The 72,089-nt window shown below is 46.4% G+C and overlaps 2 protein-coding genes across 2 annotated transcripts; one reads left to right on the top strand and one right to left on the bottom strand.

Moving 5' to 3' along the window:
- Positions 1-40,284: 40,284 nt before the first annotated feature.
- Positions 40,285-44,279, top strand: LOC124668460 (glutathione hydrolase 3-like). Its single transcript, XM_047205593.1, has 4 exons — positions 40,285-40,842; positions 41,933-42,451; positions 43,193-43,428; positions 43,510-44,279. The coding sequence occupies exons 1-4, from the start codon at positions 40,366-40,368 to the stop codon at positions 44,165-44,167; spliced, it is 1,890 nt and encodes a 629-aa protein (XP_047061549.1). The 5' UTR covers positions 40,285-40,365; the 3' UTR covers positions 44,168-44,279.
- Positions 44,280-47,107: 2,828 nt separating this feature from the next.
- LOC124664598 lies at positions 47,108-61,501 on the bottom strand. The gene is made up of 2 exons (XM_047202079.1): positions 60,682-61,501; positions 47,108-47,478 (listed from the first exon to the last, which is right to left on the bottom strand). The coding sequence occupies exons 1-2, from the start codon at positions 61,307-61,309 to the stop codon at positions 47,108-47,110; spliced, it is 999 nt and encodes a 332-aa protein (XP_047058035.1). The 5' UTR covers positions 61,310-61,501.
- Positions 61,502-72,089: the final 10,588 nt, after the last annotated feature.

The following is a 72,089-nucleotide window of genomic DNA, read 5'->3' as shown; positions in this document are numbered from 1 at the left end:
ACGTGTCGTGGAACTGGGCTGACTTGCTGTCCGTGGCAGGGCAGCGGGAGATCTTCTTCGTGGAGTTCTTCTGCGACCAGTTAAGCCCAGATGGAGGCACGACGCATGTCGATCGCACTCCATGCGGCGCCACGGCGGCCACGACGCCAGGGCCGGCGCAGACGCCAACGCACGCTGGTGCTCCTCCATGGCCAACGACACCAGCAGGGCCATCTACGCCGGCAACGCCTCCACCACCGTCCACCAACCGCTTCGTCTCTCCTCCGACGAACGGCTTGCAGCCCTCCCCGGGGGAGGAGGCTCCGCGACGCTATCGTCTTCTGCAGGACCTGTTCGACACGATGGACACCATCGAACCGGAGTACGGCCTCATGTGCCTGCACCTCCACGACGAGCCAAGCAGCTTCCACAAGGCAGAGAAGGAGAATGAGTGGCACACCCCCATGAATGAGGAGATGGAGAGCATCGAAGCGAACTAGACATGTGAGCTTAGCGAGCTACCTCCAGGAAAACGCGCCATCGGTCTCAAATGGGTGTACAAACTCAAGCGAGACGCGAACGGCGAAGTGGTGAAGCACAAGGCACAGCTCGTAGCATAGGGGTACATGCATCGGCAGGGGATCAACTTCGAGGAGGTCTTTGCCCCTATCGCAAGGATGGATACGGTGCACGCCCTGATCGCTCTCGCTGCACACCACGGGTGGCTGATCCAACAGATGGACGTCAATACTGCATTCTTGAACGGGGATCTGCTCGAGGAGGTGTACGTCGAGCAGCCTCCCGGATTTATCGTCGACAACGAGGAGGGCAAGGTCCTCCATCTGAACCCTATACGGACTACGCCAAGCTCTGAGGGCGTGGTATGCAAAGCTGGATGCCAGCCTGCGCACCCTCAGCTTCATGCGATGCGAGCAGAAGCACGCCGTCTACCGTCGATGTGGCGGGGACTCGCGGTTACTCGTCGGGGTCTACGTCGACGACCTAATCATCACGGGCTCATCTGTTGCAGAGATAATGAAATTCAAGCGGGAGATAACCAAGCTGTTCAGGATGAGCGATCTTGGCGAGCTCAATTATTACCTGGGCCTTGAAGTGCAACAACAGGGTGGCCGGATCACGCTCAATCAGGCCACTTACGCAAGAAGGGATGGAGGACTGCAACCCTGCGCCACCCCCCTGGAGACCCGCTTGAAGCTGCACAAAACTGGCGGCGAGAGCGAGCTGGTGGACGCAACTCTCTTCTGCAGCATCGTGGGGAGCCTCAGGTACCTCGTTCATATGAGGCCCGACATTACCTTCGCAGTTGGGTATGTCAGCCGGCAATTTCTGCGGTACATTGCGGGGACGGTGAACTTTGGCGTTCAGTTCGAGAGAGGACATGGGGAGCCGAAGCTTCTTGGCTTCAGCGACGCTGATCACGCCGGCGACATCAACGACCGGAAGAGCACAACGGTGATGATCTTCTTCCTCGGACAAAGCCTAATCAGCTGGCAGTCACTGAAGCAACGGGTGGTGGCCGCGTCTTCGTGCGAGGTAGAATATATCGTGGCTGCCACCACCAGATGCCAAGGAATTTGGCTTGGCAGGCTCCTCGGAGAGCTGCTGGGCAAGAACGCGCGTGTGCTGATGATCTTGGTGGACAATAAATCGGCAATATCGCTCTGCAAGAACCCTGTCTTCCACGAGCGCTCCAAGCACATCAACACCAAGTATCACCTCATCCGAGACTATGTTGAGAAGGGTGAACTGGATGTTGAATACATCCGCACGGAGGAGCAGCTTGCTGACATTTTGACAAAGGCTCTCAGGCACATCTGTTTCCAGGAGCTGAAGAGCAAAATCGGGATGTCGAAGAAGAAGTGACTTCAAGATTGGGGAGGTGATTTGTTATGTTTCTAATCTTGCCTGTCAGTAGTTAGCAGTTTAAGTTAGCTGAAATAAGGATCAGTTCAGTGTGCCTGTACACTGGCGATCCAGTCTATTTCCTTTCATTCATGCCGTAGAAGTAGGCAGCCCCGATCACAGCGTGGGATGGCACGTCGTGCATAATCGCGAGCTGCGCGTAGTGAAGGTTGAGGTCGAGCGGCTATGGGACGGTGCAGCCAGTACGACTCGGTCGTCGGTCGACGCTCCAAGTTTTTAGCGAGGTTCTGTTGTAACCGATCAGTGAATAAGGGTGTGTTTGGTAGCCCGACCGAACCAAATATTCTCCTCTCATCCTAGCCCAACCAAGAAAATGTTGTTTGTTAGACTGGGTCGGTTCACCTCAGCACCGCCGAACTCATAGGAAAACAGCCTCTCAGCCAGGTCGGGTTGCGAAGCTCAAATCGAGCTTCACAACTCAACCAGGCTATGCACATGCCGTAGAACACTGTAGCGTGCCCCGGCGGACCCCAGACCCCCACCCCCACCTCTCTCTCTCTCCCTCATTTCCCCCCAACTCCTCTCCCGCCCCGGCCACCTTCCTCACGCGCCCAAGGTTTCTCCTCTCCTGTCAACCTTCCAGGAGCAGGGAACCACGCTGCCGCCTCCCTCCCGTCCTCTTCTCCCGTCGGTCGAGCAGGAGCAGGACGAAGGGCCACCAGGACGCCGCCTTGACGCGCCACCAACCGCCTCGAACCGCCGCCCGGACCCTACCTCGACGCGCCAGTCAAGACGCGCCGGTCAGAACGCGTCGCCCGGACCCTGCCTTGACGCGCCTCCGGTGCGCCGCTAGCACGCCGCCAGCACGCCGCCTCGATGTGCCGCCAGGTCGCCGCATCGGGCCAGGACGCGCCGCCAGGTCAGCCCGCATCAGGCCAGGACGCTCCGCCATCGCCCTTGAAGAAGAAAGGACCCAATTGCTTTTTGTTTTTCTAGCGAAGGACCTTTGCGTAAATTTTCTCGCCCAGCACGTCGCAACACATAAAAGCTATGCCAAATAACATCTGAACTCATCATCTCTCAACTGATACAGACTACCAAATCTCAGTTGGGCATGTATGAGATCACCTTGTGTGAGGGGAGATAGTTATTCTGAGGTGGCACAGACTACCAAACACACCCTAAAAGGAGCGAAAGCCCTGAAAAGCCGTAACGATTACACGGCACAAAATCCTGTCTTCGTCTCTCTGAGTGATTAAGGTTTTCAGGCCCAAAACTAACAGTGGGTTGGGTTACGAATTGTGCTTTTTTTTAATGTACAGAGCAGACGCATACTCAATGTACGTGCGCCTTACGAAAACAGTTCAGGCGTAGTAGTACGTTCAAGCTATCCGATCAATCAATCCTGGTTGCATCGGAGCGATCCGCTCCGTGTATACCTCCAACTCCTTCATAAGGAAAGCTCTCCCCTACATATATACGATCGATCCTGGTTCGCGACGCAAGGAGGCCGGAGCTTCTACAAGCAAGATCCATGGCGATGTCGACGACTATGCTCCCTGAAAAACTAGAGCGCGAGATCCTCCTGCGCCTCGACGACGTGCCCACCCTCTTCCGGTGCGCCACCGCCTGCAAGCGATGGCGCCGCCTCGTCGCGGCGCCGTCCTTCCTCCAGCAGCGCCGGTGGCCACGCTCCCTCCTGGTGGGCTACTTCACCCAGCGATGCCGGGTAGCCAAGTTTCCAGGGACCAGCCCCACCGCGGGCTGCAACAGCCAGCTCGACTTCGTCCCGTTGCCCGGGCCTTCCCTGCTCGGGTGCACTTCTCGCCGTCCGCTCAGCTCCTTCGTCGTCCCTGCTGACGGCGACGCTGCTGCCGCGGACGTCGTCCACCGTTCTGTGCCGCTCGCCACGCGCGGCGGGCTGCTTCTGGTGCGCCTCTACCCAAGCGACGACGACCTGCAGCCCGACGTCGTCCGCCTCGCCGTCTGCAACCCGCTCGCCGGCACGTGGGAGGTGCTGCCGGAGCTAGACTGCGACAGCAGATTCGGCCCTTCCGACGGTTACGGCAGGGACATCATACCGCGCATCGCCAGCGACGACGACGGTCCGGCCTACAGAGTGCTGCTGATCGGCGCCGACAAGCACAAGTCGCAGTACAACCTCCACGCCTTCACCGCCGGCGACGCGAGCTGGCGCGCGCCCGTGATGTGCTTCAACATGATGGACCGCCAGATCTGGTCCATGGAGGAGTCGCACGCCGTCGTGTGTGGAGGCCAAGCGCACTGGCTGTTCGTCAGCAGGTCGAACCACTTCCACGTCCTCAACGTCGACATAAACACAAACCACGTCTCCTTAACCAGGCTCCTCGTACCAATGCAACAGGAATTCCTCCCAAAAGATCTGGTCGACTCCGTCAAGCGTGGCGGCGGCGCAAGTTTACGGGAGGTTATTATGCGTGCGATACGTGACCTTGCATGTTTCGACCTTCTCGCCACCACGGCAGACGGCGCGCGCCTGTCGCTCCTCGTGTACCGCGGCGGCCGGCTAGAGGTCTGGACAGAGCAACAACAAATCGACGGCGATGGCCACCGCAAATTTGGCGGCGAGACGGAGTGGCTTTACACTAGGGAGATCGACCACAAGCTGACCGAGCTGCTCCAGCAGCTTGATCGGCCGTCGTGCTTTTGGTCGGGAGAGAAGGGCGACACGGCGCTCGTTCACTGCGAGGAGCGCATCTACGTTGCTCATCTCGACACCGCGGCATTACAAGATGTGACGAAGCACTTTCATGACCTTCCTCGCGGCATGATTCTTCCCATGGAGATAGACTGGCCGACCTTCTTCATGTTACGCCTTGGTAGCCTTTCAGTAGGGTAGCTAGCATAGAGAGTTTATCAATTATATTATTGTTATAAATACAATTTATATACATGCCTTTTGTTTAGATGAATGCATTTGGTTAGCACGCTTTATTTGATACAGATTAACTGGATTAGTACATGGGTTATTAAGTGCTGAATTTTGGCTTGTGCTATCTAGTATATTTCTTATAAAGCAAAATCCCACTAACTGCAATTAATGTTAGTCTATCTCTACATGCAAACCATTCACATCATCTATTCTATTAGCCAATCAAATGTTCATGTCATCGCCACTAACATTCATTATTGACGTATCCTTGTATGCAAGTTATCTATGTCGCTATTTTCTGATTAAAATATCCACATAGCTAATTTATAGCCATCAAATATAAAAAATAATGTGAATTAAATTTAGCATCTCAACTATTTTGACCAATTAAATATTGCATACTTCTATAGACAATTTATATTACATATGTATTATACCATTTTATTTAGACTATAATTTTTTAGAAGATTTCCGCTGCAACGCGCGGGGTATCCTTCTAGTTCCCAAGCATAGCATGGATAATTGGTGCACTACTGCACTGAACACTCATTTAATTAGTCACGGATAGTTTTACAACATGAAGCTGAACAGCTACAAACATGGCGGAGTACTACTAGTTTAGGCCCAACGATCTTTGATTTTCTTATTACAGAGATTTTTCTGAAGCAATCCATGTCTTCCAGCTATAGTGGCAATCAATCCACAAAAGGAAAAAATGCAGTAGCATCAGTATTACCAGCAGACCTACCTGCAGGCCTGGTAGGTAGCATCTGTGGAATGTTGCTCTGCATAATTCTTCTCTACTGAGCTGAAATTGAGATGTCAAAAGTTCATGCTCTGCTTGCGGATAAGATTTCTGTCTTAATCGTTCCATATGTGCACTGTTTTTTCTTCTTAGTTGGTGCCATTTTTTTTTATGAAACGCTAGTGCCAAATTATTTTACCTAATTTCAAGGAAATTTATCCAAAGAATTATCTTTAAAGGTTGTTGAGGGTAGATTAGCTTCTAGAAACTTGCTGGAAGTGTATTGGTTCATTTTGCTTGACAGACAAAGTGTCTTTCTAGGAAAGAAAAGATGCTTAACTGGAGATACAGCCAAAGCAGAATTCTGCAAAACACTATGTTGTCGGTTGGTGTGCGTTTCTGATTCGGTATCTATTATCTGGATACTCCACCAAAACAAAAACCAGCAAGCATGCAGCGTCCACAGCAGTCTGAAGCAATATCACATTTATTTTCCTTTTATTTCATGGATTTTTTTTCCAAAGAATCGCAGTAATGTGGAGTCAGATTAACTGCTCCAAACTTTCATCAAGGATAACTTTGGTTTGACTGACTAATTGTTGATACAAAATAATTCTTGCATGAAGTACTTTCAGAGCAAACAGTACTACTGCAGAACACTGCTACTCCATTCCCACTCATGTCTACCACTTACTACTAATCAGTATGAAAAACTTTTGCATCAAGGAAATGTTGATGACCAAGCTGAAAAGTCAAGCTTATGGGCCAGGAGACAGAACTGCAGCTGTGTCATCTAGGAACGGATGCATCATGGGAAGAAATATTGAATCATGAAACACAACATTCAACCAACGAAATGTATGTTTAGTACCCCAAATTGTCTTTTCGGACGCATACAGTAATGTGAACCATGATCTTGCCTGTTGAGATACATATCCTTGTATATCCGGATGTGTATTATCTGTAGTTATGTATAGCGGATACATATCTTTGTATTTATTATTGGGCGTGCCTCCTTCCTTGTATAGTCGAGGACGTGGCCTATATATGTAACGACATATGCACCCAATCAATACATTGTGAGTTGCATCCCTCTCTACATGGTATCAGACACCTACCGTTCCTAACCTAGCCGCCGCGCCCCCCTCTCCCCGCGCGTGCCGCCCCACCCTCCAACCCTAGCGCCGCCGCCCTTGTGCCGCCGCCGCGTGTGCTCCTCCTCACGCTGTGCCGCCGCCGCACCTGCAGCCGCCACCACGCCTCCCTCCCCAACCCCGCGCCGTCGCCATCCCCCGCGCGCGCGTCGTCATGTCGTCGGTCTCCAACGGCAGCAACCCCTTCGCCTACAACCCATGGACGGGGGTCATCCACGCCTACAACATGCCGGTGCCGCGCCCGCCGATTCACCAGGCGCACTTCACCGCCACGCCGCCGTCCTACGCCCCGGCCTACCACGCCGCGCCCGCACCTGGCTCTTACGCCGGTGGCGGCAACTGGTTTATGGACACGGGCACCTCGTCTCACATGGCCGCTCACCCGGGTAACCTTTCCCATTCCTTTCCCACTTCCACCGAGTCTCGCATCATTGTCGGTAACGGCGCCGGTCTTCCTATTTCTCACATTGGTTCTGGTAATTTTCCTTCTACTTCTAAACCACTGTCTCTTAATAATATCCTTGTGTCTCCCCAGCTTATTCAGAATTTAGTCTCTGTTAAAAATCTTTCTCGTGACAACTCTGTGACTATTGAATTTGACGCTTTTGGTTTTTTCTGTTAAGGATGCCCGCACCCGGATGGTCCTCCATCGATGTGAGAGCCCCGGCGATTTGTATCCGGTGATGTCGCCTTCCACCCCCGGCGCGGCACCTCGTGCTCTGTCCGCAGGCGTTGATCTTTGGCATGCTCGTCTTGGACATCCCAGTGCCAACACGCTTCGCCAAATAATGAGGGTTTTGTCGTTTTCCTCTACTAAACAGTCTTCCCATAGTTGTGAAGCGTGTCGTCTTGGTAAACACGTTCGTCTTCCCTTTAGCCAGTCTTCCACCGTTGCGTCTTTTTCTTTTGAGTTAATTCATAGTGATGTATGGACCTCTCCAATCCCGAGTAATTCTAGTCTTCTTTATTACCTAGTTATTCTTGATGATTTTTCTCATTTTGTGTGGACGTTTCCCCTCCGTAAAAAGTCCGATGTCGCCACCACTCACACAACCTTCTACGCCTATGTTTCCACCCAGTTCGGTCGCCCCATCCACGCCCTACAAACTGACAATGGAAAAGAGTTTGACAATGTCGCTGTCCGCACCCTACTCTCCTCTCACGGCACTATTTTCCGTCTAACCTGTCCATACACGTCCCAACAAAACGGCCGCGCCGAGCGTATCCTCCGCACCCTCAACGACTGCGTCCGCACACTCCTATTCCACAGCCATGTTCCCCCCACCCCCACCTTTTGGCCTGACGCCCTAGCCACCGCCACCCTCCTTGTCAACCTTCGTCCGTGTCGTCCCCGCTGGAACTATGCACCTCATCACCTCCTTTACGATTCCCCTCCATCCTACGACGGCCTTCGGATTTTCGGTTGTCGTTGTTATCCTAGTATCGCCGCCACCACTCCTCATAAACTCGCCCCTCGTTCCGTTCCGTGTGTTTTCCTCGGTTACCCGGTTAACACCAAAGGCTACCGCTGCTATGATCCGGTTTCTCACCGCGTCATCACCTCCCGACACGTGTACTTTGATGAGCATTGCTTTCCTTTTGCACAGAGACAGGTGGTCGCCACTCCACCTTCGACTACTGATGGTCCTCGGCGTCGACCCCCTACAGGTCCGCCGGCTGCAGTGCCCTCAAGCTCGGACTCGGGCACTGCCTCGTCGTTCTCCTCCGCGCCCTTGAGCTCTGGCTCGGGCGCTGCCTCGCCACCCTCTGGGTCACCCCCGAGCCATGTCTCGGGTGACCCCACGCCGACACCCGCGCCGACATCTGCACCGACGCCCGCCTTGACGCCGCCTGCGTCGCCCTTGAGCCTCAGCTCGGGCGCCGCGCCGTCTTCGTCGGGCGACGCCCCTTCGCTGGGTTCATCCGCCTCGACGCCGCTTGCGTCGCCCTCGAGCCTCAGCTCGGGCGCCGTGCCGTCTTCACCGGGCGACGCCTCGCCTCCGGCTCCGCCTCCTCCGCCGCCGGCCACGGGGCCCCTCACGCGCGCCCGTGCAGGGATTCGTGTCCCGAGCACGCGGTACCCCTCGGACGAGTATGTATGCACCGCATCGGCTTCCGCGCCTTCACCATCCACGCCATCACCCCTACCCGCCTCTGCCCGGGCTGCTCTCCGCGACCCGCAGTGGCTTGCGGCCATGCAGGATGAGTTTGACACCCTGCAGCGGAACCAGACATGGACGCTTGTTCCCCGACCCCCTCACGCCAACATCATCACCGGGAAGTGGGTCTTCAAGCACAAGTTCCATCCGGACGGTACTCTCGACCATCACAAGGCGCGGTGGGTGGTTCGTGGTTTTCGCCAGCGTGCCGGCGTCGACTTCACCGACACCTTCGCCCCGGTTGTCAAGCCCGGGACGATCCGCACCGTCCTTCAGCTCGCGGTCTCTCGTGCGTGGCCCGTGCACCAGATGGACGTCTCCAACGCCTTCCTTCACGGCCATCTCGAGGAGCAGGTCTTCTGCCAGCAGCCCACGGGTTTCATCGACAGCGCCCACTGACATAGGCATCCCAAATGGGCCTGCCGAATATAGTACCCGGGGTTTATTGAAGGCCCATTACCCGAAGAATAAGAAGATTCGGGAGCCCAAGATGTATTTAAGGAAAAGATAGAGTTGTAATAGGAAGTGTTATTCGGGAGCCCAGGAGCGAAGTTCACCTACCGCCACCTCCCGCGATTACAGAGGACAATCGACACCAGCTCAGAATAGCGGCAGCACCTGCACCACCACCCTATGTTGATCCTAACTCCAACGGAGCAGTGTCGATGATTCAGAAGGGAAGGCCGTCCAATAGAGCTCAAAAAGTAATCTCACGACAGGTGTTCATGGCAGAGAAAATGCCTCCACCAACAGTTGAGTACCTCAATTGGTCAGGGCAAGACATCGGCTTCACCATAGCGGACCACCCGCAGCAAGTTCCTCGACCAGGGCAGTCAGCACTTATTCTGCCGGCAGTTATCGCGAGGATTTGACGTTTCTCGAGTATTCATAGATGGTGGCAGCAGCTTAAACCTTATGTATGCGAGATACATTGAGGAAGATGAACATATCCTTAGCAAACCTGAAGCCAACGGACACAAGGTTCCACGGCATCACACCAGAGAAACCAAGTTACCCATTGGGGAAGATCAACCTTGACGTTCAGTTTGGAACCCGAGAAAATTATAGAATCGAGAAACTGGAGTTTGAAGTCGTGGATTTTCCATCGCAGTACCACGCTTTGTTGGGACGACCAGCATACGCTAGATTTATGGCAGTACCACACTATACATACCTGTTATGGAGATTGCCTGGACCCAAGGGACCAATCACGGTCAAAGGGAGTTTTGCCTTAGCTGATAAGTGCGACAAGGATTTCCATCGGTTATCAGAAACCTTCGGGATGCAAGCTGAATACTTGGCGTCGAAAAGCATGACTCGATTACGACGTCTCGCCGGACGTTGGAAGGCCAAACAAAGAATCAACTTTCAACACGAGAGAAAAATTCTAAGGAGGTGCGGATTCACCCGACAGATCCAAAAAAGACGACATCCATTGCAAACAACATGGATATCGCATAGGAAAGCGCGCTCGTCGAGTTCCTCCGTGAGAACTGGAAAATCTTCGCATGGTGTCCAGCCGACATGCCAGGAGTACCCGAGGAACTTGCCGAGCACCACCTAAATTTGGATCCAACAGCGAAACCAATCAGACAACCTTTGCGGCGTTTTTCGGAACCAAACCGCAAAGCCATGCTTTCAGAAATAAATCGACTAGAGGAAGCTGGTTTTATCAGAGAGATATCTACAGAAGCCACATGGGTAGCTAACCCAGTGATGGTGCCGAAGAAAAACACGACAGTCCTTCGCATGTGCGTCGACTTTACGTGTCTCAACAAACATTGCCCTAAGGATCACTTTCCCCTCCCAAGGATCGATCAAATCATCGATTCCACGGCAGGTTGTGAACGTCTTTCCTTTTTGGATGCATACTCCGGTTATAACCAGATCAGATTAAAAGAAGACGATGAAGCCAAAACAGCGTTTATTACACCTTACGGCGTGTTTTGCTACAAGACAATGCCCTTCGGTCTAAAAAATGCGGGAGCAACATATCAGAGGATGATGCAGAAGTGTTTAGCAACACAGATCGGGAAAAACGTGCAAGTATACATCGATGATGTCGTCATAACGTCAAAAAAGGGGGCAACGCTGATCGAGGATCTCAAAGAAACTTTTGACAACCTCGACAAATTCCGCCTCAAGCTGAACCCGACGAAGTGTTCTTTTGGCGTCCCAGCGAGGAGAACTTCGGGATTTCTAGTTTCAGCAAGAGGGATTGAAGCAAATCCCAACAAAATACAAGCCATAGTAACAATGAGGAAGCCAACGAAGTTGAAAGAAATACGACAGACTAACTCGGACGAGTCGCAGCTTTGAGCAGATTCGTCGCCGGGTTAGGAGAAAAGCGTTACCATTTTATGCACCGATAAAACAAGGAGATAAATTCCAGTGGAACGAAGAGGCCGATAGAGCTTTCGAGGATCTGAAGCGAAAAATCTCGACACCACCAATCCCGGTGGCTCCAAAGGAAAAGGAACCTCTCCCGTTGTATATTGCAGCCACACCCCAAGTGGTTAGCACGGTGTTAGTCGTCGAAAGAGAAGAAGAAGGGAAAATCCATGGAGTGCAGCGGCCGGTATACTTCGTGAGCGAAGTCTTGTCGCCCTCAAAACAAAGGTACCCTCGTACCAAAAGCTAGCATATGGAGTGTTCACGACAAGCACGAAAATTACGCCACTATTTTTCGGCACACCCGATCACGATGGTCAACGAAGCTCCCTTGTCAAATATACTGAACAACCCGGAAGCTACGGGTCGTGTCTCCCTTTGGGGAATAGAACTTTCCCTCGGGACATCACGTACGAAAAAGAAAAGCAATAAAGTCGCAAATACTGCCGGACTTCATCGCGAGTGGATGGAGTTGCAAAATACAGGACCTCCGGATGTATCGAGAACCCGGACTATGAACTTTGATGGGTCCAAGAGACTAGAAGGGGCTGGCGCAGAGTAGTACTCATATCACCTGAAGGCGACAAGTTGAAGTACATCCTTCGGATGACGTTCCCTAACGCATCTAACAATGAAGCGGAATATGAGGCTCTCATACACGGGATGAAGATGGCGAAAGCCTGCGGAGCAACTCGATTAAAAATCTTTGGCGATTCACAGTTGGTAGCTCAGCAAGTTATGAACCAATGTGACGCGATCAATGATAGCATGATGGCATACAAGGAGGTGTACAATGAGCTCGAGAAGTTATTCGATGGATGCGAAGTAAATCATATTAGTAGATTGAGCAACGACGAAGCCGACGTTCTTGCAAACATCGGGTCGCAATGCCTTGCAGTCCCACCAGGTGTATTTTGGGAAGAAATAACAGAGAGATCCACTGAGTCGACAAAATCAAAAAAGAAGGAGAAGAAACCCTCGGGGGCTACCAAGGAGAAGCAAGAGGAAGAAGAAGAAGAGCAAGACATGGTCATGGTAATACAGATACCGTGGATGCAGCCATACATATCATACATCCTCAGGAAAGAAATACTCGACGATCCAGTCGAGGCAAGGCGAGTAATTCGACGCTCCAAAGCTTTCACAGTGGTTAAGGGAGAATTATATAAGCGAAGTATTTCAGTCGTCTTGCAAAGGTGCGTCACACCTGAAGAAGGAAGAATAATTCGAAGGATGTGCACGAAGGAATATGTGGCCACCACGCAAGTAGTCGAGCTATCGCAGCCAAGGTTTTTCGGGCAGGATTCTACCGGTTAACAGCAATTGAGGACGCTAAGGACATAGTACGAACTTGCGACGCGTGTCAAAGGTTTGCCGCAAAACCTCACTCTCCAGCAGCAGAGCTAGCACCAATACCTTTGTCGTGGCCCTTTGCACAATGGGGACTCGATATGGTGGGCAAGTTACACAAATCATGGCCAGGAGGAAAAGAGTATATGCTAGTAGCTGTCGACAAATTTACAAAGTGGATAGAAGCGAAGCCGATAAATTCACCAGACGGAGCATCTGCAGTAAAATTCATAAAAGGCCTCGTCTTCAGATTTGGAGTGCCCCACAGCATCGTCACAGACAACGGCAGCAACTTCACATCCAATGAATTCAAAGACTATTGCGAAGAGGTGGGTATCAAGCTGAACTTTGCGTCAGTTGCACATCCTCAAACCAATGGGCAAGTCGAGAAAGCCAATGGCATCATCTGCAATGGCATCAAGAAGCGCTTGTTAGGACCACTAGAAAAACCTCGACATACCAGGCCTGAAGAACTACCAAGTGTGTTGTGGAGCATCCGAACAACACCAAATACAGCGACACAGGAAACTCCGTTTTTTCTGGTTCATGGAGCAGAAGCAGTATTGCCAATAGAGATAGAGCACAACTCCCCACGCATCGCGGAGTATGACGAAGAGACGTCGAGACAAGCACTAGAAGATGGTGTCGACGCACTTGATGAAGCTCGAGATGAAGTACTATCTCGGGTAACAAAATATCAACAGGACTTGAAGAATTACCACAGTCGACGTTTGCGGCCAAGATCTTTTCAGGTGGGCGACCTAGTTCTTCGGCTCACGCAAAAAAGTCATGAAAAACTCGAGTCACCATGGCTTGGCCCTTACATCGTCACAGAAGTAATCGGAGGAGGAGCATACAGGATAAAGGACAAGAAGACAGGGGTGGAGGAGCCAAACCCCTGGAACGTGGCGCAACTTAGGCGGTTCTACGACTAGAGTCGAAATATAGTCCTTGTAAAACTTCAATGTACTGAAACGCCCGCGAGTTTTCAGACGCACTCTTTTCCTTTTTCGGGGCACCGAGTGGGGCCGGAAAAGATTTTTAATGAGGCGGGCTCGCGGTGCTGCAATATAATAAAGATAGTGGCTATATCACCTTTCTTCTTTATCAACATGACCAAAGTCATTGCTCCGACGAATTCCAATATAGTTCATCGACAAAAGAAAAACCTTACCTTGGTATTCAAATACCTCGTGAGTCAATAAAAATACAAAATAGTACTCAATAAAAGCTCGGGGGCTCATATTTGCCTCAAATATATAAATGCCTTGGTTCACAACCTCGCAAATGTACAAATATAGTAAAGAGTCACCGAAACACTCGGGGGCTAGACAGACATAGAAATATAATGGTTGCTTTACAATATAGTCATGGATTACAAAGAAGAAATATCTACAAGAAGAAAATAACTAGTCTTGATTCAGTATGTCATCAAGAGTAACTCGTTCTCCTCGGGAACAGCACCAAGAAAATCGGCATAATGGCCATCGGCAAAAAGTCGGCATCCATCCGAAGCAGGTCCTCAATCATTTCTTCGGCTACAAGCGTAACCTTCGTGTTAATCCTGTCAACACCAACTCTCCGACGTTTTACCTTTTGGTGAACCTTCTCGACAACCTGGGTAAGGTCAAGCTTCGAGTGGCAGATCTGGAGCATGATAAGAGCAAATCTGGCACCAGCTACCAGTTGTGCTTTGACAAAGTCGTGGATACTGCGAGCATCCTTGAACCTTTCCATCAATTCAGGAAGAGTTTTTGGTTGGACATTCCGAGGAAACATGGAATTGTAAACCATGGATAAGGTTTTGGTACAGAAGTGAAGGAAATCACGGGTTTGAGAGGTGCGATCTTGAAATCTGGTAATTTGGCGGGTCCTCTCTGGAGTAGCCCAAAACAAAGAACCATGGTCCAAGGAAAGATTAACAAGGAGGTTTGTCCTAGCGTTTACCCTCTCTTCCTCGGCAGCAGCATCAATAAAGGCACCTATCAAAACAACGAAGGGAAAACCTTTAAGAGACAATAGCATGAAGATGAAAGATATCACAGGATGAGACAAACATACCCGACATATCTGCACTGGCTTCATTCATTAATTCGAGCATGAAATTTTCTCGAGTGACCGCCTTTTCAGCCTCGGAAGCAGCAATCTCTTTAGCAGCCACAGCCTCGCGAGCTTGCTGAAGGGCAACTTTTTCGGCTTCAGATGACTTACGAGATTGCTCCATCATCACAAGTGTTTGCTTCTTCGCATACTCGAAGTTGTTGTCGAAGCTCACCCAATTCTTGCGACAAGGTATCATCGACAGGTGCGTATCGATACAGTTCTCTTCGCGCGGGAAGAAGGCGAAACATTGGAAGGAGTGGAAGTTGGAGTATAGTTATCAAATATCAACTGAAATTTAAACAGGACAACATCAAATAACAGGCAAAGATAGAGTTCTTCATTAATCTCTTGGGAATAATTACAAGGGCATTACAGTGGAGCTAAGGAAATACGTGTCGCCAAATGACTACTTTGGCGACAAGAGCAAAAGAAGCAAAAAGAAAAACAAAGGCATGCAACTAGACCTCCGGCCTTGACGAACTAGGAGTCGACGCTGGTTTAATACCAAGATAGGCCAAGATCTTCTTCGTGTTGGGCTTGGCTGCCTTCATCAGCGATCGCCATCTTGATTGCTCAATCTGCTCGGTGTCGCCAACTTTCATCCGAGTCAATAGCCCGTCCACTGTCAGCAACCAACGCGACAGTGTTTTCAACAGCAACCTTCATATTTTCTTGGCGCACCTTCAGTCCAAGGTCCTCCGATGTATTGAACATCTTGGCGAGGTTGAGGAAAGTCGCAGGCTCCTCTTTCTTCGGGAAGAAGTATGGGAACAACGCCGACAAGCATTGCGCTCGCATTCGACACACCTTCACGAATCTCGGACCCATGAAGTTCCAGATAGGAAAGTGCATCAAGGACAGGGTCATTGGCAGGATTCGTCAGATCAAAACCCTGGTTCGTTTGGGCTGACAAGAAAACAAAACATAAGTGAAAAGACAAGAAACAACGATTCTGATAAAAATAGAAAGGATCAGCAAAATTACTGAAAGTGCGGCGGCTTTGGGTTTTCAGACGCTTGAGAATTCCTTCTTCACGAGCAGCTTGTGCAGCTTTTTGCTCGTCTAAAGCAGATTCAGCATCTTTAAGCCTTTTTTGCAGTTCCTCGACACCAGCAGCCTTCGCCTTGGCTTCATCAGCCTCGGTCTTGGCTTCGCTAGCAGCAAGTTCGGCTTTCTTGCGAGCCGCCTCACTTTGCTCAAGTTTTTGAGCAAGTGCGTTGGCACGTTCGTTGGCCTCTGTAAGTTTCTCTGTCGAGATATGGAGAAAAGATAGAAGAAAGATCAAAAAATAGCGACAAGCAACGGGAATAAAAAGTCAAGGAAAAATAGCAAGTACAAAAGTCGTTACCTTCGGCTCTGGCGGCATATTCACGGTACCCAATAAATTGGGACCCGATGCGAAGAAGCTCTTTGATCATTGGCTGTTCAAACATCAAAAGAGCAGAGTTGAAACATCGGCATGAAAAAGAGAGTGAAGATGCGAAAAGATAAAAATAAAGAAAATATAGATGTCGACAAGCTTACATCATCAAAGAGCAAAGTCGACGAACTGCCTAATTGAGGGGCAGGTTCAACAATCTTTTCAACCCTTGCCCTTTTTGGGGAAGGAGCAAGGGGGCTTGATGGTGGAGTAGTGGTGACGATGTTTTGTTGAGGAGGCGACGTTTCATCTCCTTCAACTAGCGTGTCTGAAACAAGTACAGTACGTGACGTGCTTGTCCGAGGAGCCACGTCAGTAACTGGTACTTCTTCTTCCTCATCACTATTCAACAAAAAATCGACGAGTATAAAAAGCAAGACAAGATAAATATTTCGAGTACAAAAAAAAGGGGGAGAGATAAAAGTCGACTTACGAGCCGATGAGGGATTCAACATAAGGATCATAAGCTGCCTTCGGATGAGAAGGAACAACTTCTTCAGCCTTAGAAGTGCCAGAATCCTCGGCATTTTTCCTTTTCCTATTGTTCTTTGGAGAAAAAGCAGGAGGAAGGGATTGCGTCGACTCACTGGCTTCAGACTCAGCTTCTTTTTCATGAGAAGCCGCAGATTTGTGAGAACCCGCGACTTCACTTTCAGGAACAGAAGAGCCTTGAGTGTCTTCGGCAACGATGGCCATTTCTTCGACTTCTCCACCCTCAGGAAGAGGAGGAAGGGAAGTCATAGTAGGATGGTTCCGTAAAAAATAATAATGACAAAAGGAAAAATGAAGAGTTGACAATACAATGAGATGAAGAGAAAGTGCGGAACAGGATAAAAAACTCGGGAAGACAAAGTACCTTGGGGAGTGGATTGGTGGAGCCGTAAGGTTCCACGCGACTTGAGGAAGGAATTGGGTCTTTGCCCAGGCGAGAAAGTCTTCGAAGCAACTTCTCGAAGTCCTTGGTGGAAAGATCACCGGAGATTCTGTTGGCGTCATTTTCACCAGAGTACGTCCAAAGGGGATTTTTGCGAGCCTGAAGAGGCTGCACTCTAATCTTAAGGAAGTAGGCAGTGATTTGAACACCGCACAGCTCCTTGCCTCGAGTGTTTTGAAGCTGACGAATACGAGACATGAGTGCCTCTGTCGCCTTTTTCTCTTCTTCAGAAGCTTCGGCATCCCAAGAACGGCGACGTTGAATTTTGGCATTTCCGTCGAAAGGAATTATGTTGTGCTCAACGGAGTTGGCGCTTTCCTCGTGAATGTAGAGCCACTTTTTGCGCCATCCTTGGACAGAATCAGGAAACTTGACATCGAAATAGTCGACATCGGTACGAACACAGATAACAACGCCACCGATGTTATAAGTGACGTTGTGGGAGCCATTGCGGCGAAGGCAGAAAATGCGCTTCCAAAGAGCCCAATTGGGAGCGACTCCAAGGAAGCATTCGCAAAGGGTGATAAAAATAGAAATATGAAGGATGGAATTGGGGGTCAGTTGGTGCAGCTGAATCCCATAAACGAAAAGAAGGCCGCGGAGGAAATCGTGGATTGGAGGCGAAAGGCCGCGGATTAGATGGTCAACAAAACTAACCCGGTACTCCATTGGAGGATTGGGGTAGCTTTCTTCGCTAGGAAAGCGGATGGCATCCTCCTTCTTCATAAGGCCGAGCCTCTTCGACATGTTGGTATCTTGGTTGGAGATTTTCGATCTCTCCCACTCAAGATCCTCGGCGGCCATCTTGGATTCCGGAGTGCTCGTGGCGAGTCAGCGCGCGCGCGGTGGCATCAACGGCAATGGGCAGAGCAATGTATGCGAGTGCGGAAACTCAGAGAGAGTTGGGCGCAGGGAAAGTTTTGCGAAGAGGAACAGGTGAGCGGCGCAAGCGAGGGGATGAACGGAGGTTGAAGAAAGGTTTATATAAGAATTGGGTGAAGCAGTGTGCCGTTGGATGAGGAAATCGTGTGGTGAGAATAGATCTTCTAGATACAAGGGCAAAAAAGTATTTTTACTGGGATAGGCGTTACCGTACGTGCGCCAGAAAAAGCGGAGGACGTGTGTCCCCCACTTGCACGACGTGTCAACATGGTGGGAACGATGGACCCACAAAGCAGAAAAATCTCGACCATTAATAGAGTTGAAGAAAATTTGGCAAGGGAAAATATGTCGACAAGAAAAATAAAAGGAGAATGGCGACAGGATAAGTTATTTGCATATTTCGGGAGCCTTGGGTCAGAAACAAGTTTTTGCCCAAATGCTCGGGGGCTACTTCGACAAAAAGTAAAATTTCGAGTATGACAATATAGAAAATGTTGAGCCTACAGTCAAGCACAAGTTCTTGGCTGTAGCCTCGGGGGCTACTCCCATCGGGAGCGCTGTTCGCGCACCCGAGAGATAAAAAAAGAGAAAGAAGAAGAGAAAAGAGTTCATATTGAGAAGTAATGTCAATATAGTGACAAGGTGGACTAAAATGTTGAGCCTACAACCAAGCACAAGTTCTTGGCTGTAGCCTCGGGGGCTACTCCCATCGGGAACGCTGTTCGCGTGCCCGATGAAATTAACAAAGGAAAAATAGAACATCAAGAGAGTATATTTCGAGTTATAATTAACTCTACATATACTCCCATCGGGAGAGCAATATAAGTCATATTTGACTCGATAAAATGTGCCATTCCAACAGCCGGAAAAGCACTCGACAATATATTCTCAGAACGCCAAAGTTGCGATCAATTTCCGAATGCCGCAAATTTGCGAAGGTAAGACCCCGGATCCATTCTCGCTGGGCGTGGCATCGCCAAAGACTGCGCTCGCTACTTTTATCCGTATCAACGGATACGAAGAAAAATCCTAACGGACGCGTTAGGTACCCGATAAATTTGACTCGGGACTCGACGGAATGGTAAGACCTTAAGCGGCACCTATCGAAGTTTACACCGGTATCCCGAGATCATGTCCGGGGACGTGATTTTGAAGTAGGTTTTTGCGGATTGCCACTAGAGCAGTTAACTAGTACCTGATCCGTCAGATGAACTAGCCCCAACTACCAATATCCCTGTACAATATAGAATTTTATGAGAAGAAGTATAAAAAGTTAGAGCTTTCGAGTAAAAATAAACAGTGGAGATTTTCCACGACTCTATGATTCAAGCAAAATCTGGGGGCTACTGACATAGGCATCCCAAATGGGCCTGCCGAATATAGTACCCGGGGTTTATTGAAGGCCCATTACCCGAAGAATAAGAAGATTCGGGAGCCCAAGATGTATTTAAGGAAAAGATAGAGTTGTAATAGGAAGTGTTATTTGTAATCTGGCGGGATGAGTTAGAAACCGTCCCGGACTCTGTAATCTTGTATAGCACGAATCCCTCGGCTTCACCTCCTATATAAAGAGGGAGTCGAGGGACGAGGAGATCATCGAATCATTGTCTACAAACCCTAGTTTTCATATTCGTCGAGTACTTTTCGGCTGAAACCTTCGAGATCTACTTGCCCTCTACTTCTAACTAAACCCTAGCCTATAATCCATAGGCATTGATAAGTTAATCCCTTGTCACCCACCCCGACCATGTGTGCCTGCTCTTGCGCTCGTTATACGGGCTCAAGCAGGCCCCACGCGCCTGGTACCAGCGCATCGCAGCGTTTCTTCAACAACTCGGCTTCCGCTCCACCCGCTCCAATGCCTCGTTGTTTGTGTACAACAATGGCGCCACCACCGCGTACCTGCTGCTTTACGTCGACGACATCATCTTGACGGCCAGCTCGACGGACCTCCTGCGACAGATCACCGAGCGTCTTCGCGCTGAGTTTGCCCTCAAGGACTTGGGGCCCCTGCACTACTTCCTCGGCATCGAGGTCGTACGTCGCACCGACGGCTTCTTCCTTCATCAGCGCAAGTACGCCCACGAGCTCCTGGATCGCGCTGGTATGCTTAATTGCAAACCCGCGGCCACGCCTGTCGACACGAAGTCCAAGCTCTCCGCCACGGATGGTTCGTTGGCCACGGACGCGTCATTTTATCGCTCCATCGTCGGTGCCCTGCAGTACCTCACCTTGACCCGCCCCGAGCTGCAGTATGCTGTCCAGCAGGTGTGCCTTCACATGCATGCTCCGCGGGATCCTCATTGGGCTGCGGTCAAGCGGATCCTCCGCTACATTCGTGGCACCATGGATTTCGGCCTCTCCCTCCACGCCTCCACCGCCACGGACATCGTCGCCTACTCGGACGCCGATTGGGCAGGCTGCCCCGACACGCGTCGCTCCATGTCTGGCTACTGCGTCTACTTCAGACCTTCGCTCATCTCCTGGTCGTCTAAGCGACAACCCACGGTCTCTCGCTCCAGCGCTGAAGCGGAGTACCGGGCTGTTGCTAACGCGGTTGCCGAGGTCTCTTGGCTGCGGCAACTCCTCGTTGAGCTCTCATGTCCTGTTGCCAAAGCCACCGTGGTCTATTGCGACAACGTCTCCGCCGTCTATCTCTCCGCCAACCCGGTCCACCATCGCCGCACCAAGCATATTGAGCTGGACATCCACTTTGTTCGGGAACAGGTGGCCCTTGGACACATTCGAGTACTTCATGTGCCCACCTCCCAACAATTTGCGGATATCATGACCAAGGGTCTCCCTAGGGCATCATTTGAGGAGTTCCGATCCAGTCTATGCGTTCGACCAGGCGACGCTTCGACTGCGGGGGTGTTGAGATACATATCCTTGTATATCCGGATGTGTATCATCTGTAGTTATGTATAGCGATACATATCTTTGTATTTATTATTGGGACTGCCTCCTTCCTTGTATAGTCGAGGACGTGGCCTATATATGTAACGCTATATGCACCCAATCAATACATTGTGAGTTGCATCCCTCTCTACATTGCCAACCTTAAAATAAGATTACATATGCAAGAACCTCGATAAGCATCATGATGACATTATATATGGTTGCACTATCTTTTCCTTGAGATAGATGGTGTACGAGCCTCAGATGAATCTTCGGTTGAAGTAACCATGACAACATGACATGTATATAACAATGTTTATTGTTATGGAATTAGGTTTCAGAAAAAAAAGATATCGTTGATGATTTCGTCGGCTGATCAGACAAACAAGATGATCACGCTAGGAGCTGCCCAGCCCGGAAATTTTGGGTCATGCTGGGCCGTTCAGACCAGGCTACCCATGGCCAGATATGTGAGGTACATAAACTTTGTCTTCTTGTTTCTTAAGGTGGGTCTCAAGATCGATCGCGCAGTGTTGCACACTATGCACCATGTGTATTTTCGTCCCCCTATTATATTTTAATCAGGAGCAAGTTTAACCTGCCTACTCTTCTTTTACCAGGACAGGTTCAAGACTCAAACAAGATTAGTCAAGTACCCCAGGTCCCTCAAGTACCCCAGCTGCATGTTGGTCCACAAGATGTAGCCGATCCATATGCATATGACGCACCTAGACAGTTTTGCTACTCCTGGTGCATGGGTCAGTGCCAGTGTGTCATGAAACGGTCTCTAAAGACGACGCATATAACGGCATATACTAGAGACCAGAGAGGTTGTTTAGTTACCTTGAAACGTAACCCCGAGGGGCGGAGAGAAACAGTGACGAACTGAAGTGAAGCGTGCAAGCTAATACTACTACGGCTGCAACCAGTAGTGTGCTAGTAGAAACCATCTGGTTGTGCCCTCTCGTTTCCATCCGTGACCACGACGAACAACGACATTTTGCACAACGTACTTATTGGTTGGAGCAGTGTTAAGCTCACACAATAAGATTCTTAATTATCTCTTTTTTGTGTGCAAAAGATTCTTAATTTTCTCTCGTCTCCAGGTGTACACACATACATGTATATAATGTCTTTTCTTTCGCATAAAGGTATAGAGACATACTACTCAATCCCGTTACATATTAATTGAAGTTTAGCACTAAGGTAACTAATAAATTATTTCCTCGGTTCTAATTTTGTCTACATCTCAGATTAAAATTTTGTTCCATATCAATCTAAATTTTAGTTTTGTAATCAACGGTAACACAGGAAACACTGGAATCCTCCTCTCTCTATTTGATGTTATTTTTTCGATAAAGAGAATATATTAATATCGAGAGATACCAATTACACCCAGCCTCTGCAATAACGCAATACCCTAGTGGCGGTATGAATGCACACAATCAGAAAGAGAAAAGGAAACTAAGAGAATAAAAACAACGCCACGGTATTCCAGTCCTAACATCAATAGTATATCCATCACCAAGACTACACCTGAACTCCAGGCTCTCCAAAAGCGACACCACCAAGAAGCGAACGGTACACAAACACCATCATCGACGATCAAGGATCTTAGATTTACACTCTGAAGATAGTCTCTACTCTGAAAACAATGCCTCCAACAAGGTCATTGCCAGACACAACCAATTAAGATCAGACATTGAATTTTCACCCTGAAAGGTAAGACTCTGAACTTCACATGTGTTGCCGCTCCCACTCAGTGGCGGAGCCAGAAGGGTGGAAGGGTGGGGCAGGGACCACTCTAAGATTTGGTCTAGCACATATATTATCTATAGAAAAAATAGGAAAATGAGAAAAGCCCAACCTAAATTAGGCCCGCCCCACCCTAACAAAATGGGCTGGATCCACTGCCCCCACTACTGCTGTGAAACCCAGAACACCAAGCAAGTACCTCAACGTGCAGAGACTTGAACCTCCATTGCTAGTCCTCCAATCTGTCCCTCATGGTATTCTATGCCTCTAACTTCGTCATGGAGCAAATGTCTCCATATGGCAAGAAAGAACAGAGCTTTGCGCATCTCCCTCTTGAACCAAATGGCCGAAATAAAAGCATGGGTGCACACGACCGAATGCCACCAATCAAACAAACTCCAGGCATAAAGTGCGTTGTTACATTCACCGGCGGAGCCTTTCAGAACTCAACACTCTGGCCATATCAAGAGGGACCGTCCTCCGGAAGATCTCCATCTTCGCACAAGAAGGACCCTAGGACCGCCACCTTTGTTCTCCGATGCATATGAGTAAGTGTAATGTCCCAGGTTTAGAGACGATCGAGGGGTAGATTTTAGAAAGGGATGTGCATTGCATTGTAATTTACGGGGAAATTTCGCGCTTTTAAACAAAAACTGCATCGAAGGGGGACAAGTTTCTCTCTCGACACCTGACAGGGTTAGGGTTTCGAGAGTGCGACAAACTTGCAACTCACTACACTAGTTTAGGGTTTTGAGAAGAGAGGGGAGAGTTTGCATGATTGAATTCTAAATAAAGTGACATGGTTGAATTCAAACCAATGATGAATTTGAATTCCAAATTCAAATATTAAATAATTACCCCAAATATGGAATTGTGAGGAAATTCATTAAGTAAAATATAAATTATAAACAATATAAGCAATTAAAGTAAAGTAAAGCTCATTAGAGAAAACTTTGAGCTTTATTGATTAACACACAAGATACATTGTCTTTACAATATTCATAATGGAATTAAATGAATTTTACAACACATTACAAGAATTGGAGAAATTGTAAAATAAAAGAAAATAAAAAGAAAAAAATACAAGGAAGGATTCTATCCTAAATACTACAAGATCATCTTCACTTGATCTTGGATTTGATGATCTCCATATCCATTTTGATCATCATCTTGATTCCCTGCACATAAAAAGCAAAGCAACAATTATGCCAAGTGGCATTGCCACTTGGCGGGTTAGAAAGAAAATGGCAACGAGAGAGGATATGCTCACAGCTCTGCCGAGCTGATCCTCTCCAAACCAAGTGCAAAGCATCGGGAACACACACACACACAGGGCAGCTCACACTGCATGTGTGCATGCTCACCAGCACACTCACACGAGGAGAGTCACCAACACTTGCCAGGCGGTCTTGTCGACCGGAGATGCAATGGCTGGCCATATAAATACTTTTCACAGCCAAAACCCTAGTCACTTGTTCAGCCATCGACAAGCAGCAGTGGTAAGTTCACCAAGAACACCAAGAACACTTAGAACAGGAAGAACAACAAGCCACCAGAAACCATCCAGGGACAGTTTCACCAAGAACTGTCAGCTGTGAGCAAGTACCAGATGGAGTAAAGCATCACAAGTCACAAGGAGGAGCAGGGCAAGCCAAGCAAACCACCAGAAGCAAAACCTCTACACCAACACCCATTTCTAGGAGCTGGAGTGAGGTATAAACAGATCAACCTGAGCAAAACCCTGGTTTGCTCATAAATAAGCATTTGCATATGTCACAGAAGCCAAAATGGGTAGAATACCCAGATTGTATCATCATCTGGCTACCAAGTCAGTTGGTGCAAGCAAAAATGGGTGAAGCCAATAGGAAATCACCAAGGGAACACTTGCTAGACCAAAACAGTGGCATAACCAAGGCAATCCAGCAAGGAAATGATCCTATCTATTCAACCAAAGTCACCTAGCACCTAAAACCTAGCACACCATCAGATAGATAGACAATATGTGTCTATTCTTGTTTGTCAACATCAAAGAACACTGGAGATCCAACAAGGAATTACCCAGTGATGCATTCACTAAGCCATCACAAGCCAACAAGGGTGGGAGCTACCTAAACAGCAATGAATTGCTGTCAAGGTCACCTCAACCATCGAACCAGCCCAAACTAATAAGCCATGCACAGTTATAATCACCCAGATGGGTTCAAAAGGAGGGCTAGGGTACCCAACCAAATGGTGGCATCCATCAAGCCCTGTCACAATTAATTGGATGATCACAACTGCAAGGCAGCTCACATCACTTATCCACTTCAGTATAATTCAGGCAAATACAGATAAGTGAACTAAACAAACAAATCAAAGCACCGGGGCTTTGCGGTGATCCAATGGATCACCTGCAAGCAACGACAGATTGCTTAAGCCAACCACGAGTACACACCGAGTTAAGCCTCGTATGAAGCACAAACAGCGACTGGTGACCACCGGTGAGTCACGAGAGAGGAGCACACACTTGCTCACAAGCAAGTAATGATCAACCGATCAACAAAGCATCACTTACTTTTGCTACGGATCACTATAGCCAAGCATAGTATCATCACAAGGCCCGGATAATTAAATTAACCATATAATTGAACAATTGCATCACGGATAAGTGAATAGAGCTTTATAATTGTATCCGGAAGCACTCCATCAAGTGATGGAGTTGTTAATGCAATGAGTTAGGCTCAATTGAGCATGTCCGGGAATTAGAGCACATATAATAGCACATCCGGAGCACCGGCACTTGCCAAAGGCAAGGATCATCACAGAATGATCAAGCCAAGAGCAATCCATGGCATATACGGGAAAGGAATATTATACGAGAGAATCGGCGGGAGTCACTAAAATTACACGAGCACCACGGCATGCTCATAAGCAATAGTTCATGAGTTGCAACGAGTAAGCAATCGAGCAAGAACAGACACAGACATGACAAACTAGAATCATGGCGGATGCACAGCGACGGCACGGTCACACAACATAGCGAGCAGGCGCACAAGCTAGCAAGCCGCAGCGAGCGCATCGGCACGGCCAACATCTCCACATGGGGAATGAGGCCAGTAGTCAAGCCAGACGCAAGGGAGAAGAGAACAGGAGAGGAGGATGAACTAGCAGTAGAGAAGGAAGAAGGAGAAGGATGGCGGCGCACATACCTGGAGCGGAGCACTACGGCGTCACCGTGGCGGTACGGCGGCACAGCCTGGCCACGGCAGAGCCAAGCCATGGCCAAGCCAGGCGGTCGCCGAAGCACGGAGGCTCCAGCGCAGGCACGGCGAGGCACACGGCCTCGGCACCAGGAGCATCGGCGGCGACGAACTCGCAGCAGACGACACCACGGCGGGCGAGCGAGAGGCGATGGGGACGCGTCGAGGAAGCGGCGAGACACGGATCGGCGCGGTGGATCCGAAGCGCCGTCGAACGGCGGATCAGATGCACCGCATCTCGCCGGCGGCGATGGCCGGAGTCGGCCGGAACAATTCGGCAAAGGGGGCGGCGACGCGCGTGTCGCCAGAGCGAGTAGGGGATTAGGGTTCAAGAGTGAGGGAGGACGACGAAGCGACTGGGTCGGTTGGACCGAGCCCACTGGGCTGGTCCAACCTAACCAGCTCGGCCGCCTGACAGGTGGGTCCGAGGGGTATTTTGGACATTTCCAAAATACCCATTTAAATGAGAATTTCCAAGAATTTTAGAAAATAAAATACAGCTCTAAAAAAATAAGTAAAAATATGGAAATTAATCAGCATAAAATCCTCTATTTAAATAAAATATCAAAGAGAATTTTTGAAGACAAAGAAGAATAAGTCTTAAATTGATGATTTAAAAAATGATTTAAATCACACATACTATTTTCAATAATGAAAATAAGTCCATTAATGCATTTGGACTTTAAAAACACCTTGACAACACTTCAAGGTTGTATTTTACTTTAAATCAAGTATTCCCAAATTATTCTTAGTATTAACCTCTTACATGAAATAATAACGACATCGGAAGGGGAAACAAACCCTAAAAATGGAATCATGCATAATTGCTTCTTTAACCATTGCCCTTATCGGACAATGATGCTATTTTTCAGAGACAGAGGACAAGGGTCAGTCCACACCTTCCAACTGCAAAACTTTGCAGTGTTCGAGCAAGTTCATCACTTGCTCATGTCATTCGAGTATTTCTATCAAATTACTTGTAAAGTATTATGGTTATCACTATTGCATACAAACCAAAACCACTACTTTCATAATTATGAATATGACTATGTGGTGGGCAATGGAACCATGGATTGTGTTGATATGGTGGAGGTTCCATTGCAAGGGTTAATATCCATCTAGGATTAAACAACAAATGTCGCCGAGTGATTCTTGTGTCGTAATACCCGTGTTAACCATAAGATCCGGAGTGGGACGGAGTAGTCAAAAGTGTTTCCACCTCTCGTTCATCAACGGATGCGCTTACCGTAGCGGTTGTGTCTTGCGGAGCAACTTGAGGGTGGGGAGCCCCTTCTAATTCCCCACGGTATAGTTGTTTCTTACCGTAGCGGTTGCTTGCTTGCGGAACAACTTGAGGGTGGGGATCCCCTTCTAATTCCCCACGGTAATGTGGTCTATGATGGGTTGCAGCTACCGGCGAAGGAGTTTGGTTAACGAGTCCCAAACTGTTGTCGTGGTCGGGGTCCATCCTTAATTTGTGTAAGAGGACCGACGAGGACCCAGGGTCGGGGTATGCAACAAAGGGTGGGTGTTCGAGGTAGCGGAGGAACATGATTGGCTAGACCTTATACCGGGCCTCACACCGAAGGAAGTGTGGACGGGAAAGCTGCCCGGTTGGCACCAAGGTTAAGATCTCTTATGGGTAAAGCAACACACCTCTGCAGAGTGTAAAGAACCGTGACTGTCACTCCTCGTTCCGGGATAAGGAACTGCGAACGCGGCCGGAAAGGAGCTCCATGAAGTTCTAGTAAACCGGTGAAGGCTGACGGACATAGCTCTTTGAAATAAAAGCAATCTCTTGAAGAAATGTTTACCAAAACCTGCATTGGTATTAGACTTTCTGGTCTAATATCGTAGCTAGTGCATTAAACACCTCTTATCTATAATGAACTTGTTGAGTACGATCGTACTCATACCACTCTTAAATCCCATGCTTAGATTGTCTGGATCGTCTGGAGGAGGACTACGACAACAATGAAGGAGCCGAGATCATCGGCTATGATGAACCTGACCTCTCAGGAGGTGTTGAAGGCGTAGACTATCTCATAGTCTACGGATCCGGGGAGGCTTCCGGAGGAGAACAAGCCTAGAGATATCCGATAGTAGTAGTAACCGAGTAGCCCGAACTCTAGTATTTAGCTGCTCGATGAAATAAATGTTTAGTTTAATGAGACTCTTGTATTGTAAATTAAGTTGGGTTCGCCTCGAACCCGGAGTATTCCTCTTAGGACCCAAGAGGAGCTCCAAGATGACATGTGTATGATAGTTGTAATAATAAATGAATGAGTTATGGACCCCGCTATGTTCTGTTGTACTACTCGAGGGGTGTAATATTTGCGGAATGGTACTTCGTGAATGTTATATCAACGACTGGCATACTACAACATGCAGTGGTATGCAGGGTCATCACAGTTGGTATCAGAGCAAAAGCTTTGACCTTAGGTTGGAACCTAGTAAATGGGACCAAACGTTAGGAGTCAAATAGGATTAGTAAAGAATTCTCTAAAAATATGGTGTATATTCAATTGAGAATACAACAACCATATTTTTTAGTGCGATAATTCTTTATTATCTCTATTATGATGCATTATTACCAATCTCATAATCTTTCTATTTCTACAGCCAACATGGCAAGTTCACGACCGGGAAGAAACGTGAAAGTTATGGATTCCACACTGAACGAGTACCAAGGAGGACTTGCAGATATCTTACGAGCGATGTTACTGGAATTTGGGTGCGATCCCCAGATTCCAGTAAAGAAATACATGTTCTATGATGGTCCGGTATTGGCCAAGTGCAGGGTAGGACTGCGACTTCCCGAATCTTTGGGAATGAGCGTAGTCATGCCACTGGGGAAGCAAGGACAACCAACACAGCTTACCATATAGGCTGTTATGAGAGCCATAACCGATATTCGGGAGCATAAGACGAAAGAGCTTATGGGTTCCGAATTTACACACATTCCTCATATGGAGGAGGACAATGATCCCATGCTGAACCATTTCAAATATGCCAAAAGCAAACCAGCCGAAGCAGCCAAATACATGGACAATAGCCGTAACTTCATATCATTACTCTTTCAGGTTGAATCATCATCCGATAGGAGCAATTGATACGATGCTTGAGGAATTCATCGAACCCAAGGAGGAGAGTAGGGGGAAAGAACCTATGGAGAATGTGGTTCACACACCAGTTTATTCAGCTGGTGACTACATCGATATTGATCCACTTGCACGTGAACCTACACCTGTTACACCTGGGAACTATCTGGGTAGTTCCTATGGGGGATACGAAGGCGGAGAGGAATCCGGAAACAACCAGCGTTCCGAGACTCCTATCGAGAATTCCAGGGGTTGGCGTTGGGGGTCTGATACTGGAACTCATAGTACCACAGCGTATTATGATGGGGAGATGAATGAAGATGCCACGTCCCAGCACCAGAGTTATCCATGGAATGAGGAGGAAGTTGGAGGGTATCCGACACAGGTTGAGTCGGATACAAATATAGAAAATACCTATGGTGTAGGTACAGGGGAGTACACCCGTTGGGTGGATTACGATGCACTGAATGATCAGTTTGTGAACACTGATTTCGCCCTAGGTTCATCATCGGATTCCGACTATCAGTCAACGGGGAGACCTTATGTTCCAGGTTTTGTCAGGAGAACGACACGTTCGACCGGATGGAAGCCTGGAATGTATCGGGAGTGAAGGTCGACTAGAGACTACCAAGAGAAGCAAAGTTACAATACACAAGTACCACGTGTATTGTAGAGTGTAATATTTTGTAGAAATTTGTATATATACTTTAATAAGTGAGTTTGCATACTCACATCGACTTGAGTATTGTAATAAGACCACTTAAGTATGTAAATATATGGTATATGTTTTGTATGATTTGGATTTGCTTCTTGATTTCCATTGCGTGACTAGTTACGTGCACAATGTTGAGCTCAGAAAACTTGCGCATGGAGTAACTATGAGTATCATCTTGTGTTGCAGAACTAGGGGGTTATGTCGGGAGCGTTAGGAGAGGAGACCGAAGCACAGCGCATGGAGCACGAAGCAAAACAAAAGGAAGAGGCTGACGAAGCAGCCAGGAATCAGTTTCCACCACCACCACACCCATGACGCAGCAAAATTTTATCCAGTACATGCAGCTGGTAGAGGAGCGACAGCGTGTAACACTGGAGCAGCAGAACAAATTCTTTCAGGATTTGTTACAGCAAAACAGGGTGGAGAGACCTGAGAATCAGGGAGTCACCTTAGCAGACTTCCAGAACACCAAGCCCATATCTTTTGCATACGCGCCCGAGCCGATGGACGCGGAAGATTGGCTTATGGATACTGAGCGAAAGCTTAATACCGTTGGATGTAATGACCAGGAGAAGGTCCGTTATGCTACACATCTGTTGTGTGGACCCGCCGCATCATGGTGGGATAATATTGTAGCCGTTTATCCGGCGGGAAAGGTATTCACCTGGGAGGAGTTCGCTAGGAAGTTCAGGGAATCCAATGTTCCTGAAAGTATTGTGGAGCTAAAGCGTCGAGAATTTGAAAATCTCGAGCAGAAGGACAAGGCAATCCTGACTTATGTCAGGGAGTTCTCAAAGCTGTCCCGGTACGCTGTTGAAGAAGTCAACACCGAGGACAAGAAAAAGAAGAGGTTTCTGAAGGGGTTAAGTCCCCCAGTTCAAGGTACAGCTCCGAATGATGAGAGCAACTGAGTTCCAAGAGTTGGTGGATGCAGCCATCACTCTTGAGGATGACTTCAAACAACTGCAAGAAGAGAAGAGGAAGAAGGCCAAGTTTGAGCCTAAGAGGTTTGTTAGTAACAAGCCCAATACCAGCTTGAGTTTCAAGCCAAGATACAACAACAACAACAGCAACTACTACGGTAGTAGGAGGAACCAAGCGTTTCAGACTGCAAACCAGATTGTCTGTCGCATTTGTGGATTCCGAGGTCATACCTCGAAGGATTGCAAGAAACCAAAGATTATATGCTTTGGTTGTCGCCGGGAGGGGCACATGCTTTGAAGGACTGCCCCAAGAGAAACACCGGAGGAGGTCAATGCGGAGGAGGAGGAAATCGAGGAAACACCGGAGGGAGCTGGAAGAATAAGAAGCCCTTCGGCAAGCTGAACTGCACTAGTCCGGAGGAGGTGGTCAACTCCGATCAGGGCGGTGATAGGTACGCTCCGGATACTCACTCATCCTGGCAAAGTACTTTTTGATACTGGTGCAACTACATCATTCATTTCTCAACAATTCATCATCAAACATGGGATTAGTTGCACTAAGTTAGATACACCCATAACCATACTTTACGCGGGGGAACGATAGTAGTAACCCATACCAAACAAAAACAAGTCATTATGATCAATAAGTGCGCGTTTGATGCGGACCTGTTCATTTTACCGATGAAGGACATTGATGTCATTCTTGGTATGAACTAGTTGGAAGCTAATGGAGCATTGATCGACTGTGTGAGCAAGACGGTGTCTTTGAAAAGCCCCGATGGAAGTAGAATGATCTACCAAGGAGACAAACATACCCGGATCGAAGTTGAGCTACGAGTCGAACAGACATGAAAGAGGTGAAGTTAGAGGATATACACTGTAGTAAATGAATTCCAGGATGTATTTCCTGCGGAATTACCTGGTATGCCACCAGATAGGGAGATAGAATTCACTATCGACCTAATCCCAGGAACAACTCCAATTGCTAAGGCACCATATAAGATGGGGCCCAAGGAGTTGAAAGAGCTTAAGGAGCAACTGGATGACTTAGAACAAAAGGGATTCATTCAAGAGAGTGTTTCACCATGGGGATCACCTGTGATCTTCGTAGATAAAAGGGATGGAGGAAGAAGGATGTGCGGAGACTACAGGAATCTGAACAACGTCACAATCAAGAACAAGTATCCACTTCCAAGAATACAGGATCTATTTGATCAAGTTAGAGGAGCGGGAGTCTTTTCCAAGATTGATCTAAGATCCGGTTATCACCAGATAAAGATCAAGAAGGAAGACGTTCCGAAAACTGCCTTTGTTTCAAGATATGGACATCATGAATATCTTGTAGTGCCATTTGGATTAACCAATGCCCCGAGCAATATTCATGAATCTCATGAATAAGATCTTCATGCCATATCTAGACAAGTTTGTCATCGTATTTATCGATGATATTCGATATATTCCAAGAACAAGGCGGAACATGCCGAACATTTGAGGTTAGTGTTGCAAACACTAAGGGAACATCAACTTTATGCCAAACTTAGTAAGTGTGAATTTTGGCTAGATCAAGTGGAATTTCTTGGTCATGTCATTAGTAAAGATGGAATAGCTGTTAACCCGAGCAAGGTAGCAGCGAGTTCTAGAATGGGAAGCACCCAAGGCTCGTCAAAGAGATCCGAGGATTCCTCGGAATGGCAGGATATTACCGGAGGTTCATTGAAGGATTCTCCAAGATAGCGGGACCAATGACGAAGTTGTTAAGGAAGAATACACCATTCGTGTGGTCGGATGAGTGTGAGAAGAGTTTTCGGACTCTAAAAGAGAAACTCACCACGAGCACCGGTGTTAGCGAGTTCTCGAAGTTGGCAAGGATTACACCGTGTACTGTGACGCATCCAAACATGGATTGGGTTGTGTACTCATGCAAGATCGGAAAGTGATATCTTATGGATCGAGGCAACTCAGACCTCATGAAGTGAACTATCCAACACATGACTTGGAATTAGCAGCGAGTTGTATTTGCACTCAAAACTTGGAGACATTTTCTCTATGGAGCCAAGTGTGAGCTCTATACGAGATCATAAAAGCCTCAAATATTTCTTCACTCAGAAGGAACTCAACATGAGACAGAAAAGATGGCTAGAATTGATTAAGGATTATGACCTGACAATCAATTACACTCCAGGGAAGGCTAATGTTGTAGCAGATGCCCTGAGTAGGAAGAGCACCGGAGGAGTAGAACAAGAAATATCACCGGAGTTGAGGAAGGAAATCAGCCAAGCCCAAATACAACTTTGGGAGAAGGAAGCCCATGAAGGATTATCGGCGTTGCAAGTAGCCGATGAGTTGAATGTCAATCTGAAGAATGAGATAATGATGGGTCAAATGGACGATCCATTCATCGTGGAGGAGATGAGAAGAATAGATGAGGGAAGACCATCAGAATTTCATCGCGGAGAATCTGGATCATTATGGTTCCAGAAAAGGATTTGCGTTCCGGATATTGCTGAAATTAAGGAAGTAATACTCCGGGAAGCTCATCAAACACCCTATTCCATACATCCGGGAAGTACAAAGATGTACATGGACTTAAAGGAACTATTCTGGTGGAATAACATGAAGAGGGAGATAGCACAATATGTGGCGGAATGCCATACTCGCAGAGAGTGAAGGCTGAACACCGGAGTCCGGCGGGGAAGTTACAACCTTTACCTATTCCAGAGTGGAAATGGGAGGAGATAGGAATGGATTTCATCACCGGACTACCCATGACTAATAAAAAGAAGGACATGATATGGGTAATCGTGGACCGGTTGACGAAAAGTGCACACTTCTTAGCGGTAAACCAGCAGGATAAAGGAGAGAAACTTATCGATCTTTACATCAAAGAGATCGTGAGTAAGCATGGAGTGCCTAAGAAGATAGTATCGGATCGAGGATCCGTGTTCACATCAGCATTCTGGAAGCAACTACACGAAGCTTTAGGATCCAAGTTAGACTATAGTACCGCTTATCATCCCCAGACAGGTGGACAAACCGAGAGAACCAACCAGATCTTAGAGGATATGCTTAGGGCTTGTGCCCTAGACTTCGGAGGATCATGGGAGGAGCACTTACCACTAGCAGAGTTTTCATACAATAATAGCTATCAAAGCAGCATCAAGATGGCACCATTTGCAGCTCTCTATGGAAGAAAGTGTAGATCACCGATATGTTGGTATGAAGCTGGAGCAAGCAAGGAGTTTAACCCTGATTATGTCAAGGAAAAACAACAAATCATTGACATTATAAGAGATAGACTGAAGATAGCCCAGAGCCGGCAAAAGAGTTACGCAGATCAGAAGAGAAGAACATGGGAGCCACAAGTTGGAGACATGGTATACCTTAAGGTGAGCCCGATGAAAGGACTCCAGAGGTTTGGAGTAAAAGGAAAACTCAGTCCTAGATACATCGGACCTTTCAAGATACTGAGTCAGAATCGAGGTTTAGCCTTTGAATTGGATCTACCGGGAAGGCTAGCACAAGTTCACAATGTATTCCATGTGTCGCAACTCAGAAAGTGTTTGAAGACCCCAGATGAACCAATATCACATGATGAGCTCGAGTTACAACCAGACTTGACATATATCGAGAAGCCAGCCAAGATTCTCGAGGAAAGCTGGAAACAACTCAGAAATAAAGCGATCAAGTATTGCAAGATACAACGGAAGCATCATCCCGAGAGGGAAGCCACCTGGGAAAAGGAAGAAGACCTGAGGAAAACATACCCCGAACTGTTCAGGTATTACAACCACAACTTCGGGACGAAGTTTTCTTTAAGGGGAAAGGCTGTAATGTCCCAGGTTTAGAGACGATCGAGGGGTAGATTTTAGAAAGGGATGTGCATTGCATTGTAATTTACAGGGAAATTTCGCGCTTTTAAACAAAACTGCATCGAAGGGGGACAAGTTTCTCTCTCGACACCTTACAGGGTTAGGGTTTCGAGAGTGCGACAAACTTGCAACTCACTACACTAGTTTAGCGTTTTGAGAAGAGAGGGGAGAGTTTGCATGATTGAATTCTAAATAAAGTGACATGGTTGAATTCAAACCAATGATGAATTTGAATTCCAAATTCAAATATTAAATAATTACCCCAAATATTGAATTGTGAGGAAATTCATTAAGTAAAATATAAATTATAAACAATATAAGCAATTAAAGTAAAGTAAAGCTCATTAGAGAAAACTTTGAGCTTTATTGATTAACACACAAGATACATTGTCTTTACAATATTCATAATGGAATTAAATGAATTTTACAACACATTACAAGAATTGGAGAAATTGTAAAATAAAAGAAAATAAAAAGAAAAAAATACAAGGAAGGATTCTATCCTAAATACTACAAGATCATCTTCACTTGATCTTGGATTTGATGATCTCCATATCCATTTTGATCATCATCTTGATTCCCTGCACATAAAAAGCAAAGCAACAATTATGCCAAGTGGCATTGCCACTTGGCGAGGTTAGAAAGAAAATGGCAACAGAGAGGATATGCTCACGGCTACTGCCGAGCTGATCCTCTCCAAACCAAGTGCAAAGCATCGGGAACACACACACACACGGGCAGCTCACACTTGCATGTGTGCATGCTCACCGAACACACTCACACGGGGAGAGTCACCAACACTTGCCAAGCGATGCTTGTCGACCGGAGATGCAATGGCTGGCCATATAAATACTTTTCACAGCCAAAACCCTAGTCACTTGTTCAGCCATCGACAAGCAGCGGTGGTAAGTTCACCAAGAACACCAAGAACACTTAGAACAGGAAGAACAACAAGCCACCGGAAACCATCCAGGGACAAGTTTCACCAAGAACTGTCAGCTGTGAGCAAGTACCAGATGGAGTAAAGCATCACAAGTCACAAGGAGGAGCAGGGCAAGCCAAGCAAACCACCAGAAGCAAAACCTCTACACCAACACCCATTTCTAGGAGCTGGAGTGAGGTATAAACAAATCAACCTGAGCAAAACCCTGGTTTGCTCATAAATAAGCATTTGCATATGTCACAGAAGCCAAAATGGGTAGAATACCCAGATTGTATCATCATCTGGCTACCAAGTCAGTTGGTGCAAGCAAAAATGGGTGAAGCCAATAGGAAATCACCAAGGGAACACTGGCTAGACCAAAACAGTGGCATAACCAAGGCAATCCAGCAAGGAAATGATCCTATCTATTCAACCAAAGTCACCTAGCACCTAAAACCTAGCACACCATCGGATAGATAGACAATATGTGTCTATTCTTGTTTGTCAACATCAAAGAACACTGGAGATCCAACAAGGAATTACCCAGTGATGCATTCACTAAGCCATCACAAGCCAACAAGGGTGGGAGCTACCTAAACAGCAATGAATTGCTGTCAAGGTCACCTCAACCACTGAACCAGCCCAAACTAATAAGCCATGCACAGTTATCATCACCCAGATGGGTTCAAAAGGAGGGCTAGGGTACCCAACCAAATGGTGGCATCCATCTAGCCCTGTCACAATTAATTGGATGATCACAACTGCAAGGCAGCTCACATCACTTATCCACTTCAGTATAATTCAGGCAAATACAGATAAGTGAACTAAACAAACAAATCAAAGCACCAGGGCTTTGCAGTGATCCAATGGATCACTGCAAGCAACAGCAGATTAGCTTAAGCCAACCACGATACACACCAGAGTTAAGCCCGTATGAAGCACAACAGCGACCGGTGACCACCGAGTGAGTCACGAGAGAGGAGCACACACTTGCTCACAAGCAAGTAATGATCAATCGATCATCAAAGCATCACTTACTTTTGCTACGGATCACTATAGCCAAGCATAGTATCATCACAAGGCCCAGATAATTAAATTAACCATATAATTGAACAATTGCATCACAGATAAGTGAATAGAGCTTTATAATTGTATCCAGAAGCACTCCATCAAGTGATGGAGTTGTTAATGCAACAGTTAGGCTCAATTGAGCATGTCTAGGAATTAGAGCACATATAATAGCACATCTGGAGCACTGGCACTTGCCAAAGGCAAGGATCATCACAGAATGATCAAGCCAAGAGCAATCCATGGCATATACAGGAAAGGAATATTATACAGAGAATCAGCAGGAGTCACTAAAATTACACAGAGCACCACAGCATGCTCATAAGCAATAGTTCATGAGTTGCAACAGTAAGCAATCGAGCAAGAACAGCACAGCACAGCAAACTAGAACCATGGCAGATGCACATCAGCAGCACAGTCACACAACATAGCAGCAGGCGCACAAGCTAGCAAGCCGCAGCAGCGCATCGGCACGGCCAACATCTCCACATGGGGAATGAGGCCAGTAGTCAAGCCAGACGCAAGGGAGAAGAGAACAGGAGAGGAGGATGAACTAGCGAGTAGAGAAGGAAGAAGGAAAAGGATGGCGGCGCACATGCACGGAGCGGAGCACTACGGCGTCACCGTGGCGGTACGGCGGCACAGCCTGGCCACGGCAGCGCGCTAAGCCATGGCCAAGCCAGGCGGTCGCCGAAGCACGGAGGCTCCAGCGCAGGCACGGCGAGGCACACGGCCTCGGCACCAGGAGCATCGGCGGCGACGAACTCGCCGCAGCACACCACGGCAGGCGAGCAGAGGCGATGGGGACGCGTCGAGGAAGCGGCGAGACACAGATCGGCGCGGTGGATCTGAAGCGCCGTCGAACGGCGGATCAGATGCACCGCATCTCGCCGGCGGCGATGGCCGGAGTCGGCCGGAACAATTCGGCAAAGGGGGCGGCGACGCGCGCGTCGCCAGAGCGAGTAGGGGATTAGGGTTCGAGAGTGAGGGAGGACGACGAAGCGACTGGGTCGGTTGGACCGAGCCCACTGGGCTGGTCCAACCTAACCAGCTCGGCCGCCTGACAGGTGGGTCCGAGGGGTATTTTGGACATTTCCAAAATACCCATTTAAATGATAATTTCCAAGAATTTTAGAAAATAAAATACAGCTCTAAAAAAATAAGTAAAAATATGGAAATTAATCAGCATAAAATCCTCTATTTAAATAAAATATCAAAGAGAATTTTTGAAGACAAAGAAGAATAAGTCTTAAATTGATGATTTAAAAAATGATTTAAATCACACATACTATTTTCAATAATGAAAATAAGTCCATTAATGCATTTGGACTTTAAAAACACCTTGACAACACTTCAAGGTTGTATTTTACTTTAAATCAAGTATTCCCAAATCATTCTTAGTATTAACCTCTTACATGAAATAATAACGACATCGGAAGGGGGGAACAAACCCTAAAAATGGAATCATGCATAATTGCTTCTTTAACCATTGCCCTTATCGGACAATGATGCTATTTTTCAGAGACAGAGGACAAGGGTCAGTCCACACCTTCCAACTGCAAAACTTTGCAGTGTTCAGGCAAGTTCATCACTTGCTCATGTCATTCGAGTATTTCTATCAAATTACTTGTAAAGTATTATGGTTATCACTATTGCATACAAACCAAAACCACTACTTTCATAATTATGAATATGACTATGTGGTGGGCAATGGAACCATGGATTGTGTTGATATGGTGGAGGTTCCATTGCAAGGGTTAATATCCATCTAGGATTAAACAACAAATGTCGCCGAGTGATTCTTGTGCCGTAATACCCGTGTTAACCATAAGATCCGGAGTGGGACGGAGTAGTCAAAAGTGTTTCCACCTCTCGTTCATCAACGGATGCGCTTACCGTAGCGAGTTGTGTCTTGCGGAGCAACTTGAGGGTGGGGAGCCCCTTCTAATTCCCCACGGTATAGCTGTTGCTTACCGTAGCGGTTGCGGCTTGCGGAACAACTTGAGGGTGGGGATCCCCTTCTAATTCCCCACGGTAATGTGGTCTATGATGGGTTGCAGCTACCGGCGAAGGAGTTTGGTTAACGAGTCCCAAACCGTTGTCGTGGTCGGGGTCCATCCTTAATTGGTGTAAGAGGACCGACGAGGACCCAGGGTCGGGGTATGCAACAAAGGGTGGGTGTTCGAGGTAGCGGAGGAACATGATTGGCTAGACCTTATACCGGGCCTCACACCGAAGGAAGTGTGGACGGGAAAGCTGCCCGGTTGGCACCAAGGTTAAGATCTCTTATGGGTAAAGCAACACACCTCTGCAGAGTGTAAAGAACCGTGACCTGACACTCCCTGTTCCGGGATAAGGAACTGCGAACGCGGCCGGAAAGGAGCTCCATGAAGTTCTAGTAAACCGGTGAAGGCTGACGGACATAGCTCTTTGAAATAAAAGCAATCTCTTGAAGAAATGTTTACCAAAACCTGCATTGGTATTAGACTTTCTGGTCTAATATCGTAGCTAGTGCATTAAACACCTCTTATCTATAATGAACTTGTTGAATACGCTCGTACTCATACCACTCTTAAATCCCATGCTTAGATTGTCTGAATCGTCTGGAGGAGAACTACGACAACAATGAAGGAGCCGAGATCATCGGCTATGATGAACCTGACCTCTCAGGAGGTGTTGAAGGCGTAGACTATCTCATAGTCTACGGATCCGGGGAGGCTTCCGGAGGAGAACAAGCCTAGAGATATCCGATAGTAGTAGTAACCGAGTAGCCCGAACTCTAGTATTTAGCTGCTCGATGAAATAAATGTTTAGTTTAATGAGACTCTTGTATTGTAAATTAAGTTGGGTTCGCCTCGAACCCGGAGTATTCCTCTTAGGACCCAAGAGGAGCTCCAAGATGACATGTGTATGATAGTTGTAATAATAAATGAATGAGTTATGGACCCTGCTATGTTCTGTTGTACTACTCTGAGGGATGTAATATTTGCGGAATGGTACTTCGTGAATGTTATATCAACGACTGGCATACTACAACATGCAGTGGTATGCAGTGTCACCACAGTAAGTCCCCACGCCTCCATCCGCTGGCCAAATTCTAATGTAGCACATATTTGTTGTTTACGTATCAAAATATTAGTATTAAGTGACCTGCTAATTGGTCTTAAAAATTGAAGAATGTAGACCAAAAGAGAACAACGTGAGTATATTTAATTTTTTTACCTAGTATATAGAAAAACTTGTCAATATTACAACAGTAAAGTATATGGTACAAACATATGTTAGTGATGAATTCAAAGTTTTCTTGTAGTGTTGTAGATGCCGAAATCCAATTTTAATCTAGGATGTGCAAAACACATTTTAAAATGTTAAAACAATTCTAAACATAAAAAAAATCACACGTACATGTCAACATTCTACATGTGTACGCCAAGTTTCGCAGAAAATTGACACTTTTTATATGCCGTGTAAAAAGATATATACTCACTGAAATAAATTACATCCAATCATTTTGCTTCCATGGAAGAAGCACAATCTGACAAGAATTATACTCACTGCAATAACTTCAGAAAATTAGTTGCTTACCACCTCGTGCTTAATCATCCATAGGCACGTGCATCCTGAACTGGTGGAGCAACAAATAAATAATTAAAGCATGTTTTGTAATGAAGGATCAGCACCAAAAGAATTTTGGCAATTGCGTCTAGCCTTCCTCTTCTGATTTCTGAACTTCCATTTTGTGAATCAACTCAGTCTTGGTCTGGGTCATACTTTTTACAACAAATAAACTAACAAGAAAATCTGGATTTCTTTGGCAAGTTGGTAGCACAGTATAAAAAAAATCTCAACCTAACAAACCAGAGCACTCCTATTGGCGCTGTCAGCTCTCACTATCCAAGAATCCTCTGCTTCTCCACCTTCCCTTCCCCTTTGGCCGTCCGTCCACGGAATCTTTCTCCGGCCATGGCCACGCCGCGCGGCTCCCTGCAGAGCCCACTCCTCCCCGGCGGCGCGCTCTCGCCGGATGATCCACCGCGCCGCCGGGTCCGCCGCCCGTGCGCCGCGTTGGCCATCGCCGTGGCTCTGCTCGCCCTGGCCGGCGTCCTGCTGCTGCTCTCGAGCCCCGGCGCCGGGCCTGCAGCTGATCGAAGCCGGAGCGGGGTGTCCGCCGGGGGCGCGCGGCTGAGCACGCACGAGGTGGAGTCCGGCGCGGGCGCGGTAGCGGCGGACGACGGGCGGTGCTCGGAGGTGGGCGCGGCCGCGCTTCGGGCGGGCGGGCACGCGGTGGACGCAGCCGTGGCGGCGGCGTTCTGCCTCGGCGTGGTGCACCCCATGTCCAGCGGGATCGGCGGCGGCGCCTTCATCGTCGTCAGGAACGCGAGCTCCGGCGAGGCCGTCGCGTTCGACGCACGGGAGACCGCGCCGGCCGCGGCCACGCCGGTACGTCTACTGTCCCACGACAGCGAAAAGATCGTTTTTTTTTTCTCTTCCGTCCGGTCGTTAGGCTTGTGCCAGTGACATGTGGGCCTCAACCCTCCCACTAACCTGGGCCAGCTGTTGGGCAGAAGGTCACTATTGGTGGATCCTCCGTGCTTCGCAAATGGTCCCTGTGTTGTGGGTCCTCGGTGCTCTTACAATAATTAATCTTGCTGACAAAATGGTTTAACAGAGAACTCTTAAGTTTTCTCCATCATTAGCTCATAAACATATGATTTACTCCCTCTGGTCACTAATATAATACATTAGATAGTAGTTTGAAAGTAGACTAGATACAAAAAAAATTAAGTGAACCTAGATACAAAAAGATAGGCTAGATACAAACAAAAGTGAGGAGGCGCATGTGCTGACTTCGTCAATTTCAAGATCCAATTCGCCGGCTCAATCTTTCGGAGATGCTTATAGGGGTAGTGTGTGCATGTGTGCGTTCATAGAGGTGAGTATAAACATCTACGTTTATGTTTCTAAAAAAAAAGTGAGTGAATCTAAAAAAAGAACCTCCAACGTCTTATAAAAAGCAAACGGAGGGAGCAGTTGCTACAGTGTGAGATCTCCAGCATACCCCCCTAGATGTTATTCAAACAAAATGGTATCTTATCCATAAACCAAACGTTTACTTTTTTTTTACAACAGCCAAGACTAGTCTTTGGGTTGCATGCACGTACCCTATTTCAAGGAAAAAAAAACTTAAATGTAATGTGGCAACTACCATGTGAGTTCACCATGAGGGTCTGTATATACAAATGTCACGTGAGACAAATTTTAAATGTGTTTGGTGTACGTGTCACAAGTCACAACTTCTCAGATTTGAATCAATTATTTGAGAATAGCATATGGACATGTGACAATGCTGCTCAAATTGATCAAGTGGTGGCAAATGACAAGAGCAAATTTTGTCTATGTAATGACTAGTTATTAAATTAACCATATTAGTTTATGCTCTTGAACTCCGGGCTACCAAAGAGATAAACTCGCATGCTCATCTTATCTTATTGGGGTTTGTTAATTATAATGAAATTACTATATGCACCAGAGCATGTACGATGCGGACCCGACGTCCAAGTACAAGGGCGCGCTGGCCATGGGCGTGCCGGGGGAGCTCGCTGGCCTCCACGCCATGTGGTCGCGCTACGGCCGGCTTCCATGGAAATCCCTCTTCGCACCGGCCATCGCGCTCGCTCGCGATGGCTACACCATTGTCCCCTATGTCGCCAATGCTCTCAAGGAAATAGAGGAAGACGTGCTAGCTGATCCAGGCCTCCGCGGCATCTTTGCTCCTGAAGGAAAGCTCCTCACCGCTGGCGAGCTCTGTCACAACCCGTCCCTCGCTGACACGCTGGAGGCCCTGGCGGAGCACGGCATTGGGGAGTTATACGGCGGAGATGTCGGGACGAGACTGGCGAAGGACGTGAGGCGGGTGGGCGGAGTTGTGACATTAGAGGACTTGAGTGGGTACAGGGTGGCGGTGGGCGAGGCCATGGAGGCTGACGCCATGGGGTTCACCTTCCTCGGCATGCCGCCACCGTCCAGCGGCACCGTCGGCATGGCACTGGTACGTCCATTGTTTAAAAGTTTGATGAAATTTCCTTAGATTAGCTTAATACTTGTACTATGATTTTTTTTGGTTCATTTAACTTCTAATGATCAGTAAGCTCTAAGATAACTTATGATAAATATCACATCTACCCCTCTATCCCATATTGCTGACATATAAATTGAGTAAAAATCGAATGCTTTCTAAGCTGGACCAATTAATTATATATACAAAAAGTATGAAGATTTGCAGTACCAAATAATTATCATTAGACCCCTCATCAGATTACTTTCATAATGTATTTATTGAATACTGATTTGTTGATATTCTTTTTCATATATCATAGAGAGGATTGAATTTTTTTACTGAATTAATACGCCACCTATTTGGGGACGGAGGGAGTAGAATGTCGTGATCAATATTAGGTTGAGGTAAAATAAAGATTGCAACATAATGTATGCACTTAACGAGGGGCACAATATATTTCTTTACCCCACCGTCTCAATAAATCCGGATTGATGCAAATTCAATGCAATAATTATGGATTTTTCCAGAATGGAATTTCTGAATTTTTGGATTTCTATCAGTTTCGAGGACAGCCAATTTTTTTATATTACTAAACTATCATCAACTAATATGGAATGGAGGTAGTACGAATTCTAAACCCTGCATACATCTATGCTGTCGTCCATGCTAGGTGGTCATAGACCAAATGTTTTTGTTTGAATTGATGATATTATTTGTTTTGATTTTGTATAGGTGTTGAACATCTTGGGTGGGTACAAGTCGACAGAATTCTTGAAGGGGTTTCTGGGCGTGCACCGGCTGATCGAGGCGGTTAAGCACATGTTGGCTGCCCGGATGGACCTCGGCGACCCAGGATTTGTCAACGTCGCCGGCTACGTCTCCGAGATGTTGTCGCCGGCGTTCGCTGACAGGATTCGCCAAAGGATTGCCGACAACACAACCTTCCCATCAGACTACTATCTGCCAAAGTGAGCTGAAAATATGTAATGCCCTGCCAATTGTTGTAGTATTAACCTGCCATTTTCACTAACAAGTTCTTGAAACTTCAGATGGCGCCAGCTGAGTGACAACGGGACCAGCCACCTGTGCGTGGTGGACGGCGATAGGAATGTGGTGGCGATGACGACGACGGTGAATTCCTTCTTTGGGGCGCACGTGCTATCGCCGTCCACCGGCATCGTGCTTAACAACGAGATGGACGACTTCTCGGTTCCCCAACAGATCCCGGACCACCTCCCACCGGCGCCGGCCAACTTCATCGCCCCAGGGAAACGACCCCTCTCCTCCATGACGCCGACAATCATCCTCAAAGACGGGCAGCTCGCCGGCGTGTTGGGCGCCAGTGGCGGTACCAATATCATCACGGCGGTGACACTGGTTTTCCTAAATCACTTTGTTTTGGGGATGAGCCCTCTCGCTGCCGTGCAGAGCGCCAGGGTGTACCACAAGCTAGTGCCCAACTTGGTGAAGTACGAGGACGAGACGGTGAACGACGGCGAGGTCATCAAGCTCAGCCTCGAGGCCAGGGAGTTTTTGAGAAGCAGGGGCCATGTGCTGGAAGGCACGGCGTCGGGGGCCGTGTGCCAGATGATTGTGCAGGATTTGTTGGAGCCAGTCTCCAGTGGCGGCGGCGGCGAGAACGTCTTCCGTGGGATGCTGACGGCGGTGAGCGACCCGAGGAAAGACGGCAGTCCTGCCGGAGTGTGATCGATGCAGCTTAGATTGTTCTTACATGTGAAATGTAAATATACATTCAAACCGATTGCTTTGAAGAACACGAATTCCCCGTCAGCTAGATAAATCTTGTTGTCCGCGGAAACACCTGTTGGTACACATTAGTCAAGTTTTCAGGGAAATTTAGACACACAACACAAGCACATGGCGAACGAAAATACGGAGTACAAGTTTCAGTCGAGAACCATTGTTCGACACTAGCCACAAGCCTACAAGGGCGTCTTTTGTTTTCTTCTTCAGGTATCTACACGCAGAAACAGTTAAATTCGGAAAAATGAGCTAAAAACAGGTCATCTAGTAACTAAGAGCATCTCTAGCCTCTACCGTAAATCGTGACCTATGAAAACGCCAGTAGGTATCGAGCTAAACGTGAACTCTGCACTCGCGCGCGTGCGGCCGTAAAACAAAATATTTCCCCATCAGATCCCGTAAACGGCGGACTTCTAAACAAAACCGTAAACAAGAAAATTGGTTATATGACATTGTTGGACAACAATATTCACATCTACACACCATTCAAAAAATGCACAAGACACTATATTCACGCAGTTGCCACAATCATGAGGAAGAAGGCACGGGGTCAAGCCACACCGTTATTGTCGGTAGCGCTTCAGGTGACACCACCACTCGTTGTAGCCGAAGCATTCGCTGCAACCGTAGCTTCAACACGGGCGCCGATCTTGGCTGCCGGCGCAGCGGGTGTAGGAAGGCCGCTTCGCTTCATGGTCTGCTTTATCTTTCTGTCGTCCCCTGACTGCTTGACGCCGTCCACCACCTTCATTTGCGTCGCTCCCATCTTTGGCTGAGCTCGTGGAACGGGCGTTGTGGAGGCCTTGGATGAGCCAGCAACATCGGCGGCGGGCGCTCAGAGAGGTCCATGGCGTCGAATCTGGCAGGCGGCAGCAGCAAAGAGGCAGATCGGTGGAGAACGCGTACTGAACTTGGAATTATCCACGACATGCAAAGACACCAACGTGTACTGAACTTGGAAGTGTCCACGAACATGCAAGGACTATGGCGTGTTGGGGAATCGACCAGCTTCCCCAAAATCTTCTCCTCTATCTGTAGTTCATGGTCTATTAGAAGTAAGAGGTGCTTGGACGGCTGCCAAGACGATCGCCAGCTTCCCGAGGTAATACCTATATGCCGACCATGTCGGTGGCTACGGGCCACTGCACACCTCTCGCGGGGAGATGGGCCTATCCCATTTTTGGTTTTTATTCCGTTTTCTGTTTTTACCTGCTTTTTCAGTTTTCTATTGTTTTTTCATTTTATTTTTATATTTTATATTTTCACTTTAACTTAATTTGATTTTTATTACATTAAATGTGAAAATTTGAAAAAAATCATATTCAAAATTAGTTCAGAGTTCGAAATTTGTCATTAAAAATTCGAAATCCGTTAGAAATTTCAAATTGTTAATTTTTTTAAAAATGTTCAGCTTTGAAAAATATTCATATTTTGGAAATATCTATGTATTTGGAACTAAATTTCGTCCAAAAATTGCACCCGGATTGTCACATGTCATATATGTAAATAATTTTGCTAATTTTAATCTAACCGATATTTAAGCTAGGGTTTGGTCTAAAAATCTCAGTTGCACATCACTTATAATTGGTATTTTTCGGTTACATATTGCTCCGGACCTGAGATTTCCCCTCTTACACATGGGTTGCAACTAAAACATTTTACTTACATATTGATAAGAACTAAGATTTCTCATATGTGTTGCAACTGGGATGTTTTTAGTTGCATATTGGTTGTAGCTAAATACAAATCAGTTACACATGAGTTGGAACTGAAGTTTTTTACTTGCATATTAGTTAGAACATAGATTTCTCCGGTTACACATGAGTTGCAACTAAAAAACATATGTTTTATATTAATTGAAGCTGAGATTTTTCTAGTTATACATGGGCTGCAACTAAGATTGGTTTTACTTCAATACTAGCAATGAAGGGCGCAGCGGCACGCCGCGCCATTTGGTGGCTGGACGATGGTAATTTTTAGCAATGTTAAATACTTATGGGTTTTAGTATTTTTTTCCATTTCAGAATTGTGATTTTTCTGGCTTTATTTTAAGGCGCATCGGATTTGTTTTTTTATGTGACACCTTTACATAGATCGTCTTGTCTCGCAAAGGGCAGATGTTAACAGAGGTGGACATACATTCTTAGCTGTTAATTGTGTTTGATGTTCGTATCTATAGAGGTGAACACGCATTCTTGGGCCTGCTCCTTTTCCTAGTGACAATATGTAGCAGTTTCAGGTGAGGGAGTCAACTTCGTAAGTTGGTGCAACGAAACACCCGTGTAGTGGCCAACAATAAAAGACATAATTTAAATGCAGGACTCTTACAGAGAATCGTTTTTCCTTCCCATTAATTTTGCAATCCTCTTTCCTATTTGACATCGATCAGTTTGTCAGTGTATAGAAAAGGAAACTGCTGGGCGTCCCCCGGGGGATCTGATTCCCCAGCCCCCGGATCCCCAGCCGTCGGATCAACCATTTTGACGGTTAGATTTGCATGTAGCAAAAAAATACCTCCGGCAGCAAAAAATCACCCCCGGCAGCAAATGACTGAAGCAAAAAACGGTTCGTTCAGAAAAGAAAAGAAAAAGGCTGGGCTCGCCGGAGACCTCGCCGGAGACGACGTAGCAAAAAAATGTGCTAATGTAGCAAAAATGAAAATCGTCGGAGACATCGCCGGAGAACTCACCGGAGATATCGCCGGAGACATCGCCGGAGACAACATAGCAAACATATTATACAATTGCAGCAAAATCGTAGAAAAGTTGTATCAAAAAAAGTATACTAATGTAGCAAAACAGCAGAACTGTATACGAGATCATTGCTATTGTATCAAGTCAAACGTCGCTGGATACATAACCGGAAAAACATAGAACGGTTGTATCAAACAAATCTAGATATGACAGCAAATCCACATAATGCATGTCGCAAAATCTCCATTGACAGCAACGCCGACGGCCGGAGGGAGCAACTCCATCCTCCATTGACAGCAACGCGGCCGGGCGCACGCAGCAACGCCATCCGCGACTGGCAGCAACACCTCCGGCGGCTGAGGGTGGACCTCGCGGCATCGGCAGCAAGGACGCGGCGGCAACCATGGCCGCACAGGAGAAGGTAGTTTGGGCGACACCCCTGGTAGACATTGGGGATGGGGGCGAGAAGGGAGTCGCTGCCCCGCGGCGGCAGCATCTCTGACCGCGGCGAGGACAGATGAAGGCGCTGCGAGGCGGCCCTGGTCGAGGGGACGCGGCAGACTGTAACATCCCAAAAATTTCAAAACAAACAAAATGAATTTCCCTAGTTCCAAATTTTGGAACAAACAAAAACTTTTATTCAATTAAGTTTGATGCTTAGTGATCTTGCTTAATTCTGGTGCTATTGCTATGATTGCTTGTTATTAGTATTTGAAGTGATCTTAAACCCAAAACCTCACCCCTCTTTTCACCACCCTAGCTAAAATAAAATAAAAGGAAAAATTAAATAAGAAAGAGGCATATGTGCCTAGGGCTATATTTATAAAACTTTACCCAAAACCTTTCCACTTTATTTAGAGAATTGGAAAAGCTTCATACACCTTACCTAGTACCTATCAAACCAATTCCAAGTGGTTTCCAAAGAAATTAAAAAGAAACTAAAAATGCCATAGAGGCATATGAGAGAAAAGTGCAAATTTGTGAATTTGAGAAGATTGACCCTAGGACTTGTATGAATGGTTGGATCACTTCCATATACCATTTCAACACTCAACAACATCAAATGGGCCAAGAACACTCAAATCAAAAATCAAATGCCACATATGCATAGAGGCATATGAGACACATAGCCATTTCACCAATTTTTGCCCTATGACTTTAAACCTTGACCAAATGATGGGAAACCATCTCTCAACCTAATATAACACTAAATTGACCCTAACCCATGCCCAAGTAAAGCAAGGTGAACAATTTACAAAAATAATAAAATTTGACACATCACCTCTTATGTGTTATGGCCAATTTTGCAAATCTTTGATCAAGACCTTTTGAAATGGATTCAATGGTGTGAAAATGTTTCTAAACTAATAAGAACCACTTTAGAGTCAACAAAAGTCAACTCAAATGGGGAGAAATCAAATAGGGAGAAAATTCCCAAAATTCACTCACATACACTTAGCCAAATTTGCAAATCTTCAACCAAGGCCACCATTGCTTGATCTATTGTTTGTAAAACTCTTATATATGATAAACAAACACAATTGCATCAAAGAAACCAAAATCAAATCAAAGCAAATCTCAAAATCAACATTACATGTGATAATGGTCATTGGGCCATTTTATAAAATGTTCCTCACTTTACCCCTCTGGCTTTGACTTTTCTTCAACCAAACTTGGTCAAACCTTTTTACCTCATCCAAGACAACATCAAGCACTTCAACTTTTCCCAAAGCCACCACCCCAAATTCATCACCAAATTCAAATGAGAAGCAAGCAAAGTTGGAACTTTTTCACATATGTAAGATCATATGCAAAATGTGATTTTGCATCTCAATTCCATTTTGACCACCACCACCACCAAAAGGCTCCATTTAATATATGATTACACTCCACCAAAAAATTTCTCAAAATTCGAAAATTATTTTCTTGCGGGCATTACATCAAACACCTTGCTGACAGCAGTAAAAATTGAGCCCATGCTGGTTTTGGAGAGGACCAAGTCCAAGCTTTGGCCCTCCTCAGATGCCCTGGCGCCCCCTCTCACCCCTCAGCACCAGTAGCACCACTTGCACTAAGCTTTGTGTGATCAAATCATCAAAATCTGGCCATGCCGTGGCATGACATGCCACCACCATGCTCCTCTCACCTCTGGCCACCTCTGGCCCGAACCACCATGTCCGCGGCTCCCTCTCACCTCCCCGGACACGCTCATGCCATCCCTTGACCGAGACCGAGCTCGCACGCGTCAGCACACGAGCGCCCAGACACGCCCAGGACTCGCCCATGCCGCGCCAGAGCGCGCATGGCGTTCACCCTGGACGCACCAGAGCGTGACGACGCCCCGCGTCCTCGCGTCACCTCGACCCTTCCTCTCACCGCCAGTCGACGCACGACGACCGCCTGCAACGCCTGGACATGGCCCCTGGCCCGCGGGAACGCCGCAGACGACGTGAGCATCCACGCCCTTCCGCCATGACCTGCAAGCTTCCATCACGCTCGCCGCCGCCTGTAGTGCCTCTTTTCACCGCCGTCACGCGCGTCATCTTCGCCGCAGCACCGGCAACACGTCGCGCCCATCACTTGCCCCTTGGCGCCCCCGGAACGACGACGCCGTCGACGACCGTTGCTCCGCTCCACGGCCACCTCCCCCAACTATAAAAGCAGCACCCCTCCTACCGATCCGAGCACGCCACTCACTCCCCTCATCCTCACAGCACTCCTCGTCCCCTCAATTTCACCCGGATAGCCACCACACCGCCGCAATTGCTAGCTCGCCGCCGCCGCCGATGGCCGAAGCTCGCCGGAGAAGGAGGCCGCCCCGAGGACGCGCCGCCGCTTCCATCGGCTTCACCATCATCGACAACGTCGCGGCGCACCCTCCGGACGCTCGCCGGAGCCCCGAGGCGCCCTCCGACCCCCTACCGCCGCCGCGCTCGTCGCCGCTTCTCGCCGTCGACGACGACAACCCCCGGCCGTTCGATCACCGCCCGATCCAACGCCCCTCCTTTCCCGTACCGATTCGGTGAGTTCCTCTCGCTGACGCGTGGGACCCGCCGTCAGATGGCCTGCTCGCGCTGGACGCGAAGTGGGCGGCCCAACTCCTTTTCTCTCTGCAGCCCAGCTAGTTTTCCCGCGCGAGCCCACCAGTTTAAATTCAAATTTCCAGAGTAGATGAAATATGCAATCTGATGCTAACTTTGAAATTTAATAGAGACAAATCTACTCAGCCAAATTTTACAAATTTTATATATTTGGAAACCTTATGAAATTATCTACACAATGCCACTGGATTGAACCCTAGATCTATTATAGGATTAAAGTGGGAAAATAAATAAGGCAGGGACTTTTCTTCCTAATAATAATTCTTAAAAATCAACCATAAATGCTTTTCAGTTAATTCCACCTCCAATAATTCACATTTCAATTATACTAATTGTTTCTGCAAAAATGTTCCATGCTTACTTTGAATGATCATGGCCTAGTTAAATTAAAGGACTTTATGGCTATTTCTAGTCAAAGATATTGTCCAAAACTATTAAGAAATCTTATGAGAGAGTTTCTCTCATTTAAATCTTGTCACCACCAACTTCCAATGAAGTAGAGACTCTGGTCAATTAGGTCTCATAGGAATTGTTGGTGATATTAAATCTTTGCTATGCTAGAACTAAATGGTATGAGGTGCTCACCTCATTTAAATCATTTTCTTAAATGATAAGTGTGAAGAGGTTGACTCTAGTCAACCTAGGTCACATATTCATAAGAGAAATTAAATCTTAATAAGATAATGAGAGGAAATTATTTCTCTAAGTAATTGAAAATAACACCTAAGTTAGTATGAGAGGAAATTATTTTTCTTAAATGATAAGAAAAACCCATCCACCAACTTAATAGTAATGTGTGATGTTAGTTTAAGTGTGTGAACCATGTTTGTGCTTAGTTTAATTAAATAAGTTTGGGGTGATGATTGTGTACCCCGTATTCGTATTTTAGACGCTAGTACCAAGGAGTATCAAGAGGAGGAGGAGATCTACTTCCAAGGAGAAGAAGACCACTTTGACCAATTTCCCAACCAAGGCAAGCTAATATCCTTGCAAGATAATACTCTTGCAAAGTGCAAAGCTCCTCAAGAGCAAGGCACCATTACTTTTTACTTTATGCTTAATGATCCTATCCCAAGTTTTTACCTTACAAGCTTTTGGTTTTATTTACCAAAGTTTATTTTTGATTCATGAGTCACTTGGTTTAGTTATGGAGTAGTACAAGAGCATCAAACTTAGCCTAGAAAGCTATAAGCTAGTTAGCACCCATCATGACTAGTGCTAGTGCTAACAAATAAAATTGACTACTCTAGATGGGAACTTGTGAAATGAAAATGATTTCGAAAACCTTGGAATGATGATTCATTCTATTGAAAGATTTTGAAGGTGAATATGACTTGTGAATGACTTGGTGAAATTTTACAAAACTGATGGTTAGGTTCGGATGCGATACCATTCCAATTTACAAGTACCCCCACAATACCTGATTATGGGTAGGGCTTAACTGGAAGTTTATGTGTCTTAGTATGGGTTCCCTCTAAATAAGCGTCATCGGGGTTATGCCGAAAGCTGCCTCCACAACAAAAGAAACGACGTTAAAGATGAGGTGAATGTCCGGCCCAAGCCCTGTGCAGTTCCCAGGTTGACAGTTGGTCTTCACTGGGAGGCCAAGCTCATGGGGAGAGGTACCTATACTAGGAAATGTAAGTGAAAGGTTTTGGTTGATGATCCGCGTACCTGAGTTACGATTATTCAGGGTTACCCCGACGGATGTAATCAAAAGTTGTGGCACAAGCGTACAACCTCTCGCAGAGTGTAAACCTATTCGAATAGCCGCGTCCACGGTTAAGGACGGTTGGAAAGGCCATACCGTTCCGTCATCAGACCATTTTCACAAAATGTGACATATGACTTGTGATTTTTGCATTTGAAAGGTGAATGTTGAATTTGACTTGAATTACAACAAATGTTGTGGGAATGACACTAATGTTCCCACTTGAGTTAGTTAGCACATGAAAGGTTTTGATTTCAAATACTTGTGAACTAAAATTGGCTTCCTGCAAAAGAAACTAGAGCTTAGCACCCCCTTACCGAAATGTTCGTACTTACATTAGTATTAGTTTGCGAGTACTTTAAAGTACTCACGGCTGTGTCCCTGGCTATTCAAATGGCCAGACTATGAAGAGGAGCAGCAGTAGGAAGAGGATGGACAGCAGGACGTCTACGACAACTAGGACTACTCCTGACGTCAAGCATTGGCCTGTGGACTATAGAGTTCCCTTCTATCTACGCTTCCGCTATGTATTTGTGATGTGTGTTGAAACAATAGTTCAACTATTATTGTAATATTGGATCATGTGATCTATTTGTAAGACGACTATGATATGTAATGAATGATGACTTATGATACTCAACCGTTATGTCTCGCAACAACAATATTCCCGGGATTGCGATGTATGGCATAACGAGCACCTGGACTTAAAAATCCGGGTGTTGACAAGTTGGTATCAGAGCCATTGTTTGACCTTAGGAGACCCTAGTTAGAATGGACGTCTGAAAAACTTAGTTTCAAAACCAATGAAGTGAATATTTATGAAAACTTATTCTCACTCTTATCCTTGAAATCTTTTCAAAAGGAGAAGTCCATGCTCTACTTTTCCTTGAAATTCTACCTAAAATTTTGCACACTTGATCACGTCAGTAGAACTCACACCTACGCAAGAGTTTGTATCAGGATTCCCCTTGTATCGTAGAGCGATGAATGGTTCTTCAAACCAACGGTGTGTTAGATTTGTAATATGTGATGCTTGGTATGAATGAAAAAGTGTTGTTGATTTTTACCCCCGCAACACTACTCAAAATTTCAAATTGTGAACTTTTTAAAATTTAACAAAACAAACCATAGAAATTTCCCTCTTATCTTCTCATCTACCTCGATATTCAGATGGCCCCACAAACCCGCAGCGCCAATCAAGACGCCATGATACATATGTTGCAAACCATGCTGGAGGATAGGCAAGCTGAACGAGCTGAACGCCAAGCCAACATTGCAGCACTTCAACAGCTTGCAAACAACAATCAGGGCCATCATGATCACCCGAGATCAAAGTTGAAGAACTTTCGAACACCAACCCACCTATTTTCAACAAGACCGAAGAACCCCTAGATGCCGATGATCGGCTCCGGACAATGGAGAACAACCTCGAAGTTGCGGGAGTTGAAGCCACGAGAAAGTGCTGTTTGCCACGCACTACTTAGCGAGACCGACAAGAGCTCGGTGGACCAGCACCCGTGCCATGAATGCGGTGACGGATGATGACCCGGGAAGACTTCAAGCCGAAGTTTAGCAAGTACCATGTGCCCCAAGGACTGATCAAGAAGATGAGAGACGAGTTCCGCGAACTCAAACAAGGAAGAATGTCCGTGGTGGAATACCGCGACAGGTTTCTTACTCTGTCAAGGTACGCCCCGGATGAGACCGACACCAATGAGAACAGAAAGGAAAGATTTCTGAACGGACTACACGATGAGATGCAAACTGTGTTAGTGAACATTCCGTTCGCCGACTTGGAAGCCCCGGTGGACTCTCGCCATACGGATGGAAGGGAAGCTACACCAAGCCAATGAGAACCGCAAGCGCGAGGATGATGAACCGGAATGGACCCCACCATACCCGGACGTACCGCAACAACTCCGGAGGATTCACCCCAAGGCACAACAAGCCAACTACTCGAATTATCGCCCCAACTACACCAACAACAACGGAGGACCCCCGAAGCCCGGAGGCAACAACACCAACAACCACCCCAACAACAACGACAACGACAACCCTAACAACGGCAATCGCAACAACAACAACCACAACCACCCCAATGGCAACAACAACCACCCCAATACTGCCCCCGTGACTGGGAGTAACGCTGTTCCCGTCAACCCCAAAGACAAGTCAACTGTCAACTGCTATGAATGTGGAGTTGTGGGTCATTACTCCAATGAGTGCCCCAAGAATCTTGCCAAGATTGCCGCCAATACCGCAAGCACTCGCTCGCAACGAGCGCCGCTTTGCGGAAGAAGGAACCGAACAACAACAACGGCCGTTTCTACCACATGACCGCCAATGAAGCCCAGGAAGCCCCTCAGGCCATGCCAAGTATGTTCCCCTGTTAATATCACTGCTCAATCTTTCTTAGGAACCTAACTTTTCTTAAAATCTCGGGACGAGATTTGTTTAAGGGGGAAGGGTTTGTAACATCCCAAAAATTTCAAAACAAACGAAATGAATTTCCCTAGTTCCAAATTTTGGAACAAACAAAAACTTTTATTCAATTAAGTTTGATGCTTAGTGATCTTGCTTAATTCTGGTGCTATTGCTATGATTGCTTGTTATTAGTATTTGAAGTGATCTTAAACCCAAAACCTCACCCTCTTTTCACCACCCTAGCTAAAATAAAATAAAAGGAAAAATTAAATAAGAAAGAGGCATATGTGCCTAGGGCTATATTTATAAAACTTTACCCAAAACCTTTCCACTTTATTTAGAGAATTGGAAAAGCTTCATACACCTTACCTAGTACTTATCAAACCAATTCCAAGTGGTTTCCAAAGAAATTAAAAAGAAACTAAAAATGCCATAGAGGCATATGAGAGAAAAGTGCAAATTTGTGAATTTGAGAAGATTGACCCTAGGACTTGTATTAATGGTTGGATCACTTCCATATACCATTTCAACACTCAACAACATCAAATGGGCCAAGAACACTCAAATCAAAAATCAAATGCCACATATGCATAGAGGCATATGAGACACATAGCCATTTCACCAATTTTTGCCCTATGACTTTAAACCTTGACCAAATGATGGGAAACCATCTCTCAACCTAATATAACACTAAATTGACCCTAACCCATGCCCAAGTAAAGCAAGGTGAACAATTTACAAAAATAATAAAATTTGACACATCACCTCTTATGTGTTATGGCCAATTTTGCAAATCTTTGATCAAGACCTTTTGAAATGGATTCAATGGTGTGAAAATGTTTCTAAACTAATAAGAACCACTTTAGAGTCAACAAAAGTCAACTCAAATGGGGAGAAATCAAATAGGGAGAAAATTCCCAAAATTCACTCACATACACTTAGCCAAATTTGCAAATCTTCAACCAAGGCCACCATTGCTTGATCTATTGTTTGTAAAACTCTTATATATGATAAACAAACACAATTGCATCAAAGAAACCAAAATCAAATCAAAGCAAATCTCAAAATCAACATTACATGTGATAATGGTCATTGGGCCATTTTATAAAATGTTCCTCACTTTACCCCTCTGGCTTTGACTTTTCTTCAACCAAACTTGGTCAAAACTTTTTACCTCATCCAAGACAACATCAAGCACTTCAACTTTGCCCAAAGCCACCACCCCAAATTCATCACCAAATTCAAATGAGAAGCAAGCAAAGTTGGAACTTTTTCACATATGTAAGATCATATGCAAAATGTGATTTTGCATCTCAATTCCATTTTGACCACCACCACCACCAAAAGGCTCCATTTAATATATGATTACACTCCACCAAAAATTTTCTCAAAATTCGAAAATTATTTTCTTGCGGGCATTACATCAAACACCTTGCTGACAGCAGTAAAAATTGAGCCCATGCTGGTTTTGGAGAGGACCAAGTCCAAGCTCTGGCCCTCCTCAGATGCCCTGGCGCCCCCTCTCACCCCTCAGCACCAGTAGCACCACTTGCACTAAGCTTTGTGTGATCAAATCATCAAAATCTGGCCATGCCGTGGCATGACATGCCACCACCATGCTCCTCTCACCTCTGGCCACCTCTGGCCCGAACCACCATGTCTGGCAGCTCCCTCTCACCTCCCTGGACACGCTCATGCCATCCCTTGACCGAGACCGAGCTCGCACGCGTCAGCACACGAGCGCCCAGACACGCCCAGGACTCGCCCATGCCGCGCCACAGCGCGCATGGCGTTCACCCTGGACGCACCAGAGCGTGACGATGCCCCGCGTCCTCGCGTCACCTCGACCCTTCCTCTCACCGCCAGTCGACGCACGACGACCGCCTGCAACGCCTGGACATGGCCCCTGGCCCGCGGGAACGCCGCAGACGACGTGAGCATCCACGCCCTTCCGCCATGACCTGCAAGCTTCCATCACGCTCGCCGCCGCTGTAGTGCCTCTTTTTCACCGCCGTCACGCGCGTCATCTTCGCCAGAGCACCAGCAACACGCCGCGCCCATCACTTGCCCCTTGGCGCCCCGGAATGACGACGCCGTCGACGACCGTCGCTCCGCTCCACGGCCACCTCCCCCAACTATAAAAGCAAGCACCCCTCCTACCGATCCGAGCACGCCACTCACTCCCCCTCATCCTCACAGCACTCCTCGTCCCCTCAATTTCACCAGATAGCCACCACACCGCCGCAATTGCTAGCTCGCCGCCGCCGCCAGTAGCCGAAGCTCGCCGGAGAAGGAGGCCGCCCCAGGACGCGCCGCTGCTTCCATCGGCTTCACCATCATCGACAACGTCGCGGCGCACCCCTCCGACGCTCGCCGGAGCTCCGACGACCGCTCCGACCCCCTATCGCCACCGCGCTCGCCGCCGCTTCTCGCCGTCGACGACGACAACCCCTGGCCGTTCGATCACCGCCTGATCCAACGCCCCTCCTTTCCCATACCGATTCGGTGAGTTCCTCTCGCTGACGCGTGGGACCCGCCGTCAGACGGCCTGCTCGCGCTGGACGCGAAGTGGGCCGGCCCAACTCCTTTTCTCTCTCGCAGCCCAGCCTAGTTTTCCCGCGCGAGCCCACCGGTTTAAATTCAAATTTCCAGTAGTAGATGAAATATGCAATCCGATGCTAACTTTGAAATTTAATAGAGACAAATCTACTCAGCCAAATTTTACAAATTTTATATATTTGGAAACCTTATGAAATTATCTACACAATGCCACTGGATTGAACCCTAGATCTATTATAGGATTAAAGTGGGAAAATAAATAAGGCAGGGACTTTTCTGCCTAATAATACTTCTTAAAAATCAACCATAAATGCTTTTCAGTTAATTCCACCTCCAATAATTCACATTTCACTTATACTAATTGTTTCTGCAAAAATGTTCCATGCTTACTTTGAATGATCATGGCCTAGTTAAATTAAAGGACTTTATGGCTATTTCTAGTCAAAGATATTGTCCAAAACTATTAAGAAATCTTATGAGAGAGTTTCTCTCATTTAAATCTTGTCACCACCAACTTCCAATGAAGTAGAGACTCTGGTCAATTAGGTCGCATAGGAATTGTTGGTGATATTAAATCTTTGCTATGCTTGAACTAAATGGTATGAGGTGCTCACCTCATTTAAATCATTTTCTTAAATGATAAGTGTGAAGAGGTTGACTCTAGTCAACCTAGGTCACATATTCATAAGAGAAATTAAATCTTAATAAGATAATGAGAGGAAATTATTTCTCTAAGTAATTGAAAATAACACCTAAGTTAGTATGAGAGGAAATTATTTTTCTTAAATGATAAGAAAAACCCATCCACCAACTTAATAGTAATGTGTGATGTTAGTTTAAGTGTGTGAACCATGTTTGTGCTTAGTTTAATTAAATAAGTTTGGGGTGATGATTGTGTACCCCGTATTCGTATTTTAGACGCTAGTACCAAGGAGTATCAAGAGGAGGAGGAGATCTACTTCCAAGGAGAAGAAGACCACTTTGACCAATTTCCCAACCAAGGCAAGCTAATATCCTTGCAAGATAATACTCTTGCAAAGTGCAAAGCTCCTCAAGAGCAAGGCACCATTACTTTTTACTTTATGCTTAATGATCCTATCCCAAGTTTTTACCTTACAAGCTTTTGGTTTTATTTACCAAAGTTTATTTTTGATTCATGAGTCACTTGGTTTAGTTATGGAGTAGTACAAGAGCATCAAACTTAGCCTAGAAAGCTATAAGCTAGTTAGCACCCATCATGACTAGTGCTAGTGCTAACAAATAAAATTGACTACTCTAGATGGGAACTTGTGAAATGAAAATGATTTCGAAAACCTTGGAATGATGATTCATTCTATTGAAAGATTTTGAAGGTGAATATGACTTGTGAATAACTTGGTAAAATTTTACAAAACTGATGGTTGGGTTCGGATGCGATACCATTCCAATTTACAAGTACCCCCACAATATCTGATTATGGGTAGGGCTTAACTGGAAGTTTATGTGTCTTAGTATGGGTTCCCTCTAAACAAGCGTCATCGGGGTTATGCCGAAAGCTGCCTCCACAACAAAAGAAACGACGTTAAAGATGAGGTGAATGTCCGGCCCAAGCCTCGTGCGGTTCCCGGGTTGACAGTTGGTCTTCACCGGGAGGCCAAGCTCATGGGGAGAGGTACCTATACTAGGAAATGTAAGTGAAAGGTTTTGGTTGATGATCCGCGTACTGAGTTACGATTATTCGGGGTTACCCCGACGGATGTAATCAAAAGTTGTGGCACAAGCGTACAACCTCTGCAGAGTGTAAACCTATTCGAATAGCCGCGTGCACGGTTAAGGACGGTTGGAAAGGCCATACTGTTCAGTCATCAGACCATTTTCACAAAATGTGACATATGACTTGTGATTTTTGCATTTGAAAGGTGAATGTTGAATTTGACTTGAATTACAACAAATGTTGTGGGAATGACACTAATGTTCCCACTTGAGTTAGTTAGCACATGAAAGGTTTTGATTTCAAATACTTGTGAACTAAAATTGGCTTCCTGCAAAAGAAACTAGAGCTTAGCACCCCCTTACCAGAAATGTTCGTACTTACATTAGTATTAGTTTGCGAGTACTTTAAAGTACTCACGGCTGTGTCCCTGGCTATTCAAATGGCCAGACTATGAAGAGGAGCAGCAGTAGGAAGAGGATGGACAGCAGGACGTCTACGACAACTAGGACTACTCCTGACGTCAAGCGTTGGCCTGTGGACTATAGAGTTCCCTTCTATCTACGCTTCCGCTATGTATTTGTGATGTGTGTTGAAACAATAGTTCAACTATTATTGTAATATTGGATCATGTGATCTATTTGTAAGACGACTATGATATGTAATGAATGATGACTTATGATACTCAACTGTTATGTCTCGCAACAACAATATTCCTGGGATTGCGATGTATGGCATAACAGGCACCTGGACTTAAAAATCCGGGTGTTGACACAGACGATGGCTGTGGACGACGGCGTTCGGCGGCTGGCTGCGCAGCGGCTCGGCGCGAATGGCGGCGCAGCGGCTCGGACGGCGGCGCAGCGGCTCGGCGAACGGCGGCGCAGCGGAGAGCTCGCCGTGCGGTGACCTCCTTTCTTCTCTCCGTGCGTGTGTGAAAAGGAAGGGGATAGAGATAGGGAGAGGTGAACGTGGGTGGGTCCACCCACGTGGGGCGCTGATCGTGCGGCCAGGCAACCGGGGGTTGCAAGCGCGTTATCCCCCGGGGGAATAGAATCATTTTCCTATAGAAAATCAGTTAGATTACAATTATTGTAGAGAACCAACCTGAGGTTGGGTGGTTAGGAGGGTGGTTGTACCCCATCCCTCCATAGTTCAAACCCCAGGTTTGACATCTGTTTTGTCTTATAAAGATGGAATATTAATTCACTGGGAGGTGACGTTCCCGTCGACAACGAAGCGTCTATGGTGACTTCGTCAATTCCGAGATCCTATCTGTCGGTTCAGTCTTTCGGAGATGCTCACAGGTGTAGAGTGTGTGCGTGTGTTCATAGGAGTGAGTGTATGCGCGTGTATATGAGCATCTGTGTTCGTACTGTATTTCTAAAAAAATACAATTATTGTAAGTATCCAGAAATATTCGAAGGATGTAGTTGCACGTTACATCTGGTTCAAATCAAAGCCACTTTCAGCCTACATTGATTTTGCACACACCTACCTAATAAGGAGATCTCGAGACTAATTTGCACTTCTATATATTTCCAAAAAGAACCAGTTAGCTTAAAAAAACATGTTTGTAGAGCATATTAAAAAATGGTTACATGCTCAAGTGAATGCCCTAGATCGCTGAAATACAATAACTTTACTCTCATAATCTAACTGTGTCTCTACTCAGATAGAAAGCTCCATCTTTCATTCTCCAAAGCATGCCGCATCAACATTAGCTGCAAACACAATTCTCCTGCAGTGAAATATCCTTGTTTACTGGTGCTCTAGAATAATATTACCGAACATCTAGAAAAAATAAAAGAACTCACACACATGCAAAGTAACATGGAAAAAAAAGTTAACTGCGGATTCAATTCAATGGGCAAGCTTAGTGTTTTACTTGTTCAAACGACTCCCTTTCAACATGAACAAACATCCTAGTCCACCGAACAATCAAACCATAAAATTGATGGTTGATAGTTTTAATACACGTTTTTTTGCATACACATGTCAACGGAAGAAGCCTGGTGACCGGGTGTATACGTGAGCACGCATCCAATGATTGACACGTGTCTAACGGCGTGGCTCGTCCGTGAAGTGATAACACAGCAGCTGATCTCCCTAAAAAAGGCGAAGCACAACCTTGTCCTCTATCTGCTCCACCTCCCCTACATCGTCGTCCCTGCCCCGGCCTCCATTACAAAATGTGGAAGAACATCTGCGACGTGGAGGCGGCTCTCTCGCCGGAGGAAGGCATCGAGGTGCTGGCGCCGGCCCGCGCGCTCGCCTGCCTCGCCCTTTGTCGGCTCCCGCGCGCCGCCGCACGGCAGACTGTCGTGCCGCCGGCCGGCTCCCGCACGCCGCCAAAATCAGGAGCGCGGTTACTCTCCCTTGCCCGCAGCGGAGGATGCCAGCGTCGAGACGGCGGGGCTGGTGCAGCGCTACAGCGAGGAGAGGCTTGGCTGACGCTCGACAGGGTTCCTTGAGCAGCTCAATGAGGTAGTCCCTGGCGCTGAGGTAGCATCTGAGGGAGAAGCTCTGGTACACCAGCTCGTACCTGTACAGGTTCAGGCACGCCAGCCTCGCGTACCGCTCCATGGAGCACCTCTGGTGCAGGGCCAGCACCGTCAGGGCGACGACGGCGCCCGCGTAGCAGAAGGTGGGAAGGTCTTGGGCGAGGCCGGCGAGGAGGGATGCGGCGGCGAGGCAGAGGACGACTCGGCAGAAGAGGCCGCCCGAGTCGGGGTCGCCGAGCGTGACGCGGCGGAAGGCGGCGGAGAGGTCCGTGAGGCCGGAGTGGAGCAGGGACGTGAATCCCTCCACCGCCGGCTGCAGGTCCGGGACCGGCGGCAGCGGCCGGTTGAGGAGACGCGCCGCCTTGGACCGCCACAGCACCACGTCCACCACTGCGATTGCCATTCAATTTTGCGATTCATTAGGCCTGTAGTCTTGTTCTTTCTTGTACCCGCCGATCATAGAGATAAAGAAATCAAATCAAGAGACGGAGTGGTGGTCTGAGAGGAAGAGAAAAGAAAAGATGATGTGATGTATGGTTCATAGCAACTCAGCGTGTGGATAAGGCTAGCGACCAGGGGATTAGGTGAGAGCATTCACGTGGTGGTTGCCAGGGGAGGAGCGGAAGAGATAGTTTGTTGCCGTTTGGTTCCGTTTGTGAGGCACGCATCTTAAAGCAAATCCGACGTTAATAGATGCGTGCTTACGTGTACACGCGGTTACCAAATCCACTCTCAACACTTTTGAGACCCATGTCATGTGGAGAAAAGGTAATGCATAATTTGATCCAAGTTTTTTTTTAACGAAACACAGTACAATCGTAGACGCTTATATACACGTGCATACACTCACCACTATGAACGCACACACGCACACCCTATCCCTATGAGCATCTCCAGGCGGATTGAATCTTGAAATTGACGAAGTCACTATACACGTCTCGCTATTGAAGGGAACGTCGCCTCCCACTGAATGAATATTTCACCTTTATGAGGCATATAGATGACAAATCTGGATTTTGAACTCTGGTGGGCTGGGGGTCAATCATCCTCCTAACCACCCAATCTAAGGTTGATTCTCCCCTACAAGTTAATTAAGCTAAAATAAACACGAAAAGGGTTGAGGCAGGGGGACCCTCTATCTCCCATACTTTTTAACATCGTAGCAGATATGTTAGCTATTCTTATTGCACAGGCCAAGGAGGTAGGGCAAGGGAGTTTGTTACCTCATCTTGTTGATGGTGGCATCTCTATTCTACAGTATGCGGATGACACTATTTTGTTCATGGAGCACGACCTTGAAAAAGCTGTTAATATGAAGCTGATTTTGTGTATGTTTGAACAACTCTCTGGTCTGAAAATTAATTTTCATAATAGTGAGATATTTTGCTTTGGTAAGGCTAGAGATGTACATCATAAGTATAGGGAAATTCTAGGTTGTGAATCTGGTACTTTACCTATGAGGTATCTGGGAATACCTATTCATCATCGAACACTTAGAAATGCGGAATGAAATCCGATTGAGTCCCGCTTTGCTTCTAAATTGGGTTGTTGGCGGAGTAAAATGTTGTTGTACGGTGATAGGCTAGTTCTTATTAACTCTGTGTTAACAAGCTTGCCGATGTTCATGTTGTCTTTCCTTGAAATCCCAGTTGGGGTTAGGAAACGACTAGATTTCTATCGATCTAGTTTCTTTTGGCAGTCCGATGGAAATAGAAAAAAGTATCGCCTATCTAAATGGACAAAGATTTGTAGGCCTAAGGATCAAGGGGGTCTAGGCATAGAAGTACTGGAAGTAAAGAATAGATGCCTTCTTAGCAAATGGCTCTTTAAACTCTTGTCTGAAGAGGGTTTGTGGCAAACGATTCTGCACAACAAATATCTTAAGCATAAGACTTTGTCTCAAGTGAAGGCGAAACCCACAGATTCTGCCTTTTGGAAGGGGCTAATGCGGGTCAAATCTGATTTTTTTGCTAGAGGGTTTTTTAAAGTAGGATGTGGGTCTACTATTAGATTTTGGGAAGATGTGTGGTTAGGTGATTCACCCCTGGCTGAGTAATACCCATCACTATACAATATTGTACAACATAAAAATGTGCTAGTTGCAACTGTTCTTGCTCAATCTCCTCTCAATATTTCTTTTAGGAGAGGATTAAATGATCATAAATGGAATGCTTGGCTACACTTGTGTCAACGCTTGATGGATGTGAATCTTTCTACTGAATCAGATAGGTTTTGTTGGAAACTTAATGACTCGGGTGTTTTTTTGGTGAAATCATTATACCTTGATTTGATGAATGGACATACTCCTTTTCTTCGTAAGTATTTGTGGAAGCTTAAGATACCTCTTAAAATTAAAAAATTTATGTGGTTCCTCAACAACAAAGTTCTTCTCACTAAAGATAATTTGGCTAAACGTAATTGAAATGGTTGTCAAAAATGTTGTTTTTGTGATTCCAATGAAACTGTTGAACATCTAACATCTCTTTCTGCATTGTCCTTTTGCTCAAATAGTTTGGCGTATGTTATATTGGTCTTATAATATTCCACCACCAGCGAATATTACTAATATGTTTGGTAATTGGTTGAATGGAGTTAAAAAATTGGACAAAGCTAGGATTCGTATTGACTTTTCAGCTTTATGTTGGACGATTTGGACAAGCAGGAATGATATTGTTTTTAACAAGCAAAAGGGCACGAATTTTTTGCAGGTTATTCGAAGGGTACACATTGGATCCAGCTTTGGGCTTTGCTCCTCCGGAAGATCAGCGGGAGGCTATGGCTACTGGATGTACCCGACTGCTCAAGGTTACGGAGGATTTCTTCTTCCGGGCTACTGGGTGGCGTCACATTAATAGACTAGAGAATGTCTAGTTTGGTTTTCATGCGCCTCGTTCTCATGTTATTGTTATTCTTGCCTCAACTTTAGTTGGTGAACTCTTTGTAATGGATGTTTGATTCTGTGACACTTTTTAAATAAATGAAACAGCCATGTGCATCTTTCGATGCAGAGGCTGGGGCATCGCCCCCATATCGAAAAAGTGTAGATTTGATGAACGACCCAGCTAAATTTCATATCTTTGGGAATACACTCATATTTATTTCTGGATGAAATAAACATGGAAGAAACTAATCATAGTAAGCAAGATTGTTCTGTTATACACTTAGGGGAAGGAAAAAAAAAGTTAGTACATAATTAATTCTTACAGTGGAGGAGAAGTTCTCTGTTGGGATGAGGGAGGCGAGCTTGGTGCAGAGCTGCTTCATGTGCTGCCTCCTCTCCCTCTCCACCTCCTTCCTCTCCAGCATTGCTGCCATCGTCGATGTTGTGCCGCCGCTTTTCCTGCTTCTCTTCTCGCCCTTCCTTGCCTTCCCCTGCCCCTTCGGTACCTCCATCTCCATGCTTTTTTCCCTCCCACGCGCCCACAGATGAAACTAAACTATAGATAAAGATCAGGTAGTAGCTAGTCTTGTTTGTATTGGAATGCAAATAAAACGAAGAGGAAACGGATACAATTTGAGAACACATGCAGCTTTTAGCTATCAACTAGAATTCCTGTCGGAAAAGAAGAAGAGGAAGGAGGATGAGAGGAAGCGCAAGTGCGTGGCGTCGTATAAATGGGAGGTGTGTACGGATAAGTCCTGACCGGGATAGGATGATAGGCCTCCGGGAAGTTTTAAAATTGGAAAAGGCAGATTAAGCAAGACCTGGTCGTCCTGGAGTGTAGGATCAAAGAAGAGCAGAAAAGCTGCCTAGCAAACGTTATCACATACTTGTCTTGATTTTTTGTAATTCTGTATCTTTTACTTAGTCGTGGGGAGTGTGCCACCACACTCTTCTCTTTTCTCTCTCACGTCTCATGTAAATCTCCAGGTGTACATCTTGTACCCTTTTTATAAGTTTCAATAAAAGCTAAAAGCAGTGGGAGTTTCTCCCGCTGTAATTCCTCAAAAAAAAAAATTTGCCTGACTGTATAAAGAAAAAGAACACCTAACGTCCTCACACGTACACTCACCTTGCTAGCTAGCTAGTATTAGAATATGTATATACTACTTCCATCCTAAGATCTAAGGCTTATATTTTTTTTTTGAAATGTCAAAACAAGTAAAATTTTACCAAAGTTTTAAAATAATCAATCAACAAATATGATAGTTCGTAGATAGTATATGAAAATATATTTCAGTATCTATTTAATAATATTAATTTTGTATTTTGCATGTTAATGATTTTTGATAAAAATTTAACATAGTTTGACTTTCTAAAAAAATATAGATCTTAAAACTTGGGATGGAGACAGTATATACGGAGTATGTTGATGTTTCAAGCATTACACCCAGCCTCTGCATAGCTAAGATGCACACAACCATTTAAGGATCCAACATCTAAACAGAGAAAATTCGATAAAGAAAACAAAAGAAAAGAGCCAACTAATCTCCAACTATGTTGGCTTCTATCCTACAGTTATGCAATCACCTATGTTGGGAAATAAACTCCTTGGCCGTATTCTCCAACCGTGTAGACACCTCCATAAATAGGTATCGGTCCTCGAAGCGTTGAAGCGGCGACCATGAACGGAGCATAGCGGTGCACCTTTAGATAACCTGCATAATAGAATAATTTTTGTCATTAAAAACCTTGTCATTTCTACACAACCAAAGCGACCATACAACTGCAATCACTCCCACCCGGATAATCGTCTTATACCTAGAATCCACCGCATTTAGCCAATTGCTAAAAACATTAGCAATACTACAGGGTGGGTACATGGTAGAACCAATCTGAATGATTGGACATATAGATCTAGCAACCCGACAATTGAAGAAAAGGTGATTATTGTCTCATCTTCGTGACAGAACACACATTTCTTACAATTCTGCCAGTTACGTTTTGCATGGTTATCTTTAGTAAGAATCACACCTCTACGAAGATATCATGCAAATATCTTTGTTTTCAGAGGTATCTTCATCTTCCAGATGGATTTGTTATTTAGAACCGGTTGAGTAGGAATGCAAAGGGTTTTATACAAAGATCCTACCGAGAATACACCATTCTTGGTAAGAATCCATCGTAATTCATCGGACCCGGAGCCAAATGTATTGAATCTAACCGCAGAAGCAGTTCATTACAAGAAGATAGTCGGGGACCAATAAGATCACGTGTGAACGTTACACATGCATGCTATTGGTGGTCGAGAAGAGTGAGGACCAAATACTTCTCCGCGATTGTCTTGTTTCTCCCTGCTCATGTAAATCATCTGGCCTTTCCGATTAATCTTGTGTATGATTGTCGGTATCTGATTCATAAATACAGGCATGTAAGGAAAATCTTCTTTTAACCCTCCATATCATTTGAAGAATGCAATATTTTCTCGATAATGGGCGTTTTATTACTTTAACAAGAAATTATAACCAGCATATGCATAACTAAGATGCACACAACCGTTCGAGAGTCTTAAATATCTCAAAGTAAAAATGAAAAGACGAATTACATATCAATCATGAGCAATTGTAGAACGCCTAGGATAAAGTTGGTGGTCCAATCCGTAGATTATGCTGCCACCCGTGTAGGGAAAAAGTATCCCTCGCTGTATTCTCCAAACGTGTATAGTCCTTCGCAAAGAAGTCGCGGTTCTCCACTCTTTGCAGTGCAGGGGAGAATAGCGGTACATCTGTGTATAACCTACAACAGAGAAAAATTCTTATCGTTAAAATTTGTCATTTTTGCATAGCCATAGCAACCATACTCCCACCCTAATAAGCGTTCTAAATCTGTGATCAACACGATGAAGAAGGCAACATAAATAAGCCGTATAATGCATATCTCTAATTGTCATCTTTAACAATTAAGGAGAAGTAATCATGTTTTGATATATAAATATGTTGTTAAGGCAACACATATATGGTATAATGGATAAAATAATCTTCTCTTATTTTCTAAGTGACCGCCTCTTAGCTAAGAGAGATCAACCTTTTCGAATTATGTTTTCTCATCCAGCCAAATAAAAAGTATAACATGACAATTCTAAGAGAACGCTGACATCGACTCATTGTACATGCCTAATTAACAAGCAGTGAGGCGTAATCTCTTGGAAAAGAAAGTCGGAGAAGTTTTGAGCTAGTAGACATTTTTTAATTAGGACATCTCATATCTTAAAACAAAATTAGTATATTAACTTGTAACACTAGTGGAAAACGGGGCAACAGGCCCGGTTTGTTTGGGCCTTCAGTCCCGGTTTGCAAACCGGGACCAACAAGGCGGGACTAAAGGGACCGGGTCCAAAGGCGTCGCCACGTGGTGCGGCCAGGGCGCTCGCGGTGAAGGGCCTTTGGTCCCGGTTCGTGGTACGAACCGGGCCTGGAGGTTCTCTGGGCAGAAAATTGCTATTTCTCTGCCGCGGCACAGGTTTAGGGTGGAGCAGCGTTTCTCTGCCGCGGCAGAGAAACTGGGCATTTCTTTGCTGCGGCAGAGAAACTGGGCGTTTCTTTGCCGCGGCAGAGTTTCAGCAATGCATATATCATTCAAGAAACCACAAAATATCGTCGTGAATATATAGACATCGTCAACTGTACACGTAATGCATGCATATTTACAATATAAAGTCGGATCTCTTTACTAAATCTATTTGCCTTTACGAAGTTGCTCAAGATCTACGACCTTCGCATACTGCTCTCCAGTTGGGGCAATGACCTCGGTAAGAAAGAATCCCGCGATTTCCTCTTGAATTGCTCGTATGCGATCCTCCGTTATGAGAGTGTCCCGCAGGCGTATCATCTATATTTAAAAAAGGAGATCAATATATATATGAATGGAACTCAATACAATTGATGGTAATAAGATTAATTGTGAAATATTGTTCAGTACACGAGTGTGGTGTATAGCATCCTCCGCATCCCTGTGACAGGCCATGTCACGAATGAAGTTGCAGACGTAGTATCCACATAAGTTATTCCCGAGTTCCTGCCTCATACACTTTACGAAAAAATAGTTCGATCAAACTAATAATCAAGCATCGTATTGAAAGAAAATATCATAGAGTTTCACGGACATAGCTATATAGATAGTACTACTTACAGGGTAATCTTTAAATGTAAGCTCCGGTTTCCATTTACCCGGAACAGTATTGATGAACCGTTTCCAAGCCCTGCCCGGCAAAAAATAATGAGTAAATGAGTTATTGATTAGTTGATGATATCGTCGAATTAGAACGAGATGAAGATGCCAATACGAAATTGATTGAAATTACCTCCGGAGGATGGCAGCCATGTCCGCTCATTCCGCATGTTCTTTACGTTTTGAGTCCATGACATTTACGACTCCTTTGTGAAGATCAATGATTAGGAGAATAAAGTGGAATCTGCACAAGCATAGCTCAATGATTACGAGAATAAAGTGGAAGCTGCACAAGCATAATGTAAATTATATATAACACTCACTTGAAGTTATAGGGAAAGAATATATCCTCTTTGTTTGCTTGCTTCACTAAAAACCTTAGCATGTTGTCCTCTGTGTCCTTGGGGTACTGTCGAACCGTAACTTCATGAACTGTGTCTGGGTCAATGAACCCCAGCTCGTGGAGCTTGGCTCTTTTGCATTCGAGCTTCTTCATTCTGCATAATTAATATATAGCGTACACAAAGAATATAGTGAGGATAATTGTTAGTGCAAATGAATGAGCTGAGCTACAGACTTAATTACATAAATAAATCACTTACGAGGCAGTAGCAACCGATGACAGACTTTGTCGAGGGCGTCTTGATTAAATAAGCTGAAACAGTTCTTCTAACTCAAGGTTTATCTCCTCGTCCCCCCGGAAGTAATGCTCATCTCTAAGATACACCGTGAGGTAGCGATCACCTCTTCGACAGGCTTTCAGGTACCATTCATGCAATCTTCGCATCTGAGTCCCTAGACGCGCGAGCTTGCCAGGTTTGACGAGATCAGATCCGTATCTATACTTGTTTACGACTTGAGCCGTTGGATAGTAATCTTCGTACTCAACTGATGCTCCCTGAGCTCTAGCCGCCCGTTCGATGATTGATGCCGTCTCTGGATCATCATAGGACTGCACGACGAAGTGGGGTATGGATTGAATGTCCTGCTGTCCAAGCTGGGCGACTTTTTTTTGCTTTGCCCGCTCTATAGGACTATCCAAGAGAGCGGTCATGATCACTTCTCGGCTCAGCTCTCTTTATTCTCGTCTCCGCAAAGTGCTTCATTGTATGCGGTGCAATAAACGTCTTCTTCGGCGCAAGAAACGCCTTTTGCTCTTCAGTCTGCTCATGTGGTAACAACTCTGGAGTCTGTGCCCTCATCGGAGTTGATGATCTCTTCGGAGCTGTAGGAGGTGCCGCGGTTAGCTTCCTCTTTTGCTTAGGTGGAGGCGGCGGAGTCTCCTGACGAGGAGGAGGAGGCGGCGGAGTATTGTCACGCGGAGGAGACTGCTCATGCACAGGGGAATCATCATCGCGCAGAGGAGAATCATCACGCGGAGGAGACTGCGCATGTGGCGGAGGAGGCGGACGAGGTGGCCTGCTTGGTGGCTTCTCACCTGGAAACACAATGTTCTCCTTCCGCCATTGCACGGTGGTTCTACGGGCTTCTCCCGGTTCTTTGATTTCCCCATCTTCACCGCAGGGTGCTCAAGCACCAACCCTCATAATCTCTCAACACTTCATCCACCATCACAACAGCAAAGTCGTCTTGGACCGGACGACAATGGTAAGACCTTGTAGGTAAGAGGATGCCGACCGCCGCCTTGAAGGATAGGTTGAAAACTTTAACATGCAACTCACAAGGACGGCTCTCAGTGAGATCATCCACGGGGGTAGCGAGGAGTCTCGACCACCGGGTCATCATCATCATTATCCACCTGCTGAGTGGAAGCCACGCTGCTTTTCCGGTGTTGTTGAGATTGCAGCGGGACGATAGCATTGAGCAATGCAGGATCTACAGCCTGCGCCTGTGCCATCTGGGATGTAAGTACTTGGGTTACCATGGTTAATTGGGCTCTCATGGTGCTAAAACCCTCCTCTAAGGACGCTATGCGGTATGCTTCCCTTGCCTTTCTCCTCTCATGGCTTTTATCAGGAAATCTCTTCCTTTCCGCAGGAAAGCCATACTTCCACGGAACGGAGCCTTCTGTGCCTCGTGTTCGTCCGTCGTGTTCTTCGTTCCCAAGGGCGCGTGTCAGCTCATCGTTCTCTCTTTCGGGCTGGAACCTCCCCTCCTCCACGTCCTTATATGCTTGTTCTAGGGCTTCAATGGGAAACTTCAGATGAGCTTTCTTATAGATGCACTTCCCTGTTTCTGGATGCAACTGTTGCGGTCAGAAACCCACCGGCGAGCAGCGACGGGCAACACAGTAGAGCCGGGAGGCTCCCAGGACTGCGGCTGGCCCTGGTCCCTCGAGCGACGGCCCGCAAAGACTCGGCACGCACGTCCGATGCTGGTGCAAGGGCGTGCCACCTGACCTATACCTGGTCGGAAAGGTGATGGATTTGCTTCGCTTAGTTTCCTGCATGGCATACACGTAAACATTAAATACGAGCCTCGATCGGCTCTCGGGTTGTCTCGTGGATCGGCTCAAGGAGCCGATCCACCCATGATTCGTACGAGGTGTACGATCATATGGTGGTCCTGCTTGATCGATATAAAGCTAAAACGACCTACGACGATTTAGGGTTTTCACCACATAATCGGAACATCCTACGCGTGATTGAGCCTGGCGGCCACGCACGGTGATCATAAACCAACCCTAGACAAGGCCTAAAAACCAACATGAAGTTGATCCACGGAACATCTTGTCTAGGGCTAGCAAACTACACCCTACGTGCCACTGGATCCTTCAACCCGTTTGTAAGGCCTAACTATGCAGATATTAAACTAATCCTTGAAGAACAAGGAGCAATCATAACGGATCGGATCTACTAAATAATGATCAAGCGAGGTGCCGCCCTTACACCTAGGATAGGTGTAAGGGCGGCTAGACGTCTAAGGGTTGCACGGACGAAAGCATATGATACGATGAAACAATGCTAACCCTAACACATCTATGATAACTGCGTTGCTCGCCATCAACAAGGCTTCAGCACGAGCAACGCATGAACATCGAATAAACGTGTCTTGCCTAGATCGCAAGATGCGATCTAGGCAGCATGATGCTTACCCGGAAGAAACCCTCGAGACAAGGGAGTTGGCGATGCGCCTAGATTGGTTTGTGGTGAACGTGATTGTTGTTTATTTCAGAAACCCTAAATACATATTTATAGTCCGTAGACTTTCTAACGTGGGAATAATCCCAACCGTGCACGAGCCAAATTCTATCTAACCGACACGTATCCTACTATATTTACAGATACACGGGCAAACTAGCCCAAACTTTGTATACAAGGCCGATTCATGTATTTCTTCCATGTATATTCTTCAAGCCCATATTAATCGCGGCCCACCTCTGATCCGGTCAAATTCTGGTGATAACACATGCCCCCCTGGTTTTGGAAATGATAATTCCAAAAACACTCTGATTTTCCTTCGTCGGGTCATGTCGTTACAGAAGCGGAGACCGTCGCAGTATCCTTCATCATGATGTCTTGCTTTATCAACTTCTCTGCAAGATTTGATAGCTTTAACATCACTTCCTCGGAAACCGTAGTGGCATTAAATTTCCACTATATCCCATTATTTAACCGCGTTGAGCAGTTCGCCCCTTCATCCTCTTGCTCCGTACTAACCATCGGCAAAAAACCCCCTTCCTCTGTAGCCATGTCTTCTTCCTCTTCCTCCTCCGCCTCATCGGATAGCCCATGCACGTACAGATAGTGCTGCTATATTAGTATTAATCCGTTCAGCTATCAGATCGGCCAACGCTTGTCCCTTGACTGCTTTCGCAGGCTGATACCGAAGATCGAACTCCGACAACGCAAACATCCACTTACCAAGTCGGCCTTTCAAAACAGGGGCCGACAACATGTGCTTGACAACGTCTGACTTGCATACGACGATGATCTCTGCCGTCAAAAGGATATGATGAAGCTTGGTGCAGGTGAAAAAACAGGCAGAGGCATAGCTTCTCGACCTCAGGATACCGTGTCTCCGCGTCCAACATCCTTCTGCTGAGGTAGAAAACGACATTTTCAACACCCTCATAGAGTTGCACCACCACCGAAGCGATGGACATGTCAGCTAC

The sequence above is a fragment of the Lolium rigidum genome, chromosome 6 (genome assembly GCF_022539505.1).
Source record: "Lolium rigidum isolate FL_2022 chromosome 6, APGP_CSIRO_Lrig_0.1, whole genome shotgun sequence".
Taxonomy (NCBI): domain Eukaryota; kingdom Viridiplantae; phylum Streptophyta; class Magnoliopsida; order Poales; family Poaceae; genus Lolium; species Lolium rigidum.
The sequence above is the reverse complement of the archived record's forward strand: the minus strand, read 5'-3'. Positions and strand labels throughout refer to the sequence as shown.

Coding starts and splice junctions, on each gene's coding strand:
- LOC124668460 (XM_047205593.1), top strand. CDS start 40,366: ATGGCCACGCCGCGCGGCTCCCTGCAGAGCCCACTCCTCCCCGGCGGC. Junction 40,843..41,932: donor CGCCGGCCGCGGCCACGCCG/GTACGTCTACTG, acceptor TATATGCACCAG/AGCATGTACGATGCGGACCC. Junction 42,452..43,192: donor GCACCGTCGGCATGGCACTG/GTACGTCCATTG, acceptor GATTTTGTATAG/GTGTTGAACATCTTGGGTGG.
- LOC124664598 (XM_047202079.1), bottom strand. CDS start 61,309: ATGGCAATCGCAGTGGTGGACGTGGTGCTGTGGCGGTCCAAGGCGGCG. Junction 47,479..60,681: donor GGGAGCCGACAAAGGGCGAG/GCAGGCGAGCGC, acceptor GGGATGTTACAG/TCTGCCGCGTCCCCTCGACC.